This window comes from Schistosoma mansoni, chromosome W (assembly GCF_000237925.1).
Source record: "Schistosoma mansoni strain Puerto Rico chromosome W, complete genome".
NCBI classification, from domain to species: domain Eukaryota; kingdom Metazoa; phylum Platyhelminthes; class Trematoda; order Strigeidida; family Schistosomatidae; genus Schistosoma; species Schistosoma mansoni.
In genome coordinates, this window is record NC_031502.1 from 42,318,149 (window position 1) to 42,390,237 (window position 72,089).

Sequence of the window (72,089 nt, forward strand, 5' to 3'; positions counted from 1 at the left end):
AGACTTAGGGAACTAACCGAGACAATGTACTGTAAGGATAAACTTCAGCTTACCTAAGTCTTTTATCCCATGAACCTGTCATCAAACAAGAATAATTTGGAGCAGTAATAAAATGGGCAGTTTTGACGGGAGCATCATGCACACCAACTTGCGTGAAAGTGTTTGAACCAAGATCCCACATTTGCGCAGTTTTGTCTGCTGATACACTGAAAAGTTTTGAACCATCCTAACAGAAAACGTTTAAGTACATAAAAGAAGTGTAACTTACGGTGCTCCAGCAAGCCCCAAAAACAGGCCCTTGATGCATCTGTTCAGCTTTTGGAATGGTAGAACCATTGGCTTGTACTTCCCAAATTCTAATACGATTATCCCAACTAGTAGCAGCCAAGAAGGTCGTTTGCATAGACTCAGGACTGAAGCGAAGACACGATACTGTATCCCCTGGAGGAGACTGAACTTCGGCCGTTTTTTGTGCAGCACTCATGGTTTTATTTGCGCCGATATTAACTGAATTAAAGACATTTTGTGTCCCACTAGTAAAGAGTGTCATCCTAAGAAACTTTTCGTAGCACACTAGTTACTTCTCGCGCCAGTGATTGTGGGTGCCGAGCTCCTTTGCTATTGGTTTACCGAAGTATTTCAAAAAAAACCCAGCAGAAACCCTGTTTGATTGGTATCCGGAATAAAGGTCCTACTTAGGGCCCTTGCTATGGGTTTTATTTATACTGTAAAATGACTGAAAAATTAGTTTCATGAAGAGGCAGGGGTATCATACGGCCAACCTTAATCCTGTGTAGCTGTAAATAATTCCCCAAAATCAATAGCTTTCTAAGGTTCGACATTGGATGCTGACCACGTTGTTTAAGTGGACTTGTTTAACTGAAGGCTTTCGATCATGCATCCGTACCAGATCACGTTTCAACTCGGAGTGGGACACAGCTCCTACGTTTCACTAGATAGCTAAGAACAAACGCCTCTCGATATATTGGTAACGTATCAAATATATCTTTCCTACCTCTTCTCGTCTGACTTCTGATTTCTATCGGGCGTGAGAAGGTTTCGAATATAGAAGGTACTACTGGCCGCTAGTTGTAAAACTAGAATACCAGTCGTATCCTCACCTGGATACCAAGGTCTCTCATATAATTTAGTTTTATTAGCAGTGTATGGAAAAATAAGGCTCCAATCACTCAATAAAATGGGAGGTCCCTCTGGTTGACGAATTGATGGAAGAGCAAGTCTTCTGACAAGCATTTTCGTTCTTTCCCTACTGAACTCATTGGAGTGTCCTCGTAAATTCATTGAAGTGGAGGAAAAATGAAATAATTCGAGGACTGTTACTGGGTCATTTTCAGTCCTTCTGTATAACAGGTGAAATGGGTATGGTTTAATCACCTACTCAACATATGGCAGGTTTGAGACCTCAATAATCAACTTGGTTGTAGTGCTGTAGCGGTTAACAAATCCCCAAAATGAATGGTTCTGTAAGTCTTGGACATTGATGTTGACGTTATCAGTTTTACTGGGCATGCCCCAACTGAAGGTACTCGGTCACGCATCTGCACCAGATTATGAGTGAGTATGCCGTGCTATGCATCCCCTAAAACTGTTAGACAGCTTGGACCAAACGCTTCCCTACGTCTCGATAGCCTCCCAAATATATCTTCGAACTTCTGATTTGACTGGGTTGGTATACTTAGATTACAAGGGTGTTACTTGTAGAGGCGTTGCCAAAATCTAAATGCGTGTGGCATTTAAGTACATCTGGAAAACCAATTCTTTAACATTATTCATCATCCATATATACACAACTCAGTATTAAATATGCTCCATAAAGTGTTCTTCAGCGTTATTTTGTAGTCGACAAACACCAAACCTTAATGCTAATTTCTGTAAATCATTCTGGAGCTCTGAATCATCCTTTTTGTTTCAGTCCGCTCTCTAGTTATTCATATTATCAGTGTATAGCAAGAGTGATACTAAGAAAGGAATGTAGAAGTCTCATTTACATAAAACAAGACAACGGTCTTTCAAAAATATGCTCACTGACACTACTCTAGGCACTGCTTTCCTGTCAGATAAGTTTGAATTAACGAAAACTGTCTGTTTGAATTCAATTAAAAAGTTTTATGCAGAGAATCAATCCCCTTTGAATCTCAAAAATTGCCCCAATTATCAGCGTGGTATGTAGAACACTGTTAGAGCCAATAAAATATACTTCTGTAAGTTGCTTTTGGCGCTTTCGGTCCCATATTCTGGTGATATTCAATATATTCTTGTCAGAAGTAGAGATCAAAGTACAAATTCGATCGTCGGGGCATATTCTTTTGTTGACTCACTGAGGTGGTATTGGTTCTCAACCGCAAGGTCCTTGGAGCCGTAGATAGGATAAGTGAGAAGGTTTGAATTCAACATTTAATAGTGAAGGCGGAAGACTTGATAGGTATGGCATGTCTCTGCCATGCAGGTGTGGTCACCACTAAGTAGCCTCTTGCTTTAAATACTAAATATATTATTCTCTTCCCAGCGCGAATGCATTCTTCAGAAGTCCTTAGCAGCAACCACTTAATGTCACAATAGGGGGAGTAGGTATGGATAGTGATATGACTTTCATCTAAGGTCGAATGGATTAGGTGATCATATAATGACAGATCAACAATTGTAGAATAGTTCTATTATTCTAGTATCATGGGAAAACCTACTTAATACCAACGAAGACATTAATTACACATCACTTTAGTAGCTACTGAAGCGCGTTAACCATGTTCAAACACATGTGAGATTCCTTCGCCACTTAAAAGGGCTAGTAGAAGATATAAGACTCATACAAAAGGAGGTAAAAGATTATGAACTCATACATTATGAGTAAGTTATATCGTTTGATTTACTCTCTTTGAACTGCACATTCCGACTTTCTAGTGGTGTTGTTACGGAATTTATTCAGAGCTGCTTTTGAATTTTGTGTTTCAATTGGTCTGATAACGATTATTATTGAGATTCCTCAAGTTTTATGATGTTATTAAAACCATGAGAAGTTGTTTCAGTAGTTTATCTCAGCAATGTGCAAATCAAACAACCTACAAGGATGCACTGTGGTAGATGGTTTGACAAACTAGTTGATTTTACGAGTAAATATATGGAAGCGTACAAGTAAGCTTCGGGCGGTGGTATATGGTTCGCAACACGTTGCTTGCAAAACGTATCAATTTGGATTCCGTCGTCCACTTATAGCCATCTTATTAACAGCAAATTTGATAATCCGATAAATAATAAATTTCGAGACAATCAGTATTTGTAGGACATGATATGAGCTATCTAGTTAGCGGGTCTGTAACAGTAAATTTATGTGACAAATATTTGGATGGTGGAACCAGGTTGATAGTACGTGAGCGCATATATTGGAAACGCCTACGTCGTGTTGGAAACTTTCTCAATCCACGGACTTAGGGTTATTGAACCATGCTGTCTTTACACTATGTGCAAATTCGTACCCACCTTCTTGTGTCTGCACTTATGCGTAACCAGATGAAGCATTCCGTCATGAGTTTCATAGCTGTTCGACTGCTGAGCTGTCATGAGAGATGAAGAATTTGGAAGATACTTCTTTCGTAGGAATTCAACAAGAATGGATGGTTGTCTACATATGCGACTTCATGTATGGTTGTAAAATCAGAGGAAATAATCGGGACACACTTAAGTAACAAGTTGAATTTTTCCCTATGAATCTTTGGACCTTCACCACCCACTCGAAGTTAAGCTATATCTTCAAGATAGATATCTTTTTGTAGGATGACAGCATTAATTTTTCCCTCCAATACAGCATCTGAAACAACACAGAGCTTCTCTTGATGAACTTTATGTTAATCTTGAGCTTTTATATATAGTTCAGTTGTTCATCTTTTTGAGATGAATTTCGATCGCATGGCGTGTCAAAGGAATGACGTAGTAGTCTATTCTTGGTAAGGATAGACAATTCACGACCTCTCGGCAGAAAGTCTAAGCGTTCAACAGCGAAATACTTGGCTAATAAACCGTTATCATGTAGTGGCAATGGTACCTAACCGCACGATCTTTGAAGTCGAGCCTACAACTACTGAGAAGACTTACATTCAAGATGCAACACCTAGTAAGATGAAATATGGTGAAAGTGGGAACGACCGTACGGCATGGTATGGCCCGCCCTGCAGGCATGGTCATTCTGTGTATCTCATACCTTCCCACATTAAATATATTATTTTGTCCACAGTCGGAACTTGTTCTTCTGGAGTAATAAACATCACATTATCAGAAGGGGTTTTGTGGAGATTTAGTATGTTTCATAGTTGACTCATGCTTTCAACTATGAAACATCACATTGCTGACTATCACGTAGGATGAGTCAGTGTGACAATGATTCATGTGCATGAGCTGGGCTCATAAGTCTAAAAATAGCCCCAGGAGCACAATTTTGTAGTCTGCATTTTGTCGAAGAGCTACTACTATTGGGGTCTGAAGAGTTCCTGCACATAAAATCTGGTTAGTCTTAAGGTTTGCCTTCAGATGTATCAATACTGTGGGGTCAAATAACATCGGTTTTGCACCATGAAACGCCGTCTTAACATCTGGTGAGAGGAAAATACTAACTTGTCTTCGTGTTATTAATAGTGCTAATAATTACAGTACATAATTTGCAGTTTTTTTTCATTTTTCGGTACAGCTAGGTTACAAGCGATGGTAAAAATTACATCACCCAAACCTATCATAAACTGTTTGTTAGCCATGATCGTGGCAACTAATTACCAATCCAATTTTTCATTGCAGCAGCTTGGTACCAAGTGAATCGATGTGATCTAGAAAATATGAGGCGGAACACGAAATATGTACTTCGATGGTTAGTAATTGCTCTATAGATAATGACCACCTGGTTTTAGTCTGAGGGATTTCAATTGGAAACTTTGGGTAATATGGGTCAGAATCGGTTGAAAGGCATAGGTGCATTCATCACCCATATTTATCATTTTCCTGAGCCCTAAAATTATCTTATATTTCATTAATATTGTTTGTTCGTCAGTCATACCTTTTGGGTCACCTCAAACTGTTATTAACCATAAGACTCTGGGTTTTGTTCTAACAATTTTATCTCTCTGCGCCAATATAGTGTAGAAACGTGAACCGATGCATATATGTTGCAGCTTTTATGTTACATATGAATGACTGCAGTTATTAAGAGTAATGTGATATAGAAGAGTGCGTGAACATTATGAAACATGAATCGTAAAAACATACTATTGGTAGTACTAAAGACAAACATATAAATAGAAATATTTGAAAATTCAAAGTAGTAAATTGACGATCTAGTCACTGATTGAAAAAAAGAGATATTTACTGACAAACTTCAATCACCTTAAAAATTCAACTACGTATGTGATGCTTTACTCACGCCTGTTACCCTGTTTTGTCGAGATTGGATCTGGTATGTAACGTGGACGCCATGCCCCTTTGGAAACTATTCTTATGAAAACACATTATATCTGAACGAATGAACTGCTATCAACTTTTATAGATTATAATTACTAAACAACCTTGCTTGGGATGCATACTGTGAACCAGTATATGTTGTAAATTGTAGATCATGCCTGTAAAAATGGCGTGTACCTTCTATTGCAGAAATATATTATTATTTGTTTGCTTGCTTCTGTGTGTTCAGCTTGTGCCTTGACTTTCTCTGTTCTTGTTCGACTGTTGTTACTTGTTTTCTCCTTGTTCCTCCTTTCTTGAATCTTGTCCTGGATTTTCATGGAGATCCATTCCTTATGATGATGCTTCTTAGGACCCAAAACCTCCTGACACGTTGAAGTTAGCGTCTCTTTGGTCTCTTTTTAGTTGTCCTCCATCGTAGTTTCTTCTTTCAGTAGATCCTGTAAGGCTATTTTGAATTGGTTGAGTTTGTCGGTATCTCGTAGGAAGGCTAAGATCCAAACTAAGGTTTGACTGAAGAATAACTGTCTGAGTAGTTTAGACTCTCACTATTGGTCCTTTGAAATCAGAACAAGGTGATTGGGGAGTAACGGTTCTAAATTTCATTATAAATACAAATGTACATTATTACCTAAACAAATATTACCGCTCAGTTATTCAACGAATAAATGTCCCCTCAATAACCGATCGAAATTACAATAAATAGACCAATTGATAAGGAATGTAGGAAAATTACGGAGGGCATCAAAAAGTAAGTATTATTCTATCCTTTCTGGATAGATCAAGTAAAAATCCGTTCAAAAGATAATAGTTCTGGAAAAGTGCTTCAATTCATAATGAAGATGCACAATCCCCGTCAACTCAAGCGACACAATCAAAGGGGAAACAATCAATATGGCTGTCGCCAAGATTAAGTATCAACTAAAACAACATGAATACAGCTCAGGAAGAAACATATAAACACAGCGGAGGTGAAAGAAAAAATGAGAAAACTATAATGAAATAAAATAATACCATCTCAAACGGCATCAAAAAGACTAGCAAAATGTACAGCTTAAGAAACCAATAAGAACAAGTTGCAAATGTATGCATAGAGGAAATTTCACACACAAAACCTTGAAAATGGATCTTGCAGGCTGTATTGAAGTTTTGTAACGCTGTTTCCCCATTTTTCCGATGTTTCTTTTGTTTCAGTTTCATCTCGGTAACCACCAACTGGTGGTGATCTGAAGCTATGTCAGCTCCTCTCCTGTCCCTCACGTACTGTTTTTTCGAATGTTTTACTGGTGTAAATATGATCGATCTGATTCTCTGTAGTGTGATCCGATGAAACTCATATAGCTTTGTGTATGCGTTTTTGGGGAAGAACAGTGTCGTTTATTACCGTTTTGTTGAATGCACATGAATCTGCAAATCTATCACCATTTTAGTTTCTCTCTTAGTCCATGTAGTCCCACTATACCTTCATAACAGTTTTTGTCCGTTCCAACTTTAACATTTAGATGTCTTATCAGGGTGGTGAGATCTTTTCACTATGATCAATAGCAGTCTATCATGGAACTGATCTTTATCATCGTCGTTGCTATCATTGGTGGGTGCATGACATTGGATAACATTCATTGTGATTCCCTCCTTGGTTTTGAAGGATGCCTTGACAATCCTAGGTCCATTAGATTCGCATCCTATGAGTGCATCACGTGCTTCTTTGGACAGCATCAGAGTAACTCTCTGCGTGTGCAGAGGGTTTTCCTCCTCGTGACCGCAGTACTGCAGAGTCTCTCCCGGGCCTGAATTTTGCTGTCCGGCTTGGGTCCAATAGGTTTCGCTGATTCAGAGCACTGCCAGGTTGTACCTCCACATCTCCGTTGCCATTTGACTAGTGCTTCCGGTCTCCTACATTATCCGGACATTCCATGTACCTATATTAATTATTGCCCTGGTTGTTAGAAATGGTCATCGGCCTCGTGAATTCCGAAGAATCCCAGCTTTCATCATGAGACGTCACAATTCCTTCTTAAACTCGGAGGGCAGATTTTAGATGGTTTAATTTGTTTATTCTGGTTAGTGCTTTTAACGGGGTTTTGTTCTGTGGTATGGGGTTGCTTACTCCATGCTCAACCCTCATACTTTGTGTGGGCTTGGGACCAGCAGTAACTCTAGAAGAGCTACAGGCATAGTTCTTTTGGGTGGTGACGTTCAAGTAGTTCAAATGGTTCTGAACCGAATAGCAGGAGCTTCCGCTCAACGGGCTTCCGCATCTAGTTTTAGTGGATCTATCGTGATATTGGTTCCTAACCATACGATCTTCGAAGCTGAACATATAACTGCTAGGAATATTCACTTTAAATATGTAATATTAAAAGAAGGTCAACAATGGTTAACGAAGGAATACGCATTCAATCGTCGTCATTTTTGTGTAACTTGTCTTTTTTGTTTATAATTTATATACATTTCTATCTCTAGCCTGTATGTGTTATTTAGAGAGATCGAACATTATATTATTGATTGTTGCGTACGACGAGTCAGAATAGACAATGATGTGACTTCCATGTGGAGTCTTACAGATTAGGCTTTAAGATCATGATAAATCTACAATGTTAGGGCCAGGTCTGTCATTATAACAGTACTAATAACGAACTTGACCATAATACCACAGATCACCGATGAAGTCAGGTTGGAACCTAGGTATATTTGGTGGATCAAGGGAAAAATATTAGTAGATTATAACGAAATGCCTTCATAAGTCCTGAAGAATATGTCAGATTTTCTTTTAAATGTCTCCTGGGAAGTCTCTTGGACTAGCTCAGTCTGTAGAGAACTGTAGCATTTTACTACTCTTAAGGGGTAAAAGGTGTGTTCACAGTCCGTTCTGATTTGTTGTGTCTCCGTTTTCTAGGTGTTACCCCTTAGGTAAAAGTTCAGTGACTGGAGGCGCTTGAACTTGAGTCCCCGAATTGATTTCCTGGCTCGCGGTTGGACACGTTCCAGAGTGTCCGTATCTTTTTGGAATGAGGGGGGAAATACTATGTTTCCGTATTCTAAATGAAGATGAATAAAAGTGAAAGCTTTTGATGCACTTTTCATCCTAATAACCAGCCTTTTTGTTCTAACTTCAGCTTCCTTTCCATCATTTGAATCCATTCCACCTTATTACATATCGTGACTCATCATTCTTTACTACTGTGTTCTCTTATCTGAGGGCCCTAACCACATTTCACTCTGACAACAGCAGCCGGTCTGAGCGTCATCTACGAATTTATCATACCCTTGCCTGTTCCGCTACAAACTGCTAATCATCGTTCAGGGTTTTTTCCAAGAGCCTTGTTGCTCTCTTGTCTCCCTTTCTTTTTCAGCATGACGCTCTGAGTGCGCAACTACGAAGCTTTATACGCCTAAAACAAATTTAACGTATGTGTTTTTCAAAGTCGCAGCTCATACCAAACGTCCCTTAAACGTAAAAGCTGCTTAAAAATTTGTGTTTCATAAATACTTAGCAGGACCAGAACTCTTACACACCAATGCCGAGTTCGGACCAGATGTGCAACGTGGACGCGATGTCATTTTTAAAAGATTATTAAAACTGAACTCACAGTGCAACACTGAAACCTAGACCTAATCATTTACTCTCTGGGACATCTTCACGAATGCATTGTCTTTTATTTTTATTGATTTCATTTGTTTAACAGCCCTAATTAGGATGAACTTTACATGCAAAACAATTTTGCGAATTATAGATCATGCTTTTAAAAATGACGTGTACCTGTCCTGGCAGAAATATATTACACCATATTATCATCTTGGTTTCAAACTTCTTTCCTGAGTTTCACATCATCAGCCAAGTGATTAATCAGGCGATACGTGGTAAGGAAGGTCGTCTACGTAAATTAAGGAAAGTGGAGGTCATAGTACTAAACAATGGGGGAGTCCAACTAGCCTGGAAAAAAGTGAAGTTTACCCTGGCCATAAAAAGTCGATTATTTGGATACGAAGTAAGTCAATCAGTTAATGGTGATTCGCTGCCTAACCGTTTAAGACAATCAGTAAGACATCTAGGATTAGCTTTAACGAAGGCTTCCAAGAAGTCAAGGTATGTGCTTTCAGCCTTCCCTTTGCGTTCAAGGATGGCTGTCCATCTGTTCACCGCAGTCAGGAGGTTGGTTATACAAGAGGGACCTTTTCTAAAACCGTGCTGTTCGGGTGAGAAGTTTATGGATGATAAATAGTCGTGTATACCGTCACATATCAGGGACCCAATAATTTGGGACTGTATAGAGAGAAGTGCTATCGGTTGGTAACTTGGAGGTCCTCTGCGTCGTCCTCCTTTGAAAATTGATGTGATGTGAGTCAGCTTCCATTTTTCTGGTACCGCACCCAGCCTTGGGAAATGTGAAGTCATCACGCCGAGTGGTTTTGCCGAGTTCGAGGCCGCTTCCCTCAGTATCCCAAAACGAGCCATATTCAGGCTGGGAGAAGTGTCCTTGTTCAGGTAATTCAGTTTCTGACATACCAATTCAGCGCCCGGATCCAATTCTGAGCATCCTATTGGGTTGCTGGTAAAGCTCACGCCGATGTAGCTAGCAAGTGGCGGTTCAAATGTCTGAAAGTACTGTTCTGCCGGAAGGTCGTCAGTGTCATCATCGTGGTTGTTTAGGCCACTTGGACCTACCAACCGAGAAACTCCTATCCTGGCTTGTCGAAGGAGAAATGCATGTCAGAATAAGCTCTACGTATTAAAAGCATATTATTCGGTAAGCCTTATCTGATACTGAAGTCTGACTTCTCTAATTGCCTTTGTGCGTTGGTTCCTTGCTTGTTTGAGCGGCTTATATTTGCCGTTTTCACCAGTTCACTTATATTCCGCTCAGATGTGCCTTTTGTGGACTGACCTATGAAGCTGAAACATCCAACAGTTTGTAATTCCAACACCTTTTGTTAGTAACATGTTTTAGCTCAATTTTGTTGACAAAATCGAAGGTTTTGACGGCGTGATCACTTTTATCCAAGGGAGTCAGGATCGAGGGTTGGTCAATTAGGAACTTTTTGTTCGTAAGAATGCCGTCTAAGCGCAACAGCAACTGACCATTTGTCCGCTGAGTTTCTAAGTTCACATTTATAAATAATATCAAACCTCCGATGTGGTTGAAGAATCGAGATTCAGTAGAGTTGTCTCCTTCGATGTACTTGTGGTCAATAAAGTTGGCTTTAGGAAAGTTCAAGTCTACTGGAGTCAAGATATGAGTGTATTCGAGACGTTTAGCACTAGATAATCCTCCCAGCATGTTATTATTGCATTCGGTGTTAGCAGACGGCCTGTAGTGGCATTGGTTCCCTAATCACTCGTTTCACGAAGCTGAACATAACATTACTGAAAAAATTTACATTCAACATGTGACACATGGAGGTGGTGAACTCAGGAACAAATGGTCGGTATGGCGTGACTCAGCCTTGCAGGAGTGTCCATCCTTGTAACAAATCCCCAGTTACATTAAGATAGATTGTTCTATCCCTAGCTTGGCTGTGTTTTTCAGAAGTGCTAAACATCTTATTGCTGATTGTCACCATAGGAGGAGTCAGTGTAGATAATGATGTTACTTCTACGTAGGATCTAATAGCTTAGGTAGCCGCGTCAAGCTCTTTGCTGACTGGTTGGACAACCTTAAGGGCAGATTACACGGCGAAGTCGCCACAAGACCTGGACTGTTCAGCGTTTTTGAGGGTGACGCTCGGTCCCCTTCAGCTATATTGATAGGGATCCAGTAGCCTACAGAATTTTAAGGGACTACATTTGCATTCAGAGGGCTTGTGCAAGAGGACACAAGCTTACAGTTGGAGTCTAACACCGCCGATTTTATGGTGATGCTGAGTTGCGCCATATCCTTACTGGCGTTGGTACGTGTCATCGATACTAATATTGTTGAAGACCTTCTTCTTTACTCCGCTGTACGTCTTTGTTAGTTTATCCATTTCAGGACTGCCATTTCTCAAGGTTTGTGAAAACGTTTTTCGCAGACTTGTCAAGAAAATGAGGGTGTTGCTCAGCAAATTTTGAGCATTCATGTTGTACTACTGTATGTGCTGTTGCATGTGTTATATACTAAAATGAAATCTGACTTGTCAAGTTTGCGGTAAGCAGTGACTGTAAGATTTGTGCATGCTTCATGAAACCAGTCTTTTCATTTGTCCCACTACATACTGTAAATTACAGTGAAACGGTATCCAGGTCGCTTACGTGGGTTCTTCATGACCATGATGAAGTGGGAGTTGTCAGATAGTTCCTAGCAAACGTTAACAATCGTAACATAAAAAACAATACCCCCGAAGTGCGTAAAACGGATAAAATGGGTGGTAATAAAGGTCAGGATATGCTAAAACTAGCCTCGGCGCGGAAAACTGTAAAAATCGAATAGTAAGCTGATGCAAAACCATGGTTACCTATTAACTGGAATAAAACTCAAAAAGAAAGGTAATCTGTTGAGCGTTAAGCTCAGAACAAGTTCGTTGCATCAAATATGTTATTCTTGTTACATAACGACACAGAAAAAAATTGAGAAGTGCAATTCACGTTAGAACTGAACTTCCTGTTCGTAAGCGCGCGTCTTTTGGCTTAATAGTTTGCTCTGATGTCACCTTGATGGTACAGGACACCATTAGCTGCGAGAAAACCGTAGCCCTGCAGTGTCATTAGTTCAAACCCAACGACCCTCGAAGCTGAACATCAAGTGGCTGAGACAATTCACATTAAACATTTAACAAAGACAGGAGATTAGTAATGGTGAACGCAAGGAGAATTCATCGAAATGGCACTGTTCGCCAATCCAAAGGGAGTCATTCCGCCTAACCTCTTCTTTTTTTTATCTAATAAATTACTTTCTTGCCAGCCCAAATGCGTTCTTCAGAAGTGCTAGCGTCATATTGCCGATTGTCATGACAGAGTGAGTCAGTATGGACTATGATACGGCTTTTATGTAAGATCTTGCTAATTAGGTAGTCATATCATGGAAAATCTACAATTTTGGGATTAAGTCATAATGATGATGAAGATAAATGTACTAATACCAAACTAGACCATAACTCCACAACCTCAGCACGTGGCAATAATGCCATTAAATTGAAAATGTGCTTCTCTTGATAAAATGTCAAGCGTTCACATCCACTAGTAAGTTCTAGGTGCTAAGGCAGTGTATTACTATTAGGCCAATATTAACCCCCTGGTTCAGTATATATGAAAAGACTTTAAGATGGTTTTAGTTGGTTCACTACATCATGTCTGAAACAATTGGAGGGCGAGGTCTTAAATTGAACACACATGGCCACCATCATGCAGTGTAGAATAATAAAATATATAATACGGAGAGTAAATAAGTAGTTTGTCTACCATGTTTTACAACTAAAAGTTTATCGGCTAGCTCTTAATCACTTTAATAAGACTGTCACATCTCATCTTCAGTAGATCGACCATCTTTTGCTGCCATGAAAATCCAGTAAGAATGTCAGCAACATACAAGTTCCACAACTAATGACTGTTCATCAAATATGCAGATCGTCATTTTGTTGACTGACTGGAGTGCTATATTACTGGTGGAATTAGACAACGCTGGTGACATAATATTGGCTAAGATAGCAGCATTCATTAACAAATTGACTTTGAAAACTCTTTCCATTGTGTTGAATAAGAGGGTTGATTGGCGGTCAGTAACAGCTGACAGGAAGACAAGCTTCTCAAAGAATGAGCTTGACTCCTGGGAAACACACACTGTCTTTTCGACCCATCCCTTTGCTTCTAATGGTACCGCGATATCTGATCCGCTATCCTATGAACAACCTTCATCGTAGTGATGACAGAGCATATCTGACCTGAATGTTGGACACTAATCCCTGTAATGTAGCGAATTCCTTTGCGAAGTCAATTAGCCTTTGCTATTGTTGTGTTGAGAAGTAATTAACACTGGTTTCGGTTGATGTTGCCTGTAATATTTTGATGCTGCTAGCGCCTAAGTACACCTTCATTATTTTTTCAATCATGACGGCCAGACTTTGGAAGGCAAATTACATGCCAGGCACGCACAGAAGCCTCAGTACATTGTGAGGTAATCGTTAAATCCACATTTGTTTCAGAACATCTCCATATGAGTTACGGGGTCTCGATAGCTATTTCATACGTCCCAACAACTGTAAAGGTTTTCTGTTTCGAAGTCTTTGTCGCAGCCCCTACCTGTTTGACAGTGATGTGGGCTAAATGAATACAGCCTAACTTCATTAAATAGCGCTTTTGGGGCTAGTGGAATTATTGGAGAGTCAGTTCAATGAATATGGACAGGCCACCTATCGTCATCGAGATAAAGGACAACCAATTCTCATCTATCAGTTGTACGTCGTAGACTGGTCTGTGTGATGGTGGTCGCATTCTGTTCTATGTACTTATTCTTACTAACATATTTCTGAAGTGATGTCGTTCGTGCTGTACGGTCATCACAGTAGGCATAGTGTCTGAATTCGATAAAAGGGCAATCTACTTCAAATACTAACAGTGAAGTTGGCCATCCTATTCCTGTTTTACCAAAACAGGCCCCAATTATTCTGCAAAAATCACCTACATTAATGTTTAACATGCTTCTTCCATGACCTGGTCAATGAAGTCACCGAACTCAAATGCCACATCGAATGGAAGTTCCCCTACTAAGTGTGAATGATGGGCGACCTATGACTGTATTTCGCTAGCTAAAATGAATACTTCTATTCATGAGAACAACATTTACGGGTTGTTTACCCGTTAGACGGAAGCCTGAACTCAGGAATTTCACTTGTTGGTTGCATTATCTGTTTAGAAGCTTTTGGTTGTCCTATGAAAACCCGTTCTAGAGCATTTTCAACCATTTTACCGCCGGTGGGCGAAAGCGTTCTGAAGTGAAATGATGATGGTCATCATAATAATAATTAGTACATCAATAAAATATGGATACCACAACAAAACAGAGAAAAATTCGTGAGCTCACGAGACAATTATAGCCAACATAAATGAAAGTTTCAAACTTATGGTAGTTGTTCGAAAGAAGAAGCGTGAAAAGTGGGTTGGCGATTTGCCAAATTATTATACATATACGTTGTCTACATGTTACTTGCATAAAATCAATGGTTCGCTTTTCAAAAAATAACAGTGATGGCGTCAGATGGTTTACTTCAAAACATGGAATGTATATTTCAAGAAAACGAGGACTGCTCCACCAATGTGACATTAGGAAATCTAAGATTTCAGTGCACGCATTAGTTATATTCGACACCAGTTTTCGTGAGACAGCAAGATCTGATGTGTGTAACATATTGATTTTGTGGTCCATAATCAATGTAACGTGTTAGCAGTGCATAATGAAACTCAAAAACACTTCATAGCCAGTAAAGGTTTTCTTTACACATTAAATGAAACCACGAAGAGTGAGAATAATAATAATTATTATTATTAAAAACAAGATCTACATCAGTCATCTCAATAGGTTGTTGATCATCTGACATATTCTGCCGTTATAATCCACAACAACTAAAATCCTGACTTCCTCGCTCTATTATAGTAAAATGGCAGAGTAGTATATGGTGTAACCTGACACAATTCAAAGTAATTTGTTTATCTGCACAACGATAAGTTATTCAACATAGTGATTGTTATGCATACTTTTGGTTCGGGAAAACAATATGAATGGATATGGATGATGCGCTACTACAGGATCTGTATGTATGGGTTGACAAAATACCCCTATCTCGAATCAAAAGAAACATTGCTCGTGACTTTTCAGATGGTGTTCTGATGGCTGAAGTCATGAAGCATTTTTTCCCTAAATTTGTTGACGTACATAACTTCCCAACTTGTAACTCTATTGAATCCAAACGTAAGAACTGGCAACTTTTGAACTGGAAAGTTTTCAAAAAGCTAAATTTTGAGCTCTCGGATGACGTCATAGAAAGTTTATCTATTGCCAAGCCAGGAACTATCGAAAAAGTTTTACTGTTACTCAGAACAAAGATTGAGCGAATGGTTACAGATGATAAGGGAAAATTTTATGATTATCAACCTGAGGCCGATCGCTATCCACATGCTCGTGGAGTCCATGATGGTTCAAAATCTCCTGTGAAAAAATCCCGAAACAAAAGAATGGGGAATTCTCAGTCTCTCCCAGGAATTCGTCCACCTTCATTAGATCATCCTATCAGATACCCTGGAAGAACATCTGTTGCACGGGAACATAGTCCAAATGGGCATGTACATGTGAATGATCAAAGGTCAAAGTGTACATTGACAAAACGTTCTGAATATGTTCCTCGTGTCTATCTTGAAGAAAAAATTCAACAGTGTATAACTTTGAATGAGACTATTGAGATATTACACGCCAAACTTAGGAAACTTGAGAGTCTTTTGTCACTGAAGGATAGAAAGATCGACGAGTTGCAGAAGACGATCAACTGGTTTTCACTAAAGCGAAACTAAACGAGATTACTTTTCTTTATGTATCTAACTTTTTAAATTGTTATCCAATCCCAAGGCTTTGTATCAAGGGTGAATAATGTAGGTTTCATTTTGTGCAGCGTATCTACTTTGTCATTGAGTTGTGTCTATTTCTTTGTTACCATCAACAGACGTAAGAACATAAATATCCCTTCTTTAGTTTTAGACACTGTGTTTTCAATGCCTTGTGATGTACGTATGTAATAATGGTTACCTCTATAATATACTTATAAAACACATTGTTCGGTCAAGGTTATTTTATCCTATTTTTCTAAGGTGTTTACCGGGTTTCCTGTCTCTACACAGAGGAACATTTAGAAATTAATGGGATCTTGTTGTGATTGAAAATCTTTTGAATTCCTTCTTTTTCATTTTGCTTCCTTAAGTTGTTTGCATATACCCCCAAAATGTTTAAAAGTAATATTTTAATGCACTCCGTACTTCTTTTTCGATTTCCGCTAAGAAAGATAAGTAGTAAGAAATTTTTTATTAGTTCTGGCGACCAACACATTTTACTTAATGGGATTTTCCTTATGATTTACTTGAAAAGCGAGTCGTTATTGAGTGTTTTGGAAACGAATTACATTGATTGGCATTAGGGTGTGAAAGTTGATATTCAGATGTAAGTTTTTTCTTAGGCTGAGATTTTTCAAGGGCTCTAAAACCAATATCACCACCCATCCATAGATTTGCTTGCGTCTTGACAGACATTCCGTATTATTATGCACTTGTCGGTATTTATTGATTTCAACAGCTTTTAGATCACTATTTCAAATAGGTTGAGTCTCTCTGAAACTTCGCAACATCTTTTTTGCTTAATTTCATCCTATGTGTTTCTGAACGTGTGAAAAATAGATCCACATGCAAGGATAGGAAGGTTTTTTATGTCTTAACGAGATAGTAGTGGTTTCAAGACTGTTTTCAGTTGCACTCCCCTATGCACCGTTTTTTAGTTGGACATATTGGAGTTATTTTTGGCTAATTGCTCAAGTCCAATGAAGAACTTTCTTATCCATTGAAATGTATTGCCAATTATCTCACTCAGCTCATGGGAATTACTTATATGAGGCCTAAACAAAGTGTACTAAAGTCAGCTAAGGCTTTGTCACTCGGATTGCTTTTATTGGCAATCATCAACTGCTAAGACATTTATACCTCTTTTTACATCGGTACATCCTTAGAGAATATAAGATTTTTTATTCAAATACATAGATGAAATCTGCATATAGTTACCACAATCTTGACAAATTCGTTTGTTAAGCCAGCAGAATGACACCTTCAGGATTAAGTCAAGTTTCTGGTTCAGAATAAATTTTTCTGATAATGTTGATTTTCTCAAGTCGAATTGGTTTGCGAAATCAAGGACGTTGAGTCCTCTAACAGTCAATTCCCTAATATTTGACCACTACTGAGAATAGTATGCCCCTACTGAATGAGAATAACAACAACCTAAAAGTTTGTATTCTTAATCTACGCAAATTTATGTTTACGAACTAATTCAAAAATACAATGATGTTTTGTGAGCAAAATAAAGGGAGATGTAGAGCATTTATTCCTTACAACAAAGTATAGAAGACTGGTACTTCTAAGAGGTTTATAAATGGGCGTCTTAATATCATGACATCATTTTTAAACTCACGTTTCAGGTAAGACTGGTGAATCACACCTAATTGTTATTATTTGATAAACTTTTTCTTGTCCCCAACTAGTCATACTGTAGTGAACAAGAACACGAGTGAGGACAATCGAATGTATTTTGGCACAAAATTACAGAATATCTCACTAAAGTCTGACTACCATAGAGTAAACAGTTAATTTGCAAACTATCAGTCAATTGTCTCAATCTTGACCGTTTCTTCTGCAAGTATCAGTCCATTGTCTCTGATTTCATTGTTCATGCATTTTCATAAAAAACTGCGTTCCGTTTCGATTCTTTTCTTATCGATCTTCTGCTGAGATACATTCTATGCCTGACCATAATCATATACAACTTATGTGGATATTAGTAACCCACACCACAATATATTTATTCTGGCTAGGAAGACATTTTGGATTTGCAAATGCACTATCTCCACATTAACTTTCTCCAACAAGAACGGTGAATTAAATTTCGGATTGTGGAATCCAAACACCAACTCCTGTCAATGAAGTTTTATTTCTAAAATTAATTATTTTTATAAATTTTCTAAAATTCATCTTCAATCGTAAAAAGACTTAAGATTAACGTTTATTTAGGATAACTTCTTATTTCAAAATCCCATACATATCTGATGAGTATCTTGTTTTGGAATTTTGTGAAGTTCTAAACGTGAGAACTTCAACTTAAATCGTATAGCTAAAACAATCTTATTCAGACATAAACCAAGCATCCATTGTTTTCAAACACTAGTGTCTAGAGAACAATAATTCTGTTCGCAACCTGCTCAACTGCTTTGTTTATAAGTGACAATAAGTCCTTGGCAGTTAGGTACACTTTCTGTTGACTTCTACTGGTTGCCCTGTTATTTTACAAAAGTTTGTTGTTTACTATTGATTTGTAATTGTGTCCCACAGTCCTGTCCACTGTAATTTGAAAATGTCATGGTGAAGAATGGCTCAAAGACTGCACGAATTATGGGATTTGTTTCTAAGAAATCGGCTCGTTCTCAAGCTTTAAAATAAATGAAATAATGCAGACAGTCGTTAATTAGATCTATTGGTTATGTGATGAAGTGGTGATGTACTCTGGACAATTCTGATTGCTAAATTCATGCATAAATTTACTTTCTCCTATGGGCCTTCACCAATGGTGGGTGTCGTTGTAAATGTGACTAATCTGGATTAATTTAATTAGTATCTTTGTAGACGACCACCCCATGGTAAACACTAAAACACTGATATTTTCCACGATTACTGTCAATCTACTAACAACATTAAAAAGTAGATAGCTTCGATACACAAAAAACTGCTACTGCATAAATTTGACATCTTTAACGACTAGGGATTTTGTATAACAACTTATATTGAAATCAGAATTAAACGTTTTTTGAACAAGCAATGTTGATTCGTCTCACCTCATGGCTTCCACGATATAATGAACTGACTGGGATTTCTGAAAGTTTTTAGTGATCAACGAATGACGGTAGAGGGACTACTGGTAGCTCCAAAAAATATTGCATAAAAAAACAGTTCTTCAAATTTATGGGTATTACTATTCAAAAGATTGCGCCATGAACGATTATTTTTGCTTGCTTGAATGTTCAGATTCGAACATTTAGCTATCTGAGGTGGTAGAAACCGGCTGAACATCGATTCAAACAAACAATACTGAATGAACTTGAACATCGATTAGTTTCAATTCGCTATAATAGAAGCAACTGAAAGTTAGTTATAAAAAAGACAATGGAACGAATAATGACGTACTTTAGAAACATCTCTCAAGAGTTATCAGCTTGTTTTCATATTAAGACTAATTGTATTACCCGGTTATATAGATATAGGTAGATTATGTTAGGCAATGATATACTATGTAAGGAGTTTATAGACACCATGAGTCATAGTTTTATTTAAAGAATCTGATGGAAAAAGTACGTTTGGCAAATATTTTCTCTGTTAAGTTATGCCAGGTATGATCAGTTGATTATGTTGTTGTTTTATTCACGAACTTCATAAAATTGTTAATTGGCTTACATGTTTTTGGAATAGTCAATATCTGTTGACATTAAAAACTTCAAATTTATTTTAATTTCATTAGTTTATGCTTATGCTAATGTTACCAGCTACTCGAAAATATGAAGAGATTCAATGAAGTAAACTGCGGTTCTCCTATCTCTGTTATCTGAAAAAGCAAGCCGAATGGTCATTCTATTGAAATTCGATACAAACCCAAAACAGAATTGCTATCAATGATGACAGTAATGGTGTAGTGCACGCTTTTTATGTTTGTAGATATAAGTAGTATATAACAGCAATCGGAAGTGGAGTGTCTATCAACAGAAGATTGAACTGAAGAGAACAGGAAGGGAAACAGAAAGCAATAACAATAGAATTGGAAAGATCATGAAGTGCGTAAGAGACAACTGAAGGAAGATGTGCAAATAATGTATTTAATGTATGGTTTTCATATACTAGGAAGGCATTCTGCAGTTTTGCTTTACAAACAAATTCGCTTCCCCCACCCGAGTTCTCGTACACTGCAGTAGTCTTAACAAAAGACATTCAGTGGAACATCGTCTGAATCAAATAGTTTATTCTATATATCCAGTCAACTACTTGTGGACGAATCCTAATCTCATTTTTTCCCAAATTTTATGCTAAGTTTATTCGCCAGAAAGCCGATGAAGCTTCACAATCATACAGTGTCGAAAACAATTTACCTGTGCAGAACATTGATTCTAATTTCAAAAGCGATACCAATTTTTCATTCAAAGGAAGCGAAGTAAACCTTTTTTATTACCTTGATTTAATTTAATTTAAACACATCTTATACTTATATCCTCTACTGCTCCTAATTATTTGAACTTCCGAATTGATTTGATTTGGATTTCTACCGATTTCATCCTTAAAGTATATCATCTAGTAAATTACATAATTTAATATTTGGTATAATAATATTTCTCTTGTCCTAATTAATCTGTATTTATTCTGAATGTGAATTTTGTAATTTTATTCAATCTATAACCTCATCAACTTATACATTGGATATTAGTTGTTTAAGCATCTATTACCAGGGGTATGATTCTTTTTCTTACAATCTTAAATTCATATTCTTTACCATAAAAAAGTCTATTTATCTCCAGCTTTGTTATTTTTTTTACTCGTAACTAAAGTATAAAATACAAATATCCTCTGTTCATACAGTTGAATATTTTATTGACGATATTATGTAAGGGGAAATCTGAATTAGCAAGATATTTCTATTGATACATTCAGTAAAGCGTTCATTAATGCATAACTATTGAAAGTTTAATGAATATGTTGTATTCAGTGACAAATTGGGAATCATTATTTCTATAAAGTTTATTTTACTAACTAATCCAAGTAGAATATTGAAAAAAGTCTGGCGAAAAAGTTTTTTCACTTAGTTTTTTCATTACGACTTTGCACTAAAACATAGGTCTTACAAGTGAGTAGAATGTTTGTTAAACGGAAATAATCCTTCAGTTTGCTTATTTACTGTAATATGCATTTCATTACTGAATAGTGAATATTTTGTCAGAAGAAACAACACCGAACGAATTAAAGTTGAAATCACGAACTGATCTTAGGTAAACTATCACTGGAAACCTGGAAGCGGTGGACAACCGTTTCATCCTGGCATGGGACTCCTCAACAGTGCCTATCCATGAATATGTATGAGGTAATTAAACTTCAATCAATCCTTAGTTATGCACAGCCCTATATGTCAACACTGTTGGGTACTGGCTCAACGGTCTACAGATTAAGCATTTGGTTGTGAGACCGAACGTCCTGGGTTCGATCCTCACTTGCGGGATCGTGGATGATCATTAATGAGTAGTATCATCCCTGACAGAAACAGTCGTTCAGTACTTCCTGTTTTTCGGTGGTGGTCTAGATAAGTCCGTTATTTCAACTGTGAAAATACTAAAATTACAAACCCCTCATACCAAACAAATTAGTTTGTATATTCATCATGAGAATAATCTGAACACACTGATCGATTAGTTTTTTACCAATCTTCTATAATGGATATTCTCAGGAAATACAAAATGTCCCGTTTTTCTTCAGTAGAAACTTTTCCCTTATGACTTCAGGCATTCACTCCCCTAATATCTTCGTTCTCAGTTCTATCGAAGCTAGTGTAGAAAATTTGTCGTTAAGTATATCAAGGGAATGATATAATAGATTGCTATGAACATTAAAATAATAAGTGCATTACTCTTATCAAATGTTTCCTATCTAAATACTTCATGCTACTCTGAAGAGTTTCATCATAATTTTAACTACCTATAATTTGGTGTTGATAGTAATGTTTTACACATTAATATATCCTTGATCAACGAACAGAGGATGTATTCACGGTATCCAGCTACTAGCTTGAACACTTAAAACAACACTTTTGTATAATTTGACTTTTTACAATATAGTTATAAATATAAACGCATTTCTGTGGTGTCATCAATCGAAAAAAACATACTAATTCATATGTAATTACAGAGATAAACTAATGAAATAATTAACATGAGGTATTTTTGTAAAGCGTTTCTAGTAAAAGGAAACGTTTTACCAGATCAAAAAAAGAAACAAAAAGGATAATCATAGATATTATGCAAATATTAATTGGTAATCTGTAATAGTATCGTTGTTAATGTTGTCTTTAGTGTATTTATTTGGTGCTAAAAGAAACTTTCCTGATAAATGTTTACTGCAAATCCAACTATTCGGCATTGTTTTAAAAAGAACGGATCTTTTTCTCGTAATAATAGACACAGCAGGGTGAAGTAAAATTTAACAGAACAATACAAATCAGTAAAAAAACAAAGGGTAGAATGGGAATTACGGATATCTCAACCGATTTTTGCCGATGGATAAAAGGTCATTTATGTTAATTTTCCTATGCATCATCAAAGTATGGAAGAGGAAGTAAAATGAAGAAAGGAGAATTACCAGTCATTGTATGACAGAGTTTGGAAGGACTATGTAATGTAAGGAGAAATATACAGTACAATAAATATGGCTATACAATTTAATTAAGTAGTATCCATTGTACACCAACGTAATAACTTTTTCAAATGAACTGCTGAGAAAAGATGATCTACAAATGATGCATGTGATGAAAAATTTGTTGACTGATTGCAAGCATTTGTTGCTTGTTGATTAGTTAGCACGGAATTATTTGTTATTTCTGATTTCTGAATAGATATTGAACAAATTTGACAAAAATTTGAATCTATACAAGAAGAAGAATCTATTGGTGATAATTTTTCAGTTAATAAAGATGAATTTACTGAAAGATTATATTGTCCTGATGAAACACGTGCCATTTTCTTTTCTTTTGCACGCTGATTTTGAAACCATACTTGAACAACACGTCGTGACAAACCAATCATTTCACCTAATCGATCACATTCATGTACTGATGGAGTTTTATGATAATTATATATTGAATGCATACATCTAGATTGAAGTGCTGTAATACTGGTTCTATTCCTACGTCCACCATTTGTACTAGAGGTTGTACTTGTTGAACGATAAACGCTAGAAGCATGTTCTGTTTGAATTAGAGATGGGACAGAAAGAAATTGATCTTGATTATTGACCGGAAAGTCATTATTATCTTCATTATCGATTATCTGAGCATTTTGTTCAAGAATAAAAGATGAACTATTTTGACAATTATTATCACCAGTAGAATTTACATTAATTGATTGCGTTGTTTTAGCGCTTAAATCTAATGGAGCTTCATTTGAATCTGATGAAGTCTGAATATGTGGCATAGTTCTGCTTAATGATGCATTCATAAGTGCTGTTAGTTGACAATGTAGTTTATTTGGATCTGTATACACTTCAGTACCATTTAAAAATCCACGAATAGTAGACGATGACGATGTTGATGAGAGGTAGGGGAACCCCCATAGATTTGTTAATTTTTGTTCACTTTCAGATTTTGACTGTTGTTGAATGTGATTATGATGACCAAGATGAATAAGTGCAGCGAGAACACCTTGAGGATTGTCTAACTCTGGTATCATGGGTAATCTTGGTGATAATGGAGTTTCAGAAATAGACGGAGAACTTTCTGATGTAATTGATGGTGGAGATTCATGTGAATTATTTGAATTATCAGCTAATACAAATGAATGAACTTCACCATCTGTATTTTCTGTTGATGGAGTTGTCGTTGTGGTTGTTGTCATTGTTGGATGTAAATTTCTTTTGTAATTATATATAATATCTGAATCTTCAATCGATACAATTGATGTAGGTCTCTAGAAAAAGTAAGCAAATGGAAAAAAATAATTATAATGTTAGGTCTTTTAACAGTTGAACGTAAAATCGGATACTGTATAGGATTCTTTCAAACAAACCATTGTGTACATTTAATAGATTGAATTCAATTTTAAACAATAAATTACTTATTTGAGAGGAAATTATACTCAGTACAGATAACCATAAATAATTTAAGATGATAGATGATTACTTTATTTTAAATTTGTTACAGTTTGGATACTACTGTTGTCGGCAGAGATAAGTAGTATGTAACACCAGTCTAAAGTGAAATGCCTGAAGGCAGAAGGTTAAGAAGATGAAAGAGAACAAGAACAGGGAATGATTGGTGTGGAGACGAAAAAAACAATCAAGCCTGAGACAAGTGATTAACATTTTGCAAGTGAAGTATTTACTGTATGAATCTCAGATTTTACCATGATATTATATAATGTTGCATTAAAATACCTTTAGTTTTCCCCATCTGTGTTCTCGTTCACTACAATACTATATCATGCAGTTGCAAACAACAACTTCTGGTGACTTTAAACAATTCACAAACTTCTATTGGCAGATTCATCATTGAGTCCGCAGAAGCTACTTAGATGAAAATATAATACACAGGGAAAAACCAAACTAGAAAAATACCAATTGACGGAAAAGTTCCTTGAATATAATCCACCCTCTATTTCTTGATCTTTTTTTAATTAGAAATTATAGAAATTATAACTGCACTTACTGAGTTCAGAAGATAAAATTTTGTGAATATATTCTCATGCTTTATGAAATATATCAAGAATGTTATAATTTAAAAAAACCAATCTCTTTATTTATTGGCAAGATAAAAACTCAAAGGCCGAAGCGATTTATCTGAGACAAGTTATATTCAAATATGCAAGATTTCAGTTCACATAAAGTATTCATCCATTGATGAATTTAACTTATAAACATTAGATTTTATTGATTGATCTCCAGGTTCAAACCTCTATCCCTCTTGGGCAGTCAAATAGTATTATTAGTCTTCGTTTAGTAAAAGTAGTTCACAACTGACTATACTAATATGTACTGGATTAGTGAAATTATCTATTCTTTAAAAAGGTTTCTAGTTTCAATAGTTCCCAATGCAGAGGTGTCATAATTAAAAAAATTATGAAATGAACCAATTATCTAAATAAAGAGGACATTAGTTTATGATATAACTAATTGTTGATTTAATGTGTATGAAGTAGTCCAATTCTACTGGATGTCATCGTTGATAACTTGGCAATCATTTGTTCGATCACAGATTATGTAGGTGTACTATCTTAATGAATTTGAACATTACTTAGCAAATCAGATGATCCATTTATTTATCACTACGCATTATTAAAAAAATACTTTTTGATATATACAGAGGAATATCTAAGATTTAGATCTTATATACAATAATATGAATAAGAACTAAGTCTATGAAAATCACACTTGATCCTTCACGACTGCCTGGTTGGGGTCCGAGAGATGGTACAACACAGTGGCTAGAGACGTTATCAGATATGCCTCAGAATAAAAGCCAGTGGCGATCCTGCTGTAACCTTCTTTTACTTTCTTCATAAAGAGTGGTTATAACTTTCTTAACTGAAAGAGGTCTGGTTGTACATTTCTGTTTCCCCTATTATTACTCTTATTATTACTCTGACATACACTCTATGGTTCTCGTTGTTCCTTCATTTTGTATTCTTATATGCACCTTACTCCTTTTCTCTTCTCATTCTCATTGTTTTATGTGGCGCATATATATCTGGTGCCCCCTTGTACTAATATTTATGTGTTTAAATAAATAAATAAACACTTCTTAGTGAAGTAAATTTAGTTCTACATATTAAACTAACAGAAGTATATATTTAAATTCATAGTTAAATAGACCACTTAAATTCAAAATATTATATATATGTATTGAACATAAACAATGATACGTACTTCATCATTCAAACTACCATCTTGAATATCTTTCTCTAATCGTTGACGTTTATTTTGATTGGTCCATTTCCATTGATCAATAATTTTTAATGATTCCATTTCACAAGATCTTTTCATTGTTGAATTTAATGATCCATTATTAATATTTTCATTTTCAATAGATTGATCTATACTATATAGATCATTATTCATTTTATCCTTCATTATTATTAAATCATTTGAATTAGTTTCTAAATTTAAATTATTCATTTTATCTTTATCATTTTGTTCATTATTATTATTATTATTTAAATATAATAATTTATAATTTTGTTTAAATGAATTATTATTATTTAATTCAATTCGACCGGTTTTTTCATATTCTTCTATATTTAAACTAGTACTTGGTGGTATTGAAAAATTATATGGATTATCTTTATTTTTTTGTCTTTCTTTAAATAATGTATTACGAAACCAATGCTTGACAACTTTCTCTTGTAAACCAGTTTTATTACATATTTCATTAATTTTTTCATCTGATGGTGAATTATTTATATCAAAATATGAACGTAATATATTTAATTGTGTTTCATTTAAACGTGTACGACTACGTTTTTGTAATGAATAGATAGATGTATTTGTTTGTTGTTTATATTGTTCATAGAATTTTATATTTTCATGGTGATTATTTAAATGATAATCTTTTATAGAATTGAAATAAGCTTCAGTCAATAATGAATTAATTTTATTATCTTTACCAGTTATATTATTATTCTCATTAGGATCATTTTTATTAGTTGTAGTATAGTTTAATAATAAATTGGAATGATCTGAATAAACATTATTTGTCAAAGTTTCATGTGGATCATTTATTATTGAATCTTTATGAAGTAAATTTGCTTGATCAGAAGTAATCATTGATAAAGATAATGGAATATTTGAATCACATATATTATTTATATCATTTTTAGTAGTAGTAGTAGTATTGTTATCAGTAGCAAGATTTTTTGCTGAAAAATTTTGTTCTACTATAAATGATGTAGAAGAATTAGTAGTATTTAATTCAATCTCATTGGTTTGTAATAAAGATTTTGGCATAGATTGAAAACTATCTGATTGTATATGTTTTAAATGTATTGATAATAGATTTGGTGAACTTGATTTTATATACGGTTGTAATTTACAATGATTTTCTAAGCTTGAATGAAATAAATCTGAGAATGTAGAATTAGAAATAAGTAAATTTAATTTTTCAACTAATTCATTGAAAGTTGAATTAGTTAAAATAACAGTCAAAGGATTATTATTACTGTCAGAAATCTGTTTAGAATGTTGTAGATTTCTGTGTAATTCTAAACTGGATTCTAGTAGAAAACGATGTGATTGATTTTGATGTTTTCTCTTCTTATTATTATCATTACCGTTTTCATTGTTAACATTATCGTCTTCGTCATTATCATTATCATTATAGTTGTCACTACAGCAGTAAGTACATAAATTGCCTTCTTTCATTTGTAATTCATGTATGTACTCTAATTTAAACCAATGATTATTTAATTTTTCATAAATATTACTATAATATACTTTATCATTTACAATTACCTCTAAAGTAAACGCTAATAATTCCTCTGAACAATATTTATCATTTTGTATATTAGAAAAATTCTCACAAATTATTAATTCGAATGATTGTTTTAATAAACTATGCAAATTAGGCAATATATTAAATTCGTGGAAAAAATCATTGGTTGACATTCTTTTGTGATTAGTTGGTGAATCAATTTTATCGATTTGTTTTGACGATAAGTCTGATGGTTTAGAAATAGTTGTTAAGGGGGTAAGTGTAAAATCAGAAGAAGAAGAAGAAGAAGAGGGAGGTTGTTGTGCTGTTGAAGTTGATATCGATACTGTTTCAGTAATTTTACTAACATTCATTGAAGCGAGTTGTGTTATTACTGATGGATTAGTCAAAAATAATTCCATTGATTGTGCGTAGTTACAATTTTCAGAGATTTGTTTATAATGAGCTGTCATTTGTGCAAATAATTCCATAGGTGTTACAGATGTACCACATATATTAAAATTATGTATTGGTGATGACATATTTGATGTATTTGAAGCGGTCAAACGTTGTTCAGATTTTCTCCATTCATCTGATATATGTAATTCTTTGGGTAAAAATAAACGGCTAGCAGATACATTATCTTCAACTGTACAATTAGATGATAAAAATGCATTAGCTGTCATAATATTTTTATATCTAAAGCAAAGAAAAAAACGTGGTCAGGTAATTATGGGATAATTAACAACGTTTAAGACATTATTTACTTGATGTTGTGTTAATTCCATACTGAACAAAGAGTACAATATGACAAAACTTTATTAGCTAAGAATTTAGATTTATTAACATTCATTTTGTCAGGGTATATCTGACTACTGATGAGACAATGTTCTCGTTTCATTCTAAGTTCAGTTTCTTGATCCATTTATAATGTACTCATAGAAGAGTATCTTTGAGTAAATTTTTTTACAAACCGCTTGAAATACCGAGGAGTTTGTTCATTAATCATAAATTGTAAGTGCGATGCACTTTCACTTAATGGGTCAGGGTTTAAATTTCAATCCACCTAATTAACTTTTAACAGCTTGTTAGATATACTAATCTTGACATGAGAATTAATAAACTGAGTTTCTTTACACTTCAGATGAATATCATATTAATATAGGACTTAAGATTTCCATATAGAATTTATATTAAAAATTAACTCATTTGATAGTTACTCCTCATGGTGTCGAGATGCTAGAAACCGAAATGTCATACTAGATAAACACTGTCCATTTCTTCGGTGTTAGTTTGGACAAAATTTACTGTTGAAACAATAAATCAAAAAGTGTTGATTGAATGATTCATTCCGTAGTAACTAGTAAACTCCTTTCATCATATGATAGAATTTCTTATCATTTGTCATGTTTTGAGTATTCTGATAAAAATTATAATATACATACATTAAGGATAATCAGCACGCGAAAGTGTAGATGATTTAGGAACTGATATTGTTTACTTATTTATTGTGGTCACACTAGCATAATATAACAGGTTAGTCGGTTGAAAAGAATTAACTGAGAAATATTGGTTTTAAAGGATTTAAAATATAGAAATGTCATTCAAAGTGTTTTAAGAACAACAGCAATACATTTTTTCAATGTAAAGATATTTTTACTGATATTTAAGTCATGCATTCGATTTTGGTGATGCCTGTTCCATGAAATGATATTGGTAGGTTTCACAAGTATTCCTGGCTTATCATCCTGGTTTATAAGGATGTAAGTTATGTAGTCGCTGAGTTCTTTTCTTGTGTCGATTACTTTCTACTCAGATCAGAAACTTATTGAATCCTCTGTTTTTGGTGGTAAGGAATGAGACTGATCAGTCTTTTTTAGATTATATACATCCTGGGTGGAATACTTCAATACTTATATCAATCACTATATGAACAATAAGTTGACGTTTAAACCAGAAGTCCCAGGATGAATATTAACACTGGAATTCAGGTACATCCAGATGACTAGTGTCGAATACGACAGAACGCAAATTTTAGATCCCGCTGTTAACCACTCTACAACACTATCCACAAGCAAGTGTAAATAGAGAATATAATGTCATCTATACTACCGTTAATATTTCATGCTTATTATAACAACATAAGATTACACCATTAGACTTAGATACAATAATAGACAATAAACATATGTATAATTGTATTCATGAAGAACATATAAAAATAAAATAACAAAGGATAGATAATAAGTAAGAAGGTAGAGTATACAGAATAAAATATCAAAAAAGGAGATAAGTGAATTTACTGAATTTGTTTTTTTCTGATTATTTTAAATCAGATGATTTTTTGGAGGGGGGATAAATTAAATAAACATTAGAAACATGTTAAAGAGTCTACATAATTAAATCAAGATGATACATGTAATATGTAATGATAAACAGAACATAATGTATCATAATGCCAGGAAGATGAATAATAGTGGTAGTAATAATAATAATAGTAATAATGTTCATACTGTTCTTATTTATATTAATGTTAACTAGTTCATTTATACATAATAATAATGATATTTTATTTTCAATCAATGAAAATGTTGATAGAGTTAACAAGATATATCTGATAGCTTATTAATCATTGGTAAACAGATCATTCATATTTGAGTAAGGATTCTTTTTATTATTACTATGTGCCTTGAGGTAATTCATTTATTTGTTGAATGAAATCCTATATATTACATAGTTAATCATATAACAATAACTATAATCTATTATTTTGCTTATTTGTTTATTTAATTTGAAAATTTGATAGTAATGTTGATAATGAAATCTTTCAGACCATAATAATAAAAAAATAACCGTCATTGTGTTATATATATATATATAATTCAAATAATGATTGAAATATACAATCTAATCAAGTGTACATCTTTTGTAGGATAAAGGGGTTGCGACTAGCAGTAGAATTCAGGACGCTCGTTTCGTCTTAATTTGGACGACCCAGTTGGATGTATCATCACCCATGTTAGTGTTCACAGAGGGACTTGAATAACAGATTAAATCAAATTATTACAAAGTTAAATTCACAAACACTGAACAAGTTAGTAGCCTTCTGAGATCAGTAACTTAATGGGCAACTCATTAACCATTTTTTTAAAGGTACTGCATTTAATTCTCGTTGTGATCATTAATAACAGTGTGTTGGTACATTCAGATAACAAGTCTCAGGCAGGAAAAAACTCGTTTTTTTTACACTAACCATGATCCATTTATACTAGTAAATTTATGAAAAAATGACTGAGTAAGAGAAATTCGCACATGATCCACATATGTTAAAATTCATCAAAGAATACTAACAGTGGACTAATTCAAACCATTACAAAGGGAAGTAAGGTATATATTGTAGGGATTTCTATTGTTTTAAGGTGTTTTTGTCTCTAACCTATACATTCTTTAGAACTGATGAAAACTTATGTACTATTTTACCTTTGATAAGTATGTGTAAATCAATTAAAGTTTAAAACATGAAATAGTAGGTCCTGACCATGTGAATAGAATTACTAAGTAATAAAGAGGTATAAGGTTTGATAGGTTAAGAGTGCTATCACCAGTGAATACCATGATTGAGGAGTTTTAATCAGCTATTCAACACCCAATGGTTTTCAATAACTTAGTGTCAGTTTAAAATAAAAGCTACAATTATCAAACTAAACAAATCTCTATAAAATGCCATATTGAAAAAGATCTAATAACTTTGAACCATTTTTGAGTAACAAACAGAATAAGATTTGATATAAGTTGCGCAGTAAAAAGAAACTAACGAAATTTATGGAAAATTATGTTCATTATAACGAAAATACTAAACGTAGGAAATATAAATTTCGAAAGAAAAGTAATAAAATAAAGAAAATAAATTGTTAGATGCTAAAGCGTATAATTTAAAAATTGGAGGGTAAATTCAGTTGATTTACTTTTCACAGAATTATATCATGCTGCCTAATTTGTTCAGTCATTCATCAGATTTACTGTGTTATTATTATTTTCACACAAACAGTGATAGTAGGGGGCATCAAACACATATGCACCACACAAAAACAATGAGGCCAGTGGTAGTTATTATTGATTTGTGTGGGAGCTGGAATACTGCCCGGGTGTCCAAACCGAAGCAGGGGATTTTCTTAGGAGGTCACAACCTGAGTCTTCGACCGGAAAACCTAATCCACAAAGCAATAGAGCAACGTTAGGAGATTCAGTCCCATGGTAGCCAAGAACCAATAATAGGTTCATACGCCATTTGTCCCCTCAGGATCCTGGAGTTTATGTGCACCACTGATTTGGAATCAGGGTTTTCCAACTCCCCTAGATGAACCCTTCGTGTCAACCAACCCGGTCAGAGCGCCGGAAATTCGCTTTGCGTCCTCTTAATTTCGTAAACAGCCCCTCACTGCGAGAAGGCAGTAGGTAGAACTTCCCTGACAGTGACTGTATACGCGTGGCCATGTGAGAGCATTTCGAGAGATGGTGAACTCTCCTCATCCTCGGTCATACAAGAGCATCTGGAGGGCAAAATTTTATGAATCATAACTAATCAATCTTCATCTTCCCACATGACACAGATCAATAATCATTGATACTATGAACTAGTACTAAGTCATAGTTTATCTGTCCTTACGTTTTTTCGAACCTGCTCTAACGCCGGTCAGAGTTGCGAGTCGATATAGATGATGGTAAAACATGAGTAATACATATCCCAAGAATCTCAGTCAATCAACATATGTATCACTAAAAAATTAACACAACATTTACTGATTATTTGGATATAGTTTCATCAATGGTGAATTACTGGCTCCACAAGTCACAAGCATAGTTTAAAATACATTAATCACGAAGTAAAATGACTTATGAAACACTTTAAGCAAAATAATTATAGATTCAGAATGTGAGATTATTGGAGGTTTATGGAGACCTTTGAACTTTACGGTTTACACAGAATACTGAAATGGTTAGATAACCATTGAAAAACAAAAAGCATTGAATAGCTGTTTCCTCATGGCAAAGGTTTCATCAACAATACACATTCACGCATGGAACAGAGGATCTTTATACATGACCTTTGGATCCTTTAGCTGATATTTGATGGTTTACATGTACAACTTCAACATCCATTGGTTTAGGATAAGGATAAGACTTGCTGTCTGAAAGATATTAAGTGAATACATCCATGAAAATGTTATCGATTTTGAGTCGCATCAACCAAGGTTCTAGTCAGAAATCGGACATAATTTTCCAGGGAATGATTTAACAGTTAGTATACTTATTGACTGATTTCTACGTTCAAATAAGACAAGCCTTAAAGTGATTTTAGCTTACTTTCATACTGTCTATGTAGAAAACAGCTGGACCCATACTATGAATGCCATTATATACGTTTCATAGTATAAAACCAATACTTGGGAGAAATTCACGATCGAATATTAGAAACATATGAATTTTCCTTATCTTTGAAATGCACATTTTAGAAGTCTAAAGCAATGTAATGTCAAGCTGCCAGTCAATATGCTAACCTTCTAACTGCTCAGTAAATATTTCACCTGTTTCACATGTGGAGTCAGTGAACAAATAGCAGTAATATAATTTATTTATTCACTAGATGATTGTGTATAAGTTACACTGACTACCTGATTATCCAAACTAAAGTAATGCCAAGTTCAAACCCGGGAATTAGTGAATTAAAAACTCATGCTTTAGCCAGGGAACAATATTCAGTTGTCATTTGTATTTCTGCTAAAACTTTTCCATCCACAAAATGCTTAATTCTGATGGTTAAATACATTTAACTGACGCGTCTTGATATTAGTTTTCTTATTGTGACTAGTAACCATTGTGAAACCGATATTATGCACTGATAGTTAAAGTTCTTAAAAATGAAACAGAAATTTCACAAATCTAATATACGTCATATCAACTTACCAAAATAATTGCATAAATGTTTGTTTTCCAATTATTACTTTATCAAAATACAAAGGAATAAAAGTTTGAAAATTTCCGGGAGTCAATATTTTCCACACCAATATTTATTAATATCAATTATCAGTGTTATTAATTGTCTAATTTAGATGGTAACTTGTTTTGTTCAATTGGTCACGTTATATACCATAAATTAATGATAATAAATGTAAACAATCATTATGATCAGATGTGTTCAACCATGTTAACTGGACTAGTTGACTCGACATTGTTTAACATATTTTTATATGTAAATCTAAAGTGAGGACCCATAACATGCATACATACACAATGTACATACATATATACATACATTATTCAAATTGAAATGAAGTTATAACATTGATTGGGTAAACTATTCCAATGAAAGGGAGCCTTCTGATCTTCACACATTCATAAACTTGCACACACACACTAAAAAATAAAAGTGACTTCATAAAAGGCCAATGAAATTTGAAAATAATTTAAATAACCTATTTTTTATCATCAATGTCATCATCGTCATCACCATTTCTAAAAAAAAATATGAATCAATTTAGTTAGAAATGAAAAACAAGAATCTTTCTGAATTTTTACGCTCTGTTTATTTTTTCTCATCCCCACCCTATATCTACCTATTGAACCAATAAATAGTAAGAGTGAAAAAATAGTTTTTAAATAAAAGGGTAGTAGTAATTAAAATTGAACTGGTGATAAGCAATCGACTGTTCATTAGCTTAAGAATAATTTGTTAAATAAATATATCTACATACACAAACATACAAATATTTATTTATTTAAATACCAGTGTTAGTCATCATTGATTAGTGATGTAATCATTTTCTCTGTATAAAGACTATTTATTTGAATTTCAATGATATTTATTAAAAATTTAGTTGATCCATTGAAGTAATCAACTAAATTAAAAGATAGTCATTATCAAAAGTGTTTTATATAATTCTCATTATTTTTAAACAGATTTTATCAATCCACCATCTTAGCAACTGAATAAAATTCATGTATTTTCTTTAATATACTACCATGTACATATATATATATATATAAGAGGATTGGTTATCTGGTCAATAGTCTGGTTTGATAATTAAATAAATGAATAAATAGAGTGACAGAAGAGAAAGTAGACAGACAAATCTCGATTTATGTTTAATGAAGTAAAAAAAAAGAGAAAAATTCGTTATACATATCGGTTGACTGCGCTTAACACAAAATAGATTGAGAGAAAAAGAGGGAAACACATATTTAAATTTGGTTTTGTCTGTTTTATTGTCAAACTATACTTTTATTGTTTTAACGTATAATCTGAATCCCATTTTAACAGTAATTACTACGATTAGTTCATACATTTTAGACAGATATGAGTATTAATATCAGAAAAATGTAACAGGATTATTGGATAGTGAACGTCTTATAAACCTCACTAGATAACCTGAATGAAAAGGAATTTTGACTCGTTAATTGAATATATTATAAGATTAAATTCTCAAGAAATGATGCCCAATTGTTGATAGGTAGTTTTTAATTAAAAAATAATATTTTCTTCATAACTCAGTTTGGAAAATTCACAGTTAAACAGAATAAGTTATGATCCACTTAGTATTGGTTGTTTGAATCTTCCCATTGATGTTTAGGACTGCAACTGGTCAGTCTCTTATTGACATATGTGCATATTGTGCGTATTGCATCGATATAGCCCTAATTCACAAGCATTATAGTGAATTTAAAACGAACATATAGACTGATTCTCAGATAATATATTAAATCTTACTGTAGTTCGATTAATTTTTTACAAAAAAGTTATATAAAATACTATTCATATTTAATAGTTTAATTTTGTCTCCCTCTACATGAATTACATGAATCAATCAACTCTCCTTCAATTAAATCATAATCATGTATCAAACAGTATTATGAAATATCTATAACAGCTAAAGTCATTCATATTCGAAGTGAAACGGTCACATAAATTTAAAATTTATCATGCTTGGTTATATATATATATATATATATATCCTGGATTCTATCAAATGTGAGATAGTAGGTGTTCAGTTCGGATGAATTCCTTGATTCTCAACTAATTAATAAATGTTCTAAATTTATTGATACAGTTCAATAAATGTTAGTGTTTAAGGAATAACTTTTTCGAATTACCAGTGACAATTTACTCTTTGTTTGATTAAGTGATAGTTACTCAAGGTCTAAATTTACTTCTTTTTTAACCCAAATATTCTCATCGAAATACAGTACAAAATAGGATAACACAGCATATGTGCCCCATTCGATTTCAAGACTCCCATTTATCAGTGAATACTGTCCCTATAATCACGGAATTGAATCTCAGCTTCAAGAATCTAATCACCGACATTTATATACTATACAGCAATGGTAAATATGAATATCCATCATTATTTCTCTTACAATATTGTCTATATCAACGTCAATAATGTTTTTTTCAATAATATTAATTCAATATATAGTTAGATTAAATAAATTAGCATTCATTAAATAATCAAAATGATTACTATACAGAATTTATAGCATCTGGTTAATTTCAACTGATTACGTCTTATAATTGTGTAGATTGTGTTAGTCAGTTATCCTTCCACCTCCCTCACTCCCTCATTCTGTCTCTCCATCCCCACACACATACATATACATTAATACAAAAGTGTATACAATACTTATTTTTGTGATTAAATTTCGAATTAGCTTGTCATGGATTATATATTTTCTCGCCAATTTATTACATTATAATATGATTATAGTTATGATTACATCCTTGAAATTTTTATCAAGATAAAATTAGTGTAATTAATTCATTATTAATCAAATGAAATCAGGTAAGCATAAATGTTTGTCTTATAAAACTCGAGTTGGAAAAGTTTGACAATGAAGGGAGTAAAATTTAATTTAAATTACACATCGACGCATAATTTTTCACTTATAAAGTTTTTATAGTCTACAGTCTTTTAGTAAAAATGAAGGATATCTGATAATAACGAAGAATTCTAAATGTTTAATTTCAATTTGGAGAGCTCACATTACGGAGTGATTGTAGCTAAACAACCAATAAGAACTAACAAACTCTGGCAAAGTGTTTTATCACATTATGTGACTCATCGACAATGTGCATCCATGACCCTACAGGGAATCGACCCCCAAATCTTCAGGTCCGGTGGCAAGTATTTGATCTTTGTACTGGTGAACGGGTATTTAATAGTCTACATGTTTAAGTCATAGTTGGATCGCCGCTGATCACTGCTGTATACTCCCATACTAAGACGACAACGGGTGTTAAGCTATGTAAAGTACCAAATCCAATAATCTTTATAAACAAAAAATAATAATGTGAAGAATATTAAATAATAATATTAGTAAAAACCATAGGATTGTAAAATGTTTCCGAATAAGTTAGGAATGTTAAGAAACCTTACTGATTTCTAACTCCTTTATGGAAATCCTATCATTTTTAACCTTCTACAAGGTGTGTACGTATTTTTGATCAAAATAATGTGATCGATACTGATCCCTAGACAATATGACTTTATTTGATACTCCATAGTCTTAGTCCTAAATAAGCATACATTTGTAGCTCTTATAACTCAATGGCAGCATCTCTGTTTGCAACTCTGAATGACAAAATTCGAGTAGAATGACAAACATCAATTACTTTAACATTGAAGACAAACTTTACTGTTAGATGTAAACGAGCATGAATCCAAGGTTCATAGATTCTTACTAGATACTTTCAACCGCCTGAGATCAAACAAAATTCGTTGTGATATCCATTAATGTATACTAATTACCACATTTCAAACTGATTGATAAAATTCGATTCCGAATAATAATAAAATAATATAATATTGGTTATTAATATGTGGTCAGTTAGTACCATTTTATTCTCAACTTTCATAAAATAAGTTTTTTAATTAAAATCCCACTGAAATTCAAATTAGCATAGAGTTAAATTCACTTAGTATTGTTTGTTTGGATCTCCCCATCGATGTGTTTAGGACTGCAACTGGTCAGTCTCTAATTGGCATATGTGCATACTGTGCGTATTGCCTCGATATGCCTTAATTCACAAGCATGTAAGCAGAGATGGATAGTGGCTAGCAGTGGAATCCAGGACGCGCGTTTCGTCCTATTTGGGACTCGTCAGCTGGATGTACCTGCATCTCAGAGTTGATGTTCACTCTGGGACTCGAACCCAGTACCCTCGCTTCAAACGCCATCGCGTTATCCACTCGGCAGGTACATCCAGCTGACGAGTCCCAAATAGGACGAAACGCGCGTCCTGGATTCCACTGCTAGCCACTATCCATCTCTGCTTAGCATAGAGTTAGTTTTAGCGTTATGCATTATCTTATTTATTACGTTCTAAGTTCGTAGATTACAAATAATATTTATGATCAAAAAGGGGTTTTGTGGATATTATAGTAATTGAATAGTTGAATTCATGAGTCAATTAAAGATAGACCACCGTAGAAAACCTAGAAGCACTGAGGAGTCCCATACTACGACGAAGCGGCCGTCCAGTGCAGAATGATAATTTTGAAATATTACTGTAAATAATTTCATTATGTAATAATAATCATAATATATGATGAATGTTAAAAGGATGATCGAAAAATATAAAAAAAACATTCTAAGTTGAACTCAATGAATTGCAATCATTATTAAAAGATTTAATTTTTTGGACAATTTTCCGTCCATCGATGGTCAATTCCTGAGTTTTTTTTAATTTTCAATATTTTGAAATTATTAAATTGTATGTAACTTCCATAGTTGAAATCACGAGTCAATTGAGACTAGACAACCATGGAAAACCTGGAAGCACTGCTTGACGGCCGCTTCGTCCTATTGTGGGACTCCTCAGCAGTACACATCCACGATCTCACCTCGCGTGGTCTAGCTTCAATTGACTCATGATTTCAACTATGAAAATACTGAGATCACCACAAAACCCCTTCGGATTGTATGTACCTGTTTGAAAATTAGAGAAATACAATGAATTTTACAAACATTGATTTCTTACTCTAAGTACATGCAATCAATTATAACGTTTCATTAAGATCATGAACCGATCAATGTGAGACTACCATTGAAAACCTGGAAGCACTGGATGACAATGTCGTCCTACCATGGGGCTTCTCAGCATTGTAAATCTACGACCTAACATGCGGGATCAAAGCCCGATGCCTTCGGTCTCATGTGTGAATACTTTACCTTTAGACTGCTTAGCCGGCATCCAACGGTGTTGTAGTTTAAATTCAACTAATCCACGAAGTTACTTGATAGAGAATTACTTTCTAAAAAAATGCATCAGTTAATGAAGTAAAGGTAACATTTCTTAAGTTGCAATCTAATACATTTATTTTTAATCAACCTGTATAATGTTAGCTTCTAAAAGAAAAAAAAGTATTTAAAAGCTAATCTAATTTTGAGTCTATTTTCAACAGCCTGTCCCCAAAACAAGTGAATTTTTATTCTAAATTAAAATCACCAAGAGAATCATTGTAAATAAGGAAATAATCGTTTTATCTTGTTCCCAGAACAGTTTTCATACATTATGCCATATAGAACTGAACTCAAGACATTGTCCGTTTAAGGCAATTTCAAGGAGATATATATATGCATGTAAGTATGATATACTTTGCTTTTTTAATTGGATTGTTGTTGCATGGTATTTGAACCAATTACAAAACGAATATAAATCAGTATTGTCTAAAACCAAGTGAATCACATCTCAATATTCAACAACTTAAGGAGTAATTCAAAAGGAATTTTAAAATCTCTTCATGCATACTTCATATTTTACTGATCAATACTAATAAGAAGCAACACTTATACATGATATCATTAATTATTGCCTTCATTATCGTCATTATTATTATTATTTTGCAATTAAAGAACACATTGCAACTCAGGGAATTCAACGACAGGAATATCTCTAAATAGAACTCTTTATTCAATCCCTATGATTTCCAATGGTACTTCGACTAACGTCAATCGTTGATAAAACTGCCTACAACTGAAATTAATTTTCATTAAATCCCACATTTGAATTTCTGTAGTATAAGTCACTAACTGAAACTAGTTAGACAATCACCGAAGACTTGAAAACATTGGGTAGCTATTTTATTTTAGTATGGAACTCCACAATTACCGGAAGCGAGGTCATGGTATTCTATCTTATTAAGGATCCTCGAACTCGGACAAAATGGGCGTCCAGTGTTTCCAGACTTTTAATGGTTGTCTAATGAAGACAAACTCGTGATTTAAAGGATAGAAATTCTACAATCTACAAAAATTTGTTTAGTAGTCTGGAATATCAAATATGCGACAATCTTATATCTTTATTAAGCACTTTCAGTGAGATCTGTGTGTATTTTGGAATCCATGCAATCATCAGCTTAAAATGAGATCTCACCATTTCAGTGCTTTTGGCCCACTAACGAATTAAAAAAATAGTCGGAATTTCAAACGAGTATACACCCAATATAAACAGAGTAATCCTAAGAATTCATCGCACTAAAGAACACCTCTTTCATCCTAAATTATAAAGTCTATTGAAATATACACTCAGTTATCAAACCTGATAGCTGACAACTGTAAATTAAATTTGTTATAGATCGATTTCAATTGGAATATCTTTAAAAACTAGGGTGTACTGGATAACTGCTTTGTCTTAATATGGGACGCTTCAGCAACGAACACCAACAACTTCATCAGGAGTTGAACCCAAAACAAAGAGATAAACAATGACAGATTTAAGGTCAATAAGAACCAATCAACATCGAGGTGCAGAGGACAAGCTGTGAATCACATGTGGAGAAATTCAAACACTTCACTTCTACCCGAAGTTTGTGCTGATGATGTCGTTCAGAAGGACGATGAAAGCTCCACGACCAAACCATCCAGCTCAGAGAACAAACCAACACCAGCATCGTCAGTTTTAGTGACGAACTCTTAACAATTAGAGCCATTAAGTCGACGTCCAATGAAGTGACTTCAGTTCCAATATAGAGGAGCGTTCATTGTGACAAACGACCCACTCTAAACACACGAAGTTCACTGAAGGGTTCTCTTTTTGACAAATTTATTATCAGGCTGTACAATCGTATATATATATATATATATATATATATATATCTGAGATCTTAAGCATCAATTCCTTCAGGACATATGAACAATAAAGTCTTGATGATGTAATAGAAAGGTTATAGTACTAGGTTACCTAGAATAAGTAATCACAATAAAAGATTGTATATACAAATAAAAAGCCATGTAAAATTAAGAAGTTAACAATGGATTATATTGTGAATAGAGAGTAAGATAATTAAATGATAAGTTAAGGTATTAGAAAAGTTAAGTGAAATGATGTCATATCAAGAACATTTACAAAGAAACACTTAAGGGATTAGGGGAACAATTAAATCGATAGAATTAATGATAATAATGAGGTTCATATTAGATAAGGATAAAATTTTTCCCAGTTCAAATTTCTCACTACACTTTCAGGAACATCATGATGTAAATCACTGGTAAATTGACTAAAATAGTTTAGCTAAAGAGCTTTCATGAAGGCTGGTTTAATTTACAAGTTGTCCAGTGCTTCCTAGTTTTTGATTTTTCTCCAACTGTTATCCATTGGTGATGAGTACAGCGAACATATTAAACCTAAATTCATCAAACCCTATCAACTAGTTAACTGTCCAATTATTCGGTACCTCAATGACTGATAGATTTTATCTTGTTCAATATTCCCAGATAATTTGTGATTGTTTGTTTCCTTAATTTTGACAAACAATACAAAAATTTTTAAACCTAATTCATTTTCAGTAATTGAGATCATGAGTAAATTGAAGCTAGACCACCATGGAAAACCTGGAAGCACTATAATATCCACAAAACCCCTTCTGATATAAATGAAAATGTGCTCACTAGTGACTGGCTTTAAGAGATGTTTCCTGGAGTTCTAGTGAGAAGCAGTGACCGATGGAGTTCAATCAGGTCTGTTGTGAGTTAGTAACTCACTGATGACAATGGTGGATGTGTCGTTCAATTTCTTGAATCGGTTGAATTTATACATTAACACCATTGGATGTCGGCTCAGTGATCTAGAGGTTAGGCGAGACTGATAAGTTGTGGGTTCAAATCTCGTGAGGTGGGATCATGGATGCGCACTACTGAAGAGTCCCACAATAGAACGAAACGGCCATACAGTGCTTCCAGTTTTTCCATGGTGGTCTAGCGTCAATTGATTCATGATCTCAACTATTGAAATTACTATAATATCCACAAAACCTCTTCTGATATTAATTAATTTAATTTTGGAATTCATTTAATTAGCAACAACCTCTAACAATAATAAAACAAAAATACACCGACGTTCAATAACTATACCAAAAAAGTAGCTTTATTTACTTGGTGTTCTATACTTGTATCTTCCCAAATAGGACGAAACGCGCGTTCTAGATTCCATTGCTAGCTACTATTCATCTTTGCTTAAAAAAGTAGCTCATCATAACAATCATATCAAAGCTATCAAGTTAATCCAATATTAATACTTACTATGTATATTAATAAAATTATTATAGACAAAGTAAATAATGAATTACATAATAAACCATTATCAATAATTTGGTACAATTTATTGATCATAATTATGAAAAAAATGTGTGATAATGCTTACTGATACCTTCTTCATCTTAAATGTTTATAATTTATCTTATCAATTTGGGATAATAGAAATAAGGTAAATATGATAACTAACTGATTAGTAATCTATATAAGATTGAATAGAAAGGGAAGGTAATTAGTTCTATTCAAATGATGATATAATTCATTATTCCTTTATCAGGATGATAAGTGACAATGTTAAATAATAATTATTATTATTCTATGACACTTAATTGATATATATATATATAAATATAAGTGATAAACACTTAGACATGCCCCCCCCCAAAATATACACTATAAACAAATATACAAGTTTTTATTATGAAAGTTACATATATACAAATGGAATGTGAACAATGATGGGGGTGGTGAATGTTATTATTAAAAGAAAGTTTGGCGGTAAATGATTAGTGATCATTGTGTTCCACTTATATTAATAAAAATAAGGTCAAAGTTTGTATTTTGTAAGCGGTGTTACTAATATTAATATGTTTACTTGCCTTTATAATAGTAATAATAATAATAATTAGTGGTGTAAATAACAGATGTTTCAATGCATTTATTTATAATCCTTTAACTTAATTTACATGCTTTTTAAAGAAAAACAACAAGCACACACATATTCGTGAGTTAAAAAAAATTATTGACGCAGTAGTCATTTGCCATTGACTTTTTTAAAAATTCAAGTATGGGGTACCAGTCTTGAACCCTTAAGGGTTTATGTATATATAGAAAGGGGGGTGAGTGATTTTAATCAGTAGTGGAAAGATTATGATTATTCGAACAGGGGTCAATTGTCTACGTATAGTTGTATGTATTTAAAATGTTTAACTGTTCACTTATCAAACATTTAATCTATAGTTTAAATAATCATAGTATTAAATAATGGCAGCAGTTAATTTTCATCACTAAAGCAAATAACAATATATGTCGGTATGAAGTAAGTAAATAATAATATAAAAAAAAACGAGAAAAGGAATTGAGTGTTAATTGTTTGTTATTTCTGTTTCTGTGTATTAATTTCAGTATTGTTTGTTTTTCACTAACTTCTTCCCTGTCCAATCTCTCTTTTCTATCTAATTTTTTTTCATTTTCGCTTAACGTATAAAGAGTATATGTTTGTATAAACGCTGGTGGTTATGCTAAACATGTTAAGCGGTGAAAACATTCAGAAACCATTATTATCACCAGTAAGTATTTATCCACAGAATTTAAAATGAGGAAACATAATTACAATTAATAAGAAAAGAATAGACAGATTAATGACTTAGTTACAAATCATAATCATATTGATTACTAAATTATTATTAATAAGGCTTGATTCAAATGGAAAACAGGAAAGATAATGATATTGTATTGACATGATTAGGAAATTGATTCAAACAATATGCTTTTATATTAGTTGAAAACCCAATTTATGTCGAACTATTATGAAGACTTTATAGTGTCTTGTGTATACATTTCAACAATAATGTCAAAAACTAAAAGCCAGCTGAAATTCTGTATGCTGATTTGCTTTGAAAACTTGTAACCTCACTAGATTCAAAGTTCTAGCAACTGCCTTTGACAGGATCAATGCATTATCGTCCGGAGTATATTGATAGGAGTGTTCAAATATCACATATATCCTACCATATAATAGTATTATTCTATTGTAATGAAACTTATCAGAGATGCACCAGATGAAGCTAAATAACAGAATTGAATTTTGAAGAGGACCTAGTTCGTACTTGCTGAATAAAATGTGGTTTTTAGATGTTAAATTTCATCGAACCATTTGACACATAATACTAGACGATCGTGAGACCGGTTATTATTCAATAATCAATCAGTGCAAAATTCTAAATTCTACAACCATTGATTAAACAGCCCAGTGGTAATATTTTTGCTTAGTCCCGATGGTCAGTCATGATTGGCGCATTCGGGCACGTAAGTGCCTTTATCCAATTCGCCACACAGTATAAATACAAGAAATTACCAAGATAAAAAATATCGAAAACTGTAGTAGCAGTGATAATGAAACACTAACGACTAACAATGTGGTTCAAAAAGACAAAATGAAAACGTATATATGATGAAATACTAGGGCTGAAGATCGGAAGCATGACAAAGAGGGATACAATCGTATTGCTGTGACCGATTATAGGCCATACCACCCAGCCTTTTTAACTGCTGATCGCTGTACTCGTGCTAGCGCCAACTAGATAGCATATATCTGCCAACGTAGATCAGTTAAAAAGTCAATCACTTCGTGGGATGATATCATACTTTTATTCGGTCGCTCACATATTTTTCGTGCACTAGCTTGCATTGTCCTTCGAGGAAGTCAATGTTTAGGCATAGGTAACACATTTCCCAATTACAGTAGTCAATAAAGATGCACAATCTAAAATGATTTGACACAATGGCCTTGTGCCGTATTCCTAACCTTGAAACTCCCCACTCGATCGTTATGCGAAATGTAGACAACGCTTTAAGAACACTTGTGACAGGAAATGCACAGACTGCCCATGTCTCCTACTTCCATAAACCAAATTTTATAGCCATAGAGTAATATATAGAGAATTACTGGGAATTGTCTGAAGCCAATATCCAGAGATTCTTATCGATTTCTTTTAATTACCTAATATCGAAATTTGTCTACTGATAGTAAAAATGCACTATTTTATCTTGAAAACGTGGTGTTATAGAATTCCCTTTCAAATACATTAGAAACTTGAACTTTATAAATAAATTAAAGATATAAAAGAATTTATTCTTTTGCCATCTTAATTTCAAAGATTCATTGTTTTGAAATTACCCCACAATTAACATGAAAATTTCATTTGCATTAAGTCTTGATAAATCAAGGTAGACATTTTTTGAATAGCTTAATACATAGAATCTAATTGATGGTTGTTATTTCATTGAAAATAATGGATTCACTTCAATTGATGTATTAAAGTCGAAAATAAGTACACTTACTCTTGATTATTGACTGTTGAATCAGATAGATTTTGGTAAGTTTTCGCTTTGTAAATCTGAAATATAAGCAGTACGAAAGAATAACATTATGAAAAAAATATTTTCACAAATACTGACTTAAGTTAGACTACTGTCTACAGTGAGATAGTTATATCTTCTTGGTATAAAAATTTTCAGAAATTTATAGTGATACGTTTGTTCATGAATCGAACAGAAAATTTTCAGTTTTCAAAGTGAATGAATTAACTTTAACATCACTGAGGGGTTCATATCAACAACTTGAATTAATCTGCATTAATGATCTAATAATTAAAACCCAACCGAAATATGATCGTCACTGTCTAAAATACTTCCAATAAACCCTTAATTAGATCTCAACATTTACCTTGGAATAAAGTTAGATATCACAAGGTTAACCAACACTTTTCTGAAAGTATTAAACAAGGAAAAAACACTGTTGAACAAGTTATCTACAACTTATTCAAATGTTGACTATTATGATGGTCAACGTAAAGAGAGCCTTTGCAGAAACATCCTGGGGAAATTAAGACTAAGATTGGTAAAACAGATTCCGATGGCTTTCACTGTAAGCAAAGATGTAAGCGCAAACCATGGGGTATATTTGATGAGAATCAGTGTATAATTTGGAGTTGTCTATATTTACTCATTTTGAATTATCCACTGATTTCCACCAAATATACCCCATAGTTTGTACATACATCCTTATTTATAGCCTGAACTATAGGCATCTATTTCAATTAAACTAGTCTGTTTCCCTAGGATATTTGTACAACCGTTCTCTTTATGTTGACCACCTTAATAGTCAACATTTGAATGAGTTATAAATGAATTGTTGAAAAATCTTTTTCTTATTACATCTGCCCTCCTTTGGTTGTCTAATGTGAGTACTAAACAATCAAGTCAGATAAATTCATGACAAATCTCAAATATACAATGATGGATTGCAACAGTGATTTGATATCATTCATCCGTTAGACGTTCTTTCTAAAAGAAAGAGAGTTTGGAGATTGCTCGTTGTTGATTTAAATTTTTTCCATATAACATGAATATTTATTGACATGAAACTGTTCCTTATTATTTCGGAGTACCACGTTTCACGTAATATATGGTTTGCCAATGTTTAATACAAAGGTATTAATACAAATGATGAGTTGAATGGGTATATACTTCTGAATTTATTCGAATTTACATGTGTTCATATTGGTTTATGAGCAAATCTGCGTGGTCTTTTTCACTGAACACTAATATTTATTAATGAGATATTACTAGAGTTGATTTTTTATATTTGAAATCAACTATGGAATATTTTGTAAATTTCAGAATAGTTAACCAATGTTATTGGTAATATTATTAACTTGACAATAAACTACTAAATAACTCATCTGAAGTTCTTCATTTTAATTTCATAAGCTGTTCAAGTTTTCTGTGAACACGGTGCACTTAGTAAACATAAATTTATGTCAACTTTCAGTTCCATAAGATGTAAATCACTACTTAAATACTTTAAGACCAATATCACTATCTATTGATTCAAAGATAATTCATTGAGAATATTTTGTTTTCGTTGACAGTCTACAAACTTAAGAAATTGATTTTGAATTAAATTTTTTTCTATGTTTAATAAAAGACACTGGTGTTAACACTATATATACATTTTTTTCAATGTTATGAACCCCAAGTTTTAGACAATGTACTGAAATTTTTATGCATAAATTAATCATAAAATACTCAATAAAGGAATCGTAAAATCCAGTATGCCAAAACTACTATCGAATAATTAGATAATAAGTCATGCTTTAAGTAAGTGAAAATATAAAAAAAAACATGTAAATTAATGTAATTCAAATATTCATATATATATATACGTAAACATAAGTACTTACATTTATCTTATTCGAATCAATTTCAAATTCAGAAGAATTATGATTGGTTAATTTTAAAATTGGTTCAGAATTTGGTCTAGTCGGCCAATCACCAGCATGAGATTTGATTGAAATAACTGTTTTATTCAATTTTTTACATGGTCTATAATTAATAATAATAATGATAATGCATAATGAGGTAACACCACTATAAAAACATTTTTAAGTATTGAGTTAGTTAATTAATAATTGAAAGTATTTTTTTCACTTAGTAACTTGTTTGTTTGTCTTCGTTTGTTTGTTTTGAAAGTCAAATAGTAGTTGATTTAAATATTTGAATAAATTTCAGATTAACAACTTTACTAACTAGTGATTAAAAGGATAGAAAAGTGTGAAAATACAATGGTTGTATTCAATATTATTTAAGTAGTGTCTGATCATTTGTGTACATTTTCTGTCTTAATCTATATGCAATTCGCTAAAATTAAATAATTTTTCATGGTTGAAAACATGAGTCAATTGAAGCTAGACTACCAAATAAAACCTGGAAGCACTGGACGGCCGTTTCGTCCTATTGTGGGACTTCTCAGCAGTGCGGAATTAGTAATTTTTATTTTAGATAATGAGAAGACAAGTTAGACCGATAGTTTTCACTGGAAGATATTTCTGTTTTAATTTAATAGTTGACATAGATATGGAATTATTTAGAAACCGCAGTTGAACATTTTACAGTAGTTTCTAAATATTAGTTAATTTAACCCACATATCAAAATGAAGCGGTGTCTAATGTGACCTTTATTTGGATTAATTCATGAGTAGTGGTTTTTTATTTACTTAACCCTTCACCTTTAACCTTTGATTCCTGATTTACTATTATTTTTATTGTTAGTATTTTGAATACTTGCTTCAGATAAGCATCTATAAGTGTTTAGAAGAAAATGGCCCATTTAAAATACTTTTATATGAATCTATATACCAATTGAATTCAGTCTTAGATACTTCTGTCCAATATCATTGTATAATGAATGAGATTCAAGATCAATGAGTTTACAATACTGATAAGTTCTATATGTAGTCCTAACTTTATTCCAAATTCAAATACTAATATTTTCTTTGAAATAAAAAAATTATTTAGGAAACTTTTATGAAAGTGACAAGTTCTTGGTTGATCAAGCGAAATAATGACTTCGCTCAACATTTTAAATTTTGACAAGATATTAGGATATTCAATTGATTATTTAGAGATGAGTAGTAATGTCCACATCCTGGAATAATTGTTTCACCTTCAACTAATTAGTATAGATTAAGGGGATTTATTGGGGTAATATTTTCAATTCAGTTGATGCTTTTCAACCTAAGCATACGCAAACATTTTAAGTCAAAATATTTGATTAAATTATCTTATGTATATTTAATAAGACTAAAATATGAACAAAAGTTTCATGATTTATTAATATGAGTATGAAACATGTATTTTCGTTTTATTTCTGTTTTTCTCATTCATGGTCTCACACAGGGCCGCATTATATTACTAATTATCAGAAGAGGTTTTGTGGAGATTTACCTTCAATTGACTCACGCTTTCAACTATGAAAAATATTAATAATTGCCGGAAGTAAAAAGTGTGGATCGTTTGGACAAAGATTCATTCGCTTAGTGTTATCTTGTTTGTTCTATTCATTTACATTCTAAATAATGTTGAGGGGTTGCAAGCAATTCGTTAAGTGGTTATGGCCTTAGATTTCCTTTTACTTGACAGTAATGATGTTTATAGTTGGACTCGAACCCAGTGTCACAATGAGAGACATCAACACTGATCACTTCATAATCCCTTGGTCATGTGATATCCTAATTCGATCAACACTAGAGACTAGAAATACATGAAATTGATTAGTACTCACTGATCAATCGGTACTTTCCTAAGAATTTTTGTTTTAACCTCTATCTACATTTATTTCATCAACTATATTATAAACAGTCAAACTATGTTTGTTTATTTTTTCGATAACTTTCATTTATCTTTGCATCTATCTTTTTGTTCAATTAAATTGTGGTTTTAATTAACCAGTTGATTAACCATGATATCTTATGAACGATACAAGAACAATTATCCTCACTAAAATGGATTGTCACAATAAACACAATCTTTGTAGATAATTATCACTCGATTACATCATATATATAATGTAAATGAACTATTAGTATTTATTTATCTACATGATAGTTTAATGTCTATTTTAAATAATCTAATTACCAGCTAATTTTCTTTTAAGTAAATGACTCGGAGATTTTTTATTAAAAAATCCTGACGTTTATTTATCAAACTTTTAATTGACTTATAAACTGCTCTTCAATAAATAAATTATGTAGTGATTTGAGATGACCCGCCAAAAATGGATATTTTTTAAATCTGTACAACCAAATGTATTTAAACATAATGAGTATTGAATATTTAATGAATCCCAATTACATAATTCCATCAGAATCAAGATTAACTTATTAATGTATATTTGAACTCAATGTAAAATGAATAGCAGTAAATATTCATTCTTATGAATTACTTTTTATGCTATTTTATAACTTTATCTAATGATATGGTTTATGTTGTTAGAAGAGCACATAAATGACCTTAATGATGAGGCAAAATATTATTTTCCTTGTTGTGTCACTGTGTTTATACGTGGTATTAAACTTCTCGGAAATATGAGTACTAAAAAGTGGAATTGGATCAAACCCAGTATTATTAAGCATAAAACAGAGTTACTCAATTTTCTCTGGTTTTTAATATTCCTCCAACTGATGTAATTCTGCATTGTAAACTAACTTCAGATTCTTATAAAATAATGAAAACAATAATGGAGGTTCTGTTGATAAGTTTCTGATGGTATGAATATATATTTCCCTAATGCGTGCCGATTATGATATATATATTTTGTGACTAAATATCTAATGATTGAATGTAGTAGGTACGTAATCCGGAATCTAAATTTCATGCTTGTTAATACTCACCAGCAATACTATGCTTATACTATTGAGAAAACTGATATTTCCTATACGATTCAAAACAGTATTACCTGGTTTCATAATCCAAGTTATTGTTTAATTATTGATCTCTTACAGATTATCAATTTAGTTTTGAATTCAGATGACATTATTAACTTTATTTAGACGATACAACTTAAGCTTGATTAACTCCATTAGAAAAAAAACGCACATATACATTAAGCCAATTATATCTTTGGTTGATATATTTATTTCTCAATACTCATTTATAATTCATTTAATTTACATTAAGAAATCTGTTGAAGAAGTATTAGTAGGCGGAATTAATTTTTTAATGATTGATAATAGTGGATTAGTCAAAACCAATTTAATTTTTGTATATAGATAGTTATTAACACCTAATATGTTCAATGATGATTATAATTAAGTTCAATAGTATCAGCTATTTTTCTTTACTTGGTATATTTGTTATTGAATAATTTTCCAAATGAAAAATCCAATTTACGCATCGATGGTGTCACCATGTTGTTTAGTAATAATAGTTAAATTAAACAAATAAAAAAACACACATATATCACACAGTTGCTGTGATAATTAATTTTTACTCCAATGAAATATCTTGTAGACATGGTAGGCCAAATTGTAGTGAATACTAAGCGTACACCCTCAAAATTCGTAGTAATAAGTGACGAATCATCATAAAGTCTAAATAACACTTTCGTCACGTTGAAACGTTGAGAACCGTAAAGCATTGTCTTGTTTTGGGACATCTCTTGAGTACGTACTCACAACATCTAGTAGGATCAAAATCAAGATCTTCGGTTCCTATGGTTGACAAAATAATATTAGACCAATGAGTACGAATGCAATGGCATGAATTTTCAAGCTTTTACACTTCGTGATCGTATCTATCAAACATGTACTACTCTGGTTATGCTTAAACTACAAAAATGGCAATTTCACATAGGTTTCAGGAATCTGTTTTAAATATAACATTATTGATTAATGGGGTTGAAATCGATCTCCAGAGAAGACTGCCTATTTAGTAGATTTATAAATAATAAACGTAAACAAGGTAAGTCTTTATGCTTATGAAAATAAGTACTTAATAAAATATCTTACTGTAATTTATACTTGGTAGCATTTGTTAAATCTTCTGTACAGTTTTGATCGATTGCTGAGCTATTATTTTGACTATGACACCGTATAGCTAAGTAGGTATTATTAAAAATAAAAAAAATCATGGTTACTTTTTTATTTTAAGGAAAAGAAGAATAGGTTATTGAAAAAAGCAATAGATAGCTCAAAATTTCTCATAAATTCACGTCGAATCTCATCTTTGATGATTTCCGTAACTTTTTTGAAATCTGGATGTGTTTGTTTCCCATTGTGATGGAATTCATAAAGAGAATTGATTTTGATATGTTTACCATGTTTATCTAGCAAAATTTAGAAAATTTACTCATTATTACACGAATCTCGAAAATATCACTGTTGTCTATTTCTTTTGATGAAAGTATTCATACTAATTCCGTTAATTTTGGTAATTGTATATGGAAATATCATTCTTGGTAATAGCTTGAACTATTCCTCAGTTGATAATGAGGACTGAGTTTTTAAATATTTGTTTGCATACGTATGTTTTGCTAGATTGATTCACTATAGCTCTTTTGTGTGAATTTAAACGCTGAGCTTGAGATTTATTCATCTGCTAAGTCCCAAATAAGACTAAACGTCAGCCCTGGATTTCACTTCGAGTCAAAATTCATATTTTCTTAAAAAATGTGTATATGAATACAGTTCTACAGAAATATGATGATGTTCAATAATTCGTGAATCAAATCAGCATCAACGAACATAAAATCCATCATTCATTACTCCTGTGTTTCACAAAAAGACAGTTAAAATCAAAATATGTAGCTGATTTATTTCATTTAATCCTATAATACACTTCATTTATAGGTAAGTTTGTACCAGAATGAATAAGAATTAGAAAATACTGGCACATATTACTGTCAACTTTCGTTTCTTTAACTGAGAACCAACATTAAGAGTACAAGATTTTAACAACTTCCAGGTCGTTCGGATTGTTTCAGTATCTATCGAACTTGTATAGCCTCTCTCTCTCTCTATATATATATATACCTTGATTAAATATAGCACTATTTTTGTATCATCACATGGTTACTTAATAAGTATTAAGTAGTAAAGCTGATTATCCGCAAATAATTAGCATCCCAGACACCCATGTATATTGTCAATTAATTGTAATACAATTTATAAAAAGTAACCAACCTTCAGTCTCATTTACTTGCTCACCGTTTCGTTCAGTGGGTGAGAATGGAATGATGACGTCACCAATGTTGTTAGAACCAGTGGCAGATATTGTAGGTAGATGGTTGTCTTCAGCGTTACTTGTCTAAATTTTAAAGACGAGTTCATTTAAAACCCAGTAAATAATTTCATTTTCTTACGCACTTGAGTACTTTTAAAAATAAAACCCACTTGTCACTGACTAAGTTGTATATGGTATAGAATAACTCATCAAATGATAATAGATGTTGAGCATTTGTTTCAGCACACACATGCATATATACTATTATGCTGAAGGGATGTACAAGTTTTCTTCTTAATTTTGTCAACGAAACATTATTAACGTGTTCGTCGTTTTCAGTATTAACCGAAGTGAACAAAGTTTGCTTTGAAAAATATACTACGTTAGAATTGGATAAATGTATTTATCTGTTCTTTGAAAGTATTCGAAAATTAGTTATTGATCACATTATTCCAACGACTGATCTAAAGATATTATACTCACTGAATAGTGGGACTATAATTCCTGAGTTTAGTCTCTCATGTATTGCCAAACCGAGTTGAGATGATTAGGTGTCGTCTCATGATTTTCAATGGTCTTCAGTTAGTTAAATTTTGTGGTGATAATCGCAAAATTAAATTTACCGCTTTCATATCTTTACCTTGATAAATTAATCCTGTCATATTTCCTCAACCAAATGTAGCAATATTAAATAACCATCTATACAAAAATACTGTAAAGTGTGCCAAATTTAGACAATTCAGTAGCTACTAAATAATATGTCCTAAAACATAATCAAGTTATAGCCAAAAGGAAGTCTCTAATCTTTTAAAAATAAGAAATGGTGCATTCAGGTATTCATTGTGAGATGAAAGCATATCAATCAAATAACAAACGAATATATATCTGGATATTTAACTCGTCCATTTCTCCCTCAGATATCAGGGTGAAAACTGTTCACAATCAAAGTTTTTATTGTATGAGAAACATATACTAAAAATAGTGTAGAATTTATCTGATACACACTAAAATGTATCATACGAAAAGGCATATCATATAGCTAATCGTGTTTTAATCATTTCTTACCTTAATCTACACTAGTGTTAATTATTTACATAATAAACTTATCAGCTTAAATATGACATATGATTCCAAAATGATTGGTCGATAACAATCGCTTTTTTTTCTAGAAAACGTTTGGATTTAGTCTTGATTTTGACAATGAAAACTTTCGTTTCAATAATGAAATAAGTCGTAAAGTGTATTAATCACAGATTGATCCAGGAAGGCAGTGGATAATCTACAACTGGAACCAATCACCACAGAACCTTCTCAGCTAACATATAAAATAGGTTAATAAACCATTGAGTTAATTGTTACTAAATGTTTTTTATTAGCTAAATCATTTCATTGGATTGAATTGGTTAGCATTTTTTGTTAACGAAAAATTTTCTTTAGTCTTAAATGATACATTAATAGAGTCAAAACTTTGTTTTCACTTTATGAGATGTTTCCATACGTGATTTTTTAATTTAAAATTTTAATTTTAAATATATTTAATTAATATTATCCAGCTTAATTCTCAATAATTACATATTACGTCATCATGATTGAGAACAATGATAGCAGAGTCACTTTATATCTATGTGGGAACATTTTTTAAAAAAATTTATAAAAGATTCAATCTCTCCTTCCCTTTTTTATTATTCTGTTTTTCTATCTACCTTTATCTAATCTTCAGATAATTTTTTTTATCATAAATCTCTAGACAATATCTTCACTACTGATAAATATTAAGTAATTACTAGTGGAGATAACTTAATTACTTCACACACACACACCAAAAAAAGTTAATATTTAAAAATCAAACAGTTTTACTTTTTTCTAAGATCCATCAAATTTAAAAAGTTAGTTGTAAATTTTGAGTTAAAATAAAGTGAAAATGTATAATATCTCAATCAACTTCATTATTTATTATTCTCTTATACTTACTTCGTCTTTTGTTATTAAAAAAAGAGGAAAAGAAGGGAGAAAGAAAGAAAAAGAGAAAAAAAGAAAGAAAAGAAAGAAAAAAGAAAGAAAATAGTTCATTGATAATTGCTATTAATAAAAATTAAATAAAAATTCATTGAACCTTAGAGTGAAATAAATTAGATTAGTTTTGCATAATATACATGTAAATAATAATAATAATGTTTACATGTACTGGGAACAAAAAACAAACAAATAAACTTGGGATGAAATAATTGATGAATTAATATTTATCAAATTATGTATAATGACTCACAGTTGGAGTTTTATGTAATGATAAAATAAGTTTTCTATCCGATTGACCAATATATTCAGATAATAATTTAAATTTCTTATTAATTATTTGTTCATTACTATCAACTATAATTGAAAGAAAGGAGAAAAAGAAAACAATTCAACAATAATAAGATAATTAAGAAAATATTAATAAAATTATCATTTTATATAGGTGAGATCATGAGTCGATTGAAGCTAGACCACTTTATAAATACTGGAAGCACTGGACGGTCGTTTTGTCCTATTGTGGGACTCCTCAGTAGTGCGCGTCCACGATCCCGCCTCTCGAGATTCGAACCCGGGACCTATCAGTCTCGCGCACGAGTGCTTAACCTCTAGACCACTGAGCCGGAATCCAACAGTGTTAATGTCTAACTTCAACCAATCCATGAAGTTTGAGCAACCGTTCACCAATTGTCTTCAGTGAGTTGATATCTCCCAACCGACCTGGTTGAACTCCACTGGTTACTGCTTCTCTAACTTCAATTGACTAATGACCTCAACTATATAAAATTACTAAAATCTCCACAAAACCCCCTTCTGAAAATTACCATTTATGAATGAAAAGTTACAGTTCAATGACTAGTGACACTTATTGGTTACCAAAGTATATAGTGAATAATTTGAAGTTGAAAGTATGATACATTCGATTATAACATAGTGGTTTAAAGTTTATGCACTTTATGTGTAATCTAAAGATCCGAGCCTGATCTGTATTCGGACATTGATGAGGAGTTCTGTATCAGAAAGAGTTTCATTAAGGATTATGTTGTGTGTTTGATTAACCATGAACACTAGATTACATATTAAATAACATTAAAATATAATAGCAAGGTTCTTTTTGTGAATTGTTATTTACTTTGAATTACTTCATATATTACATTCATAGAGTGGATCATTTCATTTTGTCTTAGGATATGACATTTTCTTCTACTCTTAGAGGTATTTTTATTATTAAATACTTCTGAATATGTGATTTTCATAAAATAATTTACTTTTATCCATTTTTGTTGTGTAATCATTACATTATGATCGCTCATATTTTTCTTTGTATTATATTAATTGTTTAACGGATGCACTAGAAATGTTATAAACATGTAGTGAATTAAACGAGGTTATGATCATTAATTTTGATCATGTTCAATGTGTTAAAATATTTCGCTTTGATAATCCGATTAGACTGTTATACACCGTGTTTAGTATACATTTTTCAGTGGTCTATATGAGATTTTGAAGAAAGGTTCCCTAGTTTTTAGTTTTTAAACTAAATCTCTGCTTACCATGCTTGTAAATTAAGGCTATATCGAGGCAATACGCTTAGTATGCACATATGCCAATTAGTGACTGACCAGTTGCAGTCCTAACAACTCGATGGGAAGATTCAAACAAACAATACTGTATGAATGTAAATCGATAGATTTGAAGAGAACAACTAGTGAAATACTTAAGTTAGTAACATTTAGCATTAATCATTATGTCATAAAATATTCCTTGTATGCTAACATATTTCTTTATTTAATCAACTATAACAATACCAAGATGGTACTTTAATTTAACCATAATGTAAACTACTAAAATTCTGACAATTTTCATCTTGTTTGCTTTATGAATGTATTAAATTCAAGGTCTGATAATTTACAAGTTTTTAGGTTATTTTTATTGACTTTTGGTCATAAGGCTGTAAATAAATGTTTTTACGCGATCAAGTTTATTCAAGAAAAAACATTATATCGACTTGACACTGAACAGTAAATAAATTATCACAGTTATATAAGTAGCAATTTGAAAATTATACCGACAACTTCCAGTAGGTCAATACTATATCGATGTGGTAGGACAAGGATTAAACCTGATAGTTGCGGATTAATTCTGTTAAAAAGTAAACGCCATGTAATTCCCATGTCTTCCAGTCACTTATTCTCTAAATGATTTCTAACCATATTTACTTTTGTGACTAGTATTTTATACGTAAGTGTTATACACATGTTAGATGAAAAAACCTATTTCTACTGGGCAGCTATCTTATTTTTTGTCATCTGCTTAGATCAGTAATTCGGTATCGCTGGCAGTCATAACCCAACCACTTATTATTGAGAATCCTTTTTCCTTCTAACAATCAAAAATATATTCGTAAAAATTATTAAATCTTCTGTAATACATAAAGTGCAAGATGATATTAGGCCATTTATTTTTGTTATTACACTCATAGATATCATTTAACCAACAATGATAAGTGTAAACAAAATAAATAATACATAACCAGCGAATAATCAGTAAATAAGTAGTAACAATACACAATAAACTCTAAGTATGAGTCTATAAGACAATAAAATAGTTTACAGAAAGAGGTGACAATAACTTAACGTCAAAAATCACTAAATGACAGTTTCCTTATAGTACTTAACACTATTTAGCACTGTATACTGATGATCATGCACGATTTCGAACCTGCCATATTTATGTTTCTTGATGAACATATTACTACTTAGCTATTCATTCAGATTCCAGCAGACCATATTGACTAATTTCATTTAATCTGTGATGTAACACGATTCATTCATTTTCATATGTCATATATGACATACTCTCGAACTTACTAAGTTTATATATAGCATGTCACCTATACATTTATCTAGAAACGAGTCATCGGTAAATAAACAACTAAAACTGATTTCGGTAATCTATAGAAACCTGTTTATTTTAAAGCACAAACTAACAACTGAAACAATATGAGAAAATATTCATCAAATCAATTATATCTTAACAAATAAGTCAATTAAATATTATTATTAATCAGTTAGGAATCATATATACATTTATATAGACAGACATAAACACATAAATGTCTGTATAGATAGTCAATAGAAGAAAAAAAGAAGAAATTCTTTCAATATAAACAAATTTCTATCCTTTATTATTATTTTTTTTCCTCATTCACTCTCCATCCGCTTGGATTCTCTCAGTCATTTTCTTACACATTTTTTTAGAGTTACTTGTATTGCAATAGATAAGAAGTAAAGGAAAATGTGTAAACAAATTGCTTATAACATATTTTATGATAAATTAAGATTAAAATTTATATTAGAAGTAATGTAATAATATAACCGATAACTAATCAGGTGAATAAAAGTGGACATATTTGTATAGTAGATAATGAGTGTTATTGTCTTCTTGAATGTGCAATTTTCTATTAGCTACAATTATTTATTCATATAAAAATAGATTAAATGAACTATGTCAATTTTACCCTGTCAATGTTTCTACCCTTAGTAATTTTTGCATTTTTTTTGGGGTGTTTAGTTCTCTTTGTTATTCTATATCTTTAATTCCCTCTCTTCCTCTCTTTCTTTCTCTCTCTCTAATTTACTTACTAGCTATATCCAGTTAATTTTGCAAGCCTCCCAGTAAACAATATAAAATTTTTAATTATCTCTTCTCTGTCTGTCTTGAATTATATCAATGTTATTTTTAAGTGTGCTTTGTATCAATTCTGGTTTGTATTAATGTAAACAACATGGATTTAGTACACATCATCTTTGTCGTCTCTTGTTCTATCTTTCTCTATATCCATAGTGTGAATTATTCTAGTTACTGTAATTGGTGCATACGAGATTGTATTTATAAAGAATTAGTGATAAGAAATATTTTTTAAAAAAATGACGGTGACGTAGTAGAGATCTGATTACCACCTTCGCTAAGAATTGTTCAATTCATTTGAGGATAAAAGTCATGGAAACTGATATAAATATCACATATTATGGAAGAACACTATATTTATACATTTAACGTTATCTAGATTCTTAGATTAGTGAAATAAAGAAAATTTTTTTCATGTAATTATTTTGTTCATTAATGTTTATTAATTGAAGTAGGAAAATGAAATAGTCAATTTTAACTGTACAGATAAACATATCTTCATGTGCTTACATAAGTATATGCACAGATACAAACACACTGTTTATATTGTATACATATGAATAATGCTCATGACTGAAAGCAATATCGAGACAATCCGCACAGGGTGCACATATACCAATTGCACCCCTAAACATTAATACAAAGATTGAAGCAAACAATACAAAAATGAATTAAATTTCACCTCATTGCACAAGCTAGTATCTATCTGGACTCAGTAGCTAAGTGGATAACACGGTGGCGTTTAAAGCGAACGGTACCGGGTTCGAGTCCCGAATTGAACATCAACTCTGAGATGCAGGTACATCCATCTGATGAGTCCCAAACAAGACAAAATGCACGTCCTGGATTCCCCTGCTAGCCCCCATCATCTCAGCTAATTATCTTATATGTTATTACGAAAGAAAAAGAACCGAAACCAGTGACAATATTTAACCAATTTATTCATAAAAAAAATTAGAGATAATAAATTAGAATTGTGCATGTCCCTTACTATTCGTGTACTAGTGTAGTAATTTCATAAATGTTATACAACAATTAGAAATGACATTCTGGTATAAATATACATACTTCAGGACAATGAACTTACATAACTGACGAGAATAGTTGATTAACTATAAATATAAAGTTGTGTTGTTCGACTCATGAATTTATTTCAGCTTTTGATATCTTATTTGGGCTTAGTATATTCAACAACATTGTCGACGGTTCAAAGCATTTATTTCTCAGATCATTTAATGATATCGTATATAAATTAGCTTACATTGGTCAGAGTTGAGCTTTTTATTGACCAAAGTCTCTCTAAAATATATATTCCAATTACATTAAGTATACCTATAAAATTTTTATTCTTGCCCTAGTCATCGAATAGTTTTAGTAAAACAAGAGCTTCATAATACATATCTTTAAAATAATAGATAAAAATAAGGTATTTTCACAGTTGAATTCACGAGTCGATCTAAGCTAGATTACCACTAAAAACCTGGAAGCACTGGACTAGCTAGGGTCAACTCATGAATTCAACTGTAAAAATACCATGTCCACAAATTCCCATACTGATAATAGTTATATATCTTCTCTGTAATCAATGGCCTATGCCCTATAAAGGATAGCAGGCTTAAGTAAGTAAAGTTTAACCTTAAACGTTAGGATACATTTCATGAAACAGTTTAGTTTATATACTCATACTGTTCCAGTAAAACATTGAAATTGTTTTTTACTCTCTGTTCCCAAATATTGAAGATTAAACTAATAGAATATTCATTTAAGAAATACATATTCAACAGTTTTTCATCCTTACACCTTAAAAACATCCTGGATAATTACAAACATTTTGTGTATGATAGAAAAAAAGGTGCAAATATTATATCTATTTGATAAAAAAAACTTGTGATTGATAACTTAATGTTTGTAATGTACAGGTTCTAATGTTTCAATTGTTGATGATAGATTTGATAATTACACTTCATCTACATTTTGTTTATTTATTTATTTTTGGTACTTATTGTGATTATTTTCTATAAATGAAACCTTTTGATCTGTTTGATAAGCGTGTATCTTATTTCTTTCTTCATTTGTCTGCCAACATACTTTTAATGTAAACTAGTCAAGTACATATATCCATTCACTTTCGTTTTCATGTAAAAAGCTTTCCTTCAACGTTTAGATTTTGCCCTATTATTATTATCATCATTATCATTAATGATGATAATAGTTCATCCATTTATTTCTATTAAATTTTATCCACGAAGGGAGAGGCGTAATTTAACAATGTACCGATGATTGAAATAGGAAATTTCATAGATAACAGATACTTGTATCATAGATTGTCATTAACACACGGATATATATATATATATATCCTAATTGTCGTTATTGTAGCTGTCATCGTCAACTTCATTGTTTTCTTCTTGATTATTCATATTCATGATTAAAGGAAACTAGTTTTAAAATCCAATATCTATTCGTTTAAACTTTTCTTGACAGGTTCAATAAACAGTTGTATGTAAAAAAGAAAAGAAGTTTAGGATACCTTAAGAAATAAATAGCATTACTTTGGTTTTATTAAATATATACTTTTTCATATATTAGATATATCCCATTTTAACCGCATAGTATATACAAAAAACACCCTCTCCCAAAATACTTATGACAGATTGATGATTTAAAAAAAGGAAAGGGGTGTGTATATGTGAATTAGTGATGACAGGTTTACGCATTTGAAATAAACAAATATATATTAATAATAATGACGATTGACTGATAACATATAAAATGACTCTATGATTGATAATTGAACGATAATATTAAAATTATGAATCTATCATCAGTGGCAAATTTTAAGAAAGTGGTATGATTAACCAAGTTATTTAAACAAAAACTGAACAGAAAATGAGAGAAAATCCAAGTAGAAAGATGTTTGTCAGATTGTAATATTATTTTCAAATATTTGAATATATATGAGATTTTACTTTAGAACGTTCTAAATAAATTATTATTATTCATTTTATATAGTTGAGATCACGAGTCAATTGAAGCTAGATCACCATGGAAAACCTGGGAGAATTGGACGGCCAACTCGTCGTATTGTGGGACTCCTCAATGGTGCGCATCCACGATGCCGCGTCACGAGATTTGAACCCAGGACCTACCAGTCTCGCACGCGAGCACTTAACCGATAGACCACTGACCCGGCTGGCATCGAACGGTGTTAATGTCTAACTTCAACCAATCCACGAAATCTCAACTATATAAAATAACTAAAATCTCCACAAAATCCCCTTCTGATATTATTCATTTGACAATTTTTGAGAGATAAATTATGTAACTTATGACGAATATGTTATTGAGAAAGGTTTTTTTAAAGAATATCAGAATTGATGTTTTACATTCTCTAAGCTGAACTGTTTGACCTTAAAGATTTCATTGTTGTTCTGGACAATTTCATTAGGTCCAAATTCATGTAAATGTGTATTTTCTAAAATGTCTATTTTGATGATTTAGTTCAACTGAAAGAATACAACGAAATTAGAAGTATCCACTTTGGTTATAAATATACTCTATTGTTTGCTCAATACAGTACAAAAAAATGAACAAATAATGACAGATAGTTCAATAGACATCAAAATTGACTATTGAACTGTAGTTGAAGCTTGTTCTGTAAAGATAACTACCATATTATTAAATAATGTGCACTGAAGTCGACCATTTATTAGTTCTATAATTCAATAATTTGATATCTTATGATAAAGAATTTATACTTCTAATGAAATAATATCTATTTTCCATGTAAGTTACAATGAGGATGATTTTATTTCTTTTGTGATTATTTATCTGTCAAGTAATGCGTGTACATGATACCCTTTACCGATGAGTTGCTTAGATTTCATGTAAATCTCCATCACCATAGTTTAATTTAAAAACGAAAACGAATTTACAACTTTCCAAGTTCTTACCAGAATAGTTCTGACTACTGTTTGTTCAATTAAAAATCATAATTTAGAAAAGTACTATACATCAAACTATAGAAAAAAAGAACATAACAGTCAAATTTTAAGAATTATATTTCGAGACCTTATACACAATGTCTACAACAATCATCGAAAATTCTACAAGATGTTGTTTAACTAGTCCATCAGTCCCTGATAATTCTAATTTTATTTTATTTTTCTGAAAATCGATGAGTACCTAGAGACGATTTTACTTCTATTCACAATTTTTATCTTTGAAAAATTGACAATGCGTTTGGGTTATGATGAAATCAAGACAGAAACGCAATAATTTCTTGCGCTTATAGGTTATACGCTTTTCTTTTATCGCAAAAATATATGGTTTTATCAACAGGAAGAGTATATGTTTATCTATAATGTGAATTGTTAACAAACATCAAATTTCAATGTTTGTACTTTTTATTCAGTCAGTCAGCTACAACGTAGGACGAGGCACATATATGCATCGGTCCAAGTTGCTACATCTCATTAGCACAACAAGATGAACACCAAATTCATAGAAATAGTTACTTCAATGGTAGTAATATATAAAAGAGAGATTGTTTATAAAGATAATACAGGAAGAAAGAATGAGTTGGTAGAAAGATATAACGCAACTTTGATCTCACGGTATGAGGAAAGACAAAGAGTGTATACACTTATACCATTGTGGCCGATTCTGAATCATGTCACACAGAATCTGCAACCATTAGTTACGATAGTCGCATAGACCCCTCAAGTAGTCTGCATCTACCAACATAGCTCAGACCAGAAAGTTGGTGACTTCAAGCACTGATGCCACGTTTTGGTTTGGCTGCCCCTAACTTTATTTCAACCATCTCCAACACTAGTCATGGTAATTGGTGTTCAGGCATACGTAACACATGGCCCAAACATCTCAGTCGATGAAAATTTACAACTTCATCAACTGTTTAATTTTTATTCATAAATTATTAATATATATTCTCAGAATAAAATACATATATAATTAGTTTGTTAGGATCTTTTTTACCGCTTATTATTGTAAACTTCACTCACAGTCTAGGGCTTAGAAAATAATTGGATTTTATTAAAATTTCACTTGTATAATTGAGATAAAACAGTCTCTAAAATATTGCGAAATTATATTTCAGATTTGTATGTATTCAATATCATAGGCATTTTTTACTTCAATGAAAATTTAATTCATATGACTTGAATTGTAGTTATTCAACTCTGTCGTAAGGACCTAATCTAATGTAATATAATTAAAAGCATACGTAAAGTATGATGATCAATGATCAAAAACAATTTAATATGATTTATCCTAGTATTGAATACTTATAGTTATTAAGAAGCTTATGACTATTATATAAATGAATTGTAATATATCTGAAGTGATAATCAAAAAATTCTAAGCTATTTGAAGATTATTTATGTCACTGGATCTATCGAAATAACCACTGAAAACCAGGAGACCTTGGAGAATTGCACTATTTTAATATGGAGTTCCTTATGAGTGTGTGCTCACGATCACGTCAGTAACTGAACCTGAAACCTGAAAGCATTGTGATAAGTGCATCAGGTTTAGACTACTATACTGGTAGCCAGTAGTTTGAACTGAATAATCTCTCTCACCAATCCTAATTAAGAAATAGTGCTTTCAATTACCTACTTAATACTTGAACGAGTAATGGAACTTCGTAATATTTGACTTACTATTGTATTTATTCTTTAATGTATCTTCTTAATATAAATTAACAGGAACCAAGTAAACGGTTGTTTTATGTACCACAAAATTAAATCCTCTTCTTATTCGTATATATATATATATATATATATATATATTTCATTATTTAAAATACTGTTTCAAATTATAGACACGTGAACAATCATTCCTTATGATCACTATTATTAGGATTAACTGAGAAATTTTTCATAATCATTATTACATAATTACCTGACAGACGAACCCTTTAGCTGGTTAATAGTGTCTGAATGAAATGATTAGAAACTGTTGAACACTTACAAGTAATTTTTAAATAACGCAAAGATGTTATAAACAATAACAATCTACTGTTGTGTTAACTTACATTTACTATGGAATTAACAACATTCCAATGATAAGATATGAACTGTAAGTGGAACAAGTTCAAGCTAAAATTGATTATGTTAACGAATGATAATACTGAATTCAAAAAAATCTCTATCCATAAAATTCAATCTTGTAATTTAATTTTAATAATGGTGATGATTAACAACAATGGGCTAGAATCCGAGAGGAGTCAACCTCTGTCTGGTTTTGAAATTTCATTCATAGTGATATGCATAGGAAGTATTAGATAAACTACATAGAGAAAACAAATAGTTTAATTTTGTCTACTTATCCAAATTTATTGATCATTACTATGATAATTATCCCAATTATGGCAATTATTTTTTTTATTTCAAAGAAGATATAATTACAATTAATTCGTTGATAATCATAACAGAAAATTCAGTAACAAGATTCGGGGAGAGTGAGATATGTATGTATGTATATGTGGAAGAACTATTGAAATGCATATAAAGGAAAACAACTCTTGTGAAGTAGAGCAACATTCATCTTGGGATATAAAATGGTTAAAAAGAAAGAAAAAGACTGAAGAGGCAAACAAGAAAGATTCTTTGCATAAATGGCCGACAATTTATATGTATAACATCGCACTAATTGTTTTCCTCTCGTTTACTTCTCAAATCTAAAGTGTGCTTACAGTAAATAATTTTTTCAAATTAATTACTTTGAAATTAATTGATAATTAAATGACTAGTCTCTTAAGTTCATACAGTTTTCTTTATTGTGTAGCTTCAGGTGAATCTACACGTATTGCTGATATTAAGAAAGACTATTCACCTTTCTATCCAAAGTCTTACTTTTCTTCACAGTAAGAAGTATTCCTCTCTTACTCCCTCCTTCTATTTATGTATGTCCCTAAAGCTGTGGAGCTATTTTTACATCTATTCACCTACTGATACACTTACACGTTAATTGCAACTAATGTTCTCTTCTTTTCGTCAACTGGCTTTTTCTTTTATTAAATTAAATCATTATATTAGGCAATGCAATTAGCAATGCAATTTAATAAAGTGTCGATCGTCTAGGGTTTTTTTTCTTTCCTTTTTAATTATTTTCTAATTACGAATTGGGACAGAGTATCCACTCACCCATCAATACGAAAATATGGATACGAACATGGACAGTAAACCGAAAGATAGACAAAATAAAAATAAATGGCAAAAACTACTGAATTATATAAAGTCAAAATATAAGTAGAAAATAAAGATAAGATTGAACAAGAAACTCAGGATAAGATAGAAAAGTAAATTGGTTAAAAGAAGCTGAAATTCAGAAAAAAGAAGGATAAGAAAGGAATTTAACAATTTTGAAAATATTTAGGTCATTGTCTGTGTCAAAGTTCATGTTAGTTATTTTCAATTAATATAATGTTAAATAGAATTAAGAGATCTGAAGAAATTTAATTTAAGGACTAATTTTTTTCTAAAGTGATGAAATAATCAACAACAACGAAAAAAATTCCAAAGGAATAAAAGTATTTGCTAATATGCTCTAACATATTAAATATATTCTATTACAAAAAAGTTAGATAAAACCATCTTATTTAATACTAAATGTGTAATACTCACTTGGTGTTGTTTACTGTTATCTCCCCTTTGTTATTTAGAACTGCAATTGATCAGTCTCTTGTTGGCATGTGTGTATTCTGTGTGGACTGCCTCAATATTGCCTGAAGTCACAAACTTTATGAGCAAAGATGGATAGTGGCTAGAAATGGAATCCAGGAGCGCGTTCCGTCCTATTTGGGACTCGTCAGCTGGATGTACCTGCATCTCAAAATTGATGTTCACTCTGGAACTCGAACCCAGTACCATTCGCTTCAAATGTCATCGCGTTATCCACTTAGCTACTGAGTCCTGATAGCCCCCTACTTGTGCGATGGGGGGAAGTTTAAATTCACTTGGTTTTGTTTACTCGTATCTTCCTATTGTTATGTAGATCTGCAATTGATCAGTCCTTTGTTAGCATACATGCATCCTGAAGCGAACGGTACTGGGTTTGAGTCCCAGAGTGAACATCAACTCTGAGATGCAGGTACATCTAGCTGACGAGTCCCAAATAGGACGAAAACGTGCGTCCTGGATTCCACTGCTAGCCATTATCCATCTTCGCTTGTAACAATGTAGTATTTATTTAAAATTGAATTTACAATAATAATAAAAAAATGTGAAATTTATTATTTCATTTTTAATAAGCTTACCAAGTATTCTATATTGTTGATCAGTTTTATTCATTGTATCTTGTTCATAAGGTATATCAATCATTTTCATTTTATCATGTATTAATTCATTATTATAATTATTTTCTTCATTATCTTTCATACTATTCTTTAAATTATAATTATAGTCTTGTTTTGAATTTATTAATTCAATATCATTAATTATATTACTATTTATTAATGTATTATATTCATTGGAATGAATCGATTGTTTATTGATTGAGTCATTAATAATTGGTATTAATATTTTAATAATCATTGTTGGTAATTCTTCAATATTCCCTTCAATATCATTTAATTGCCAATGTATATCAAATATTTCATTGGAATAATAATTAGAATCATTAAATTGATTGTATTGGGGTAAATTTTCATGATCTGTAAGAAACTGCTGTAATAAAAATCAAAAAAAATTTTTTTTGGTTAAACATTAGTATCATATATTTGTGACGAATATTTATAAATAGGAATGACATTATATAGTTGAGATCATGAATCACTTGAAGCTGAACCACCATGGAAAACCTGGAAGCACTGGATGGCCGTTTCGTCCTACTGTGTAACTCCTCAGCAGCGCGCATCCACAATCCAGAACGCACGTTTCGTCCTATTTGGGGCTCGTCAGCTGGGTGTGCCTGCATCACAGTACCTTTCTCTTTAAACGCCATCGCGTTATCCACTTAGTTACTGAGTCCTACAAAGTAGTATAGTGAATAGTAATTAAAAACAATCGTTATACGATATGTAAGTGATTGTTATATTACAATCACTTATTGTGTATTTGATCTGTTCAGTAAGTAAACAGATTGAGCTGCGATAAATTTTGGCTGAACTTGAGATAAACTTCTAAGAAATTCATAAAATTTTGAAAGGTCCCCAAATATAACTCATTAAAGAAAATAGCTCTTTCCAAGTAGCTCAATGAACAGCTTGGAGATTGCAGAGATTGTGCTTTACAAACGCAGATTTACATTCAGGATAGTTGTTTACTTACTGGATTCGCGAAGATTATCTGTGCATTCATATATATATATATATATATATATATATAACATGGTGTGAATAAAAAATCCAAGTAAAGTCTTTGAAATCTATTGGAGTGTATGAATTCTCTTAACTTTACACATACATCTTCCGGATACAGTTTTCCACTGATTACTTTTAACTATTTCATGTTAAATAGAATACAAAAATTATTTTATTAATTAGTAATATCGTGTGATAATTTTCATAATCACAGTTTTCATTCCTCCTCCTCCTCCTCCTTATCATCATCATCATCATCAGAGAATTAAACATTTTACTTTTAACGTTTATATTTATTTCAAAAGTTTTCTAAAATAAATATTTTTTTAATGACTCTATTTATTAGATAAATACTAAAATTATTATTTTAATTATTTCTTTTTTCTCTTTTTTCTTTTTCTTTTTTTTTAAAAAAAAGAAATTAATGTAAACATTTTTTAAGGTTATTTCAAGTCAACAATCAATACAGATGTATACAACTATTAAAGATTTTCATTTATAATTACTGATAATTTAATTTTTTTAAAAAAAGTATCCTATAAAAGAAAATTAATAAAAAAAATTAAGATAATCTCTATAGGTTGTTTATTATTTGTTACCCAATTCAAAATGAAGGGTAAAATATACACTATAAGGTGATGAAATCATAGGATAAAAATCTTTTTATTATTACTGATATGTATATATATTTCCTAGATGGATTAACTAGGATTTTTTTATGTGTTTCCTGAATGGTAGTAAATATATGTAAATATAGGAATGGTGATTTAAATAATGTCACTAGGAAATGATGAGTGAATACTATGTTCATTATATATAATTAATCAACCTAAGGGGATCTCAGTGATTTCTATTTTTATATAGTTGAGATCATAAGTCAATTGAAGCTAGACCACCATGGAAAACCTGGAAGCACTGGAAGGCCGTTTCGTTCTATTGTGGGACTCCTCAGCAGTGCGCATCTGTTGTGAGATATTAACTCACTGAAGACGATTGGTGAACGGTTGCTCAATTTCGTAGATTGGTTGAAGTTAGACATTAACACCGTTGGATGCCGGCCAGCTCAGTGGTCTAGTAGTTAAGTGCTCTGGTGCGAGACCGATAAGTCCCGGGTTCGAATCTCGCGAGGCGGGATCATTGATGCGCACTACTAAGGAGTCCCACAATAGGACGAAGCGGCCGTCCAATGCTTCCAGGTTTTCCATGGTGGTCTAGCTTCAATTGATTCATGATTTTGACTATATAAAATTACTAAAAAATCTCCACAAATCCCCCTTCTGATTTCTATCTTTGTCATACTAGTGAGTAACGGTTCCTTTTGCTTACTGGGCTATTGATCATACATTTACTTGGTTTAATTTGATTCAGATTAAAATTTACTCAGAATATAATCAATTACTTTTTTTAGTAGACATTTAAAAAGCTGTTATTTACTAGCACACTTGTTAACTAATAAACTCAATTGTTATTATCAGATTTCTGGAAATTGCTGAATCTGAAGTTTTGCATCAGGGGAGTGACTTTGTTTGACAACAAAAACAGGCACTGGACAGCTTTTTAGTCCTAGTATGAAGCTCATCAGCAGTGGGAATCCATGACCCTATTAGGGATAAAATTTATAACCATCAAGACACGCTGCGAATGCTTTACTTCAAAATCACTGAGTAGGCACCCGATGACTGTCTAGTTGAAACTAGTACGTGATATAAAACTAGAAATAACTCTATTTGAAATGCGAAGTAAAGAATAGCTGTAGTAATTTCAAGTTTAATAGTAGTGGACGAAATATAGCACACATGAACTAAGAAATGGAGTCAAGGATCAGAAGTTGATTTACATAATAAGAACGATATCACTTGCCAATGTTATTCATCAACCGATAGTCATATATGTAAAACATTTTTGTTGTACACAGGATTTTAACTTCAGTTAATTAATGGATACTTCATAATTATTGTTTAAATATTTTCCTATTTCAATGTTTACTAATTTAAAATTTTATCGAGTGAATGAGGGGTTGGGATTGATATTGTGAAAGTAGTTATGGAAAGAGTTTACTTTATTCTTTAGGATTCATGTTATCCTGTAGTCGTTATTCTGAATTAAATACTGATCAGCCTTTGCTCGTATATTCCTGTCTTCAGTGAATACCTCAGTATAGCACATTTGTGTGAACATTAACGCTGAGGTGAAAGTTCGTTCAGCTGGTAATCTCAGATTCGGATGAAACATGAATCATAAATAATGTAGTTAACCATTATCCAAATATATTATTATCCCATTACTTGTAATCGATAATTATGCAATAACTTATACTCCAAACTCATTCAAAATTATATTGATAAGAGTATATGATCTCTTGATGTTCAAAATCTATCTAAGTTACTGATGTAAGAATAAAAGAATACTTGCTATAGCTAGGAATATCAAAATGCTCAGACAACAGGTAAGAATAACATCGGTTACTGGATTGTCAGCTCGAAACCAAAAGAGATGCAACTGTTCCATGATACCTGAAATTAGTCATTATTTAACCGTTTTACTATCATTGTAATACTTAAGTATTATATACTTATATATACTTAAGTATTGTATACTTAAGTTTGTTTATATTAAAATATGATTAGCTTCTCTATGAAAGTATGATTATTACTGGGTAAAATTGTTGAGACTTTTAGAGCATGAGAATTCTAAAGACAGGTGTTACGGTGGAAATTATTTTGAGAGTAGAACTCCTAATCACTCTTACCTGTTCTTTGCTCAACCAAGGTGGACGGTGTTCTGCTATGCGCTGACGGACTTGCCGAATTGTACGCCCTATATAACTGGCTCCACACGTCTAGTTGAATTGGTAAATACACATGGATGTGGCGAATTCAGGCAACGTGCCTTTATTAACGGCTCTTATTATGGGACGGTTGTAGAAAATGGCATTCAGTCTAGCTGCATTAAATGTTTTCTGTATCCACTTTTTTAACTTTTGGGTCAGAAGTTCCTCGGTAGCATCATTTAGGAATTGTAATTTTAAAAACGGTACTTTATCCGGAACGGTAGATACCTTTGTTCTTGTTTTCATTTCTTCCTAGTATTTGTCAATGAATTTAGTTGGGTATCTATTCCTACTAAGTAGGTTACGAATATTAATCAACTCATCTACAATGGTATCATTCGAGCAAATCATCTTAGAACGATGTGTCAGGATCTTTATTAGGTCTGGAATATGTATATGTCCTGGAATTGAAGGCAGATATCAAAAACATGAATAGCATTTGAAAACAACCGGAAAGGAGGGACGAGGGCAAAGTTAGTTGGAGATCCATGATTGGCGACCTATGCTTCACGAAAGGCAACAGGTATAGGTAACTAACAAATTAATTAAGTAGGTTGGTAAGTAAGTAAACATACATGTATATATGTATGTATGTGTGCATGGATAGTAACTGATGACTGAAAGTGTTGGCAAAGGAAATGTTCTTTTTGAAATTGTTCCACGCTAACTTGGGTAGATGAACATGGTGTCTGACGATTTAAACAATATTCTACAGCATACTTGATTATCATATAAGAAAATGGAGCTAACTCAAAGAATCATCTCAAACAAATGTATCTTATAAAATACACAAGTGACCGATAAAACATATTTAATTTAAAGCAAGAATAATCTCTAAGTTATAACAAGAACTAATAATGATCAGACTTTCTATAATATTTAACATACTTGTTTAGCGATTGATCTTTGATGTTCACTAACATGCCAATGATTTAAAGCATTTGTTAGTGACTTAAAACGAGTGACACATTGTTGAGATGATTTGTCAGGTGACATTAAATTAATACTAGGACTACTGGATGAAGGGGATGAACAATTTGTCAATGGTGATATGAATGGTAAATAATTTTTATGACATACATAAACAACTTGTAAGTTTGTAAGAATTGATGATAATTGCAATAAAATCTTATTAAACTTTGTTTGATGTTTTAACTTATTCGTACTGTTCAGGGAAGAGTCTGTATGTCCATTATCGGTCTCTTCATCATTATCATTTTCATCTATAAGAGACTTCAATAAATCGACATAGAACAAACTTAAAGAAGCCAAGGTATTCCATAGATAATTGCGTCGATTGACTAAATGTGTAAATATTTTCACAGCTCCAATGTGACTGAGTGTTTGACAATGTAATCGAAACTTATGCACTGAAGTTGTAAATAGATCACAGGCTATACAGTACAATTGTATTGATGATGTTAAATTGAAATTATTTTTGACATTATTGCAATTACTGCTATTGTTACCTACATTACTACTGTTATTATTATGAGTAGTAAGATTAGTCGTTATATTCATTGATGACGTAATATAATTCTGTCCTTTTGTAGTTGAACATTGTACATTATTGTTGTTACTGATATCTAACATTTTATTTTCACAAATATTTAAGGTTGATAGAATACGTGACTGATTCCATAAACCACCTTCACAAACATGTACAAGAAAACTTAATCTTTGTGCGTGTTTTTCTGTTTTACAATGTAATTGAAAATTAGCCTTTAAAGGACTTTTGTAAGAGCATAGTTTACAAAACCAAAAACCATTTGTATGTAAAGTTATTAAATTTGTAACGTAGTCTAAATCAAACGGTACACGATTCCGCTCGACATGTTCAATCAAGACATCTAAATTATCCGTTGTAAATGTACAGCATACTTGGCAAGCTAATGGATGATTTGCTGTTTCAGTAAGATTACATAGTAGATTGTCATAAGATGATGTCAGAGGTATGAATGTTTTCAATGGATGATCATAACAAAAAGAG

General features: G+C 32.2%; 7 protein-coding genes across 7 annotated transcripts in view, besides 1 other annotated feature; 1 reads left to right on the forward strand and 6 right to left on the reverse strand.

Annotated features, from left to right (window-relative positions):
• Positions 1-550, reverse strand: part of Smp_060170 (mRNA export protein rae1-related) — a gene marked incomplete at both ends in the record, with an annotated part of 7,239 nt that extends 6,689 nt beyond the window's left edge. Inside the window, 2 exons of the mRNA XM_018789765.1 lie at positions 54-226; positions 269-550. Coding sequence (XP_018655175.1) covers positions 54-226; positions 269-550 — 455 coding nt within the window. The remainder of the gene's footprint in view (positions 1-53; positions 227-268) is intronic.
• Positions 551-15,130: 14,580 nt separating this feature from the next.
• Smp_060160 (hypothetical protein) lies at positions 15,131-16,385 on the forward strand. The gene has a single exon (XM_018789766.1). The coding sequence runs from the start codon at positions 15,146-15,148 to the stop codon at positions 15,929-15,931; it is 786 nt and encodes a 261-aa protein (XP_018655176.1). The 5' UTR covers positions 15,131-15,145; the 3' UTR covers positions 15,932-16,385.
• A 6,198-nt stretch (positions 16,386-22,583) lies between these two features.
• On the reverse strand, positions 22,584-23,805 carry Smp_090160 (putative lhx3; the record flags this gene model as incomplete). Its single annotated transcript, XM_018789767.1, has 1 exon — positions 22,584-23,805. The coding sequence occupies one exon, from the start codon at positions 23,803-23,805 to the stop codon at positions 22,639-22,641; it is 1,167 nt and encodes a 388-aa protein (XP_018655177.1). The 3' UTR covers positions 22,584-22,638.
• Positions 23,806-25,786: 1,981 nt separating this feature from the next.
• Smp_171380 (hypothetical protein) lies at positions 25,787-32,230 on the reverse strand (the record flags this gene model as incomplete). Its single annotated transcript, XM_018789768.1, has 3 exons — positions 25,787-27,130; positions 27,740-28,070; positions 32,172-32,230. 3 exons carry the CDS (start codon positions 32,228-32,230, stop codon positions 25,787-25,789), a joined length of 1,734 nt encoding a protein of 577 aa, XP_018655178.1.
• A 1,614-nt stretch (positions 32,231-33,844) lies between these two features.
• Smp_171390 (hypothetical protein) lies at positions 33,845-51,150 on the reverse strand (the record flags this gene model as incomplete). Its single annotated transcript, XM_018789769.1, has 2 exons — positions 33,845-33,884; positions 51,029-51,150. 2 exons carry the CDS (start codon positions 51,148-51,150, stop codon positions 33,845-33,847), a joined length of 162 nt encoding a protein of 53 aa, XP_018655179.1.
• A 604-nt stretch (positions 51,151-51,754) lies between these two features.
• On the reverse strand, positions 51,755-52,903 carry Smp_171400 (hypothetical protein; the record flags this gene model as incomplete). The annotated part of the gene is made up of 3 exons (XM_018789770.1): positions 51,755-51,786; positions 52,202-52,325; positions 52,865-52,903. 3 exons carry the CDS (start codon positions 52,901-52,903, stop codon positions 51,755-51,757), a joined length of 195 nt encoding a protein of 64 aa, XP_018655180.1.
• Positions 52,904-65,436: 12,533 nt separating this feature from the next.
• Positions 65,437-65,523: a sequence feature (Short protein (Smp_171410, CCD82596.1) was converted to a misc_feature.).
• Positions 65,524-70,978: 5,455 nt separating this feature from the next.
• The window catches only part of Smp_171420 (hypothetical protein), a gene marked incomplete at both ends in the record, with an annotated part of 3,174 nt that continues 2,063 nt past the window's right edge, over positions 70,979-72,089 (reverse strand). Inside the window, 2 exons of the mRNA XM_018789771.1 lie at positions 70,979-71,469; positions 71,680-72,089. The exon at positions 71,680-72,089 is cut by the window's right edge and continues 392 nt beyond it. Coding sequence (XP_018655181.1) covers positions 70,979-71,469; positions 71,680-72,089 — 901 coding nt within the window. The remainder of the gene's footprint in view (positions 71,470-71,679) is intronic.

Excerpts from the sequence above, each read along its gene's own strand:
- Smp_060160 (XM_018789766.1), top strand. The coding sequence starts at position 15,146 with ATGGATATGGATGATGCGCTACTACAGGATCTGTATGTATGGGTTGAC.